Source organism: Natrix helvetica (assembly GCF_964273705.1).
Source record: "Natrix helvetica genome assembly, chromosome: 9".
NCBI classification, from domain to species: Eukaryota; Metazoa; Chordata; class Lepidosauria; order Squamata; family Natricidae; genus Natrix; species Natrix helvetica.
In genome coordinates, this window is record NC_138560.1 from 7,186,267 (window position 1) to 7,258,355 (window position 72,089).

The following is a 72,089-nucleotide window of genomic DNA, read 5'->3' on the forward strand; positions in this document are numbered from 1 at the left end:
CTGATGCTGCTGCCTTGATACAACATGCCTCGGCTAACTCAGTACAATCTTTCCCTGTTCCCTCAGTCCAAACTACACCTGCTCCTGTAGCCAAGCATATTCCTGCTGCCTCGGTACAATCTGACATTGCTGGCTTAGCACAACCTACCCCTGCTTCCTTGGCAAAACATACCCCTGCTGCCAGGGTACAACGTCCTGTCTCTGCACAACCTGCCCCTGCTGCTGCTATACAACCTAGCTTGGGTGCCTCCACACAACCTACCCCTGATCCCTTAATACAACCCACCTCAGCTCCATCAGCAAAAAGTATCCCTGCTGCCTCCACACAACCTATCTCTCCGCCCTTAGCAAAACATACCCATGTTTCTATGGCACAGCATACCCATGCAGAACCTGCCCCTGTTGCTGCTATACAACCTAACGTGGCTGCCTCCACGCAACCTGCCCCTGCTGCCTTGATACAACCTACCCCTGCTCCCTTCGCAAAACACACCCCTGCTGCCTCGGCACAACCGGACACTGCTGACTCACCACAACCTACCCCTGCTCCTTTGGCAAAACACACCCCTGCTACCTCGGCACAACCGGACACTGGTGACTCACCACAACCTACCCCTGCTCCTTTGGCAAAACACACCCCTGCTGCCTCGGCACAACCGGACACTGCTGACTCACCACAACCTACCCCTGCTCCTTTGGCAAAACATACCCCTGCTGCCTCAGCACAACTGGACACTGCTGACTCACCACAACCTACCCCTGCTCCTTTGGCAAAACACACCCCTGCTGCCTCGGCACAACCGGACACTGCTCACTCACCACAACCTACCCCTGCTCCTTTGGCAAAACACACCCCTGCTGACTCACCACAACCTACCCCTGCTCCTTTGGCAAAACACACCCCTGCTGCCTCGGCACAACCGGACACTGCTGACTCACCACAACCTACCCCTGCTCCTTTGGCAAAACACACCCCTGCTGCCTCGGCACAACCGGACACTGCTGACTCACCACAACCTACCCCTGCTCCTTTGGCAAAACACACCCCTGCTGACTCACCACAACCTACCCCTGCTCCTTTGGCAAAACACACCCCTGCTGCCTCGGCACAACCGGACACTGCTGACTCACCACAACCTACCCCTGCTCCTTTGGCAAAACATGCCCCTGCTGACTCACCACAACCTACCCCTGCTCCTTTGGCAAAACACACCCCTGCTGCCTCGGCACAACTGGACACTGCTGACTCACCACAACCTACCCCTGCTCCTTTGGCAAAACATACCCTTGCTGCCTCGGCACAACTAGACACTGCTGACTCACCACAACCTACCCCTGCTCCTTTGGCAAAACACACCCCTGCTGCCTTGATACAGCATGCCTTTGCTAACTCAGCACAAACTACAGCTGTTCCCTTTGCACAAGCTACCCCTTCTCCCTTGAGAGAACATGTCACTGCTGCCTCTGCACACTCTGACCTTACTGCCTCTGCACAACCTGATGCTGCTGCCTTGATACAACATGCCTCGGCTAACTCAGTACAATCCTTCCCTGTTCCCTCAGCCCAAACTACACCTGCTCCTGTAGCCAAGCATATTCCTGCTGCCTCGGTACAATCTGACATTGCTGGCTTAGCACAACCTACCCCTGCCCCCTCGGCAAAACATACCCCTGCTGTCTTGATACAGCATGCCTTTGCTAACTCAGCACAAACTACCCCTGCTCCCTTCACACAAGCTACCCCTGCTCCCTTGGCACAGCCTGACGCGTTTTCATCTGCTACTCCATCTCCCAATATGTCCACATTGCCAGCCTCCGGAGAACCTGAATCTGCTTCCTCTGAAACAACTGGTAACTCTGGCAAAAAGACTTCTGCCTCCAAAGTTCAGGTAAATATGTAAATGTGGCAATTCTGGGCTTTATTGATGGGGTTTATTCTTAGCCATCCCACGCACAATTTAAGACTTCTACAACAAATTATTTCCAACGGAAAGATCTTTCAAAGTATATTGGTATACAGGTAACTTCTTTTTTTTTCCCTAAAAAGTTTTTTTTTCATTTTTTTCATTTTCATAACATATAATCACATGTATACTATTACACAGCCAACATCATATTGTATTCTTAAATGTTTACATCCATTCATCTTACCATCAACTCCCAAAACACAATTATTGGCTCTTCTGCTCTCCATACACCATATTTGTACCTTATCCATCACTTTCTTCCCCCTCTCATCTCCTTTCTTCTCTCTGTCATCCTTCCCTACTCTACTTTCCCTTCCTCTCTCCTTCTCCTCTTTCCATTCCTCATTTCTCTCCTCCTCCTCTTCCCCCCTCCCTTGTCCTCTCTCCTATCCCTCTCTTCTTCCCTTACCTCTCTCTTCTAATTCCCATTCTCCATCTCATTTACTTGGTGCATTTCAGCTTCTGAGCAAGCTCCATTTGGTAGACAGGTAACTTCTGTTCATCTTTTAGTCTCCTAAAGATATAACTGAGCTAGTGAGTAATCTCAGTTCTATTCCCATTGAAATATCTTAGGGCTGGTGTAGTTGAACAATAGGTATATAGAATGTGTACAGGTAGAGAGCCAGGTTTCTCTGGAGAATATTCTAGGGATGAATCAATTCAGCAAGTATTGGAATAGAATTACTATCATATCCCCATTGCATCTATTGTAGCGATTAAACAATACGTTTTTTCCTAGTAACGTCCACAATGGAATGAACGCTCCAGTGATTAAGCATGTGCTGAATTGCTTTTCTCTTTTAATTTACAGGAAGCCTGAATCAAAGGATTCCCCTACAAAAATGTACACAAGTGAGTATGGAAGTACTCTTACCTTTAGTAGAGCTAAATTGTGCAGATTTATCCAAGGATTTATAATTATTTGCTTTCGGATATGTAGATGATTTGGGGCCATTGTCACTGAGAGGAAGGAGATGTTGAAGGCAAAATTCTAAAATATTAGCTGCCTGCTATGATGGATGGGTAAAAGTCAGTGGTAGTATTCAGCCAGTTCGGACCGGTTTGGGAGAACTGGTGGTGCCATCCTATTTAGCCACATTTTCTAAGCTGCACACATGCGTGCAAGCCACATGCAAGAGCAAACCGGTGGTAAAAATTATGTGAAATTCACCTCTGGTAAAAAGTCAATTGCATATTCTCATTTGGCCAAATATTTCACTTTCACATATTTTTTCCCCTAGGTCTACCAACTGAGAAGAAAACCCAGAGCCACCTCCCACACTTTCTCTTTCCAGCTTCCATACTTCCTTCCTAACCAAGGTTCAAATGGGGAACTGCAGATTTCTTCAAAGGGTTCCAGCAATTATACTTCTTCCTGTTGATTTGGGGATACTTTCTCTTAATTGTGAACACTGGTTACTCTATCATAATAAACATTTAGAAATAAATATGTGCAGCATTGTCACGTTGTTGTCTTTATCATTGCGCACCGAATAGTATCAGTTTTCCAGTATTATGTGATGTCTAGGCTTGGTTGATTCTGATAAATGCAAACATGATTACAAATCCATCATCCAAATGTACTTTGAGCTTAATGCCACAAACATATTTATCCCATATTTCTGTTACTTTTCTGCAGAGCTGAAGCCCATACCTCTTAAAGGGTTGAGAAACTTTGATTTATAGGCACTTATCATTTTAAAGGGAGGATCCAAGCAGAAAATAATGAAAACGCTCTACCATAATTGTTAGATTTAACGTGTTGAAAGCTGTTGTTCCAAAAGCATACATCAATTCCTTTAAATGTAACATGCTTTAACCCTCTCACAGGGGTATTTTTTCTTCAAATGTTATCCTTTTTAATTACGCAAAATAAAGAAGGTTAGAATGGAATTTAGTTACACCAAATCTATACCAAAATATAGAGATAGGGGTGCCTGAAAAGCAGAGGATTTGATATTTTATAGAGTGCTAACTCAAACAAGAGGGACGCGGTGGCTCAGTGGCTAAGACGCTGAGCTTGTTGATCAGAAAGGTCAGCAGTTTGGCCGATTGAATCCCTAGCGCTGCATAACGGAGTGAGCTCCCGTTACTTGTCCCAGCTTCTGCCAACCTAGCAGTTCGAAAGCACGTAAAAAAATGCAAGTAGGAAAATAGGGACCACCTTTGGTGGGTTTGGTTTGGTTTGGTTTATTTGGATTTATATGCCGCCCTTCTCCAAAAGGACTCAGGGCGGCGTACAACATTAAAAAACACACATCTCAAAAGTTAAAAAAAGATTAAATTCATTTCCAAAAAAGGTGGGAAGGTAACAGTGCTCTGTGTGCCTTCAGCATTTAGTCATGCCGGCCGCATGACTACGGAGATGTCTTCAGATAGTGCTGGCTCTTTGGCTTTGAAACGGAGATGAGCAATGCCCCCTAGAGTTGGGAACGACTGGCACATATGTGCGAGGGGAACCTTTACCTTAACTCATGAAAGCTAGCCTTACCACTGATCATGAACATAGTAAAATGGTGGATAGTCTCTGTGCCTTATGACCGTCAATCAACAGCATATGATGAACAAGCATTCAAGAGATCTAACACAGCCTAGCACTTGGTATGGAAGCAATGAAGGCCACTGAATAGATATTTGGATCCTGGGATGTGTCTCTTCCGACAAAGATCAGATCAGTGCAAAAAATGATATTTCCTGTGACACTCTCTGGAAGGAAGGGAAAAAAATAGTCTTTGGAGAAGCAGAATAAAACAAATCTTGACACTTCTGAGCTTTGGTGTTGGAAAAACTGTTTGAGAAGACTATAGGCCCGAGGTGGCACACAGAACCCAGTTGTCAAAAAGGTTAGCCATCACTGCTATAGGCAGCCCAGAAAAATCAACAAAAATGAACAGATTATCCCCTCCAAAAATTAAACCAGAGTTCTCACTTGAGGCACAAATGACTAGGATCAAATTCTTCTACTTGGGACACATGTTAAGACCTTCATCCATTGCTAGGAATTGGGGTGATGAGTGCCACATTGTAAGATTTCAAGGACCAAGGTAGGGACAATTGTCCTGGAGAAAGTCTACCTATATGGCTACTTAAGGTTGACCCTGACTTGATGACACGTAATCATACTATAATTCAGATATTTAAAACAGGTGCATGAAAATTGGCAAAAGAATCTCTCCCCCCCTCAAATCTTCCCCCCACTCAGAATGAAAATAAATCACAGCTATTAATACAATATAAGCAAAAGATGGGGCAAAGATAAGATAAAGGATAAGGTCAACCGGGAAAAAGGTTTGAAACCACAAATGGCCTTTCAGAAATTTGTCCACTTTGCGTGTCATCAGATCAATTGGAAGATGACCTTTCATCAATATTTTCCTGCCAGTCAAATTCATTATCAGAAAAATAGTATAAAGGATAGACAAATGTTTCAGTTGGCAATAGATGCTTCCATTGATAAATTAATCCTTCTGACCTTTCTCAACTGATAAGATAATTTGATGGCATCATCAATTGCTTCTTTCAGTTTGGGCAGTCTGGCTTGTACTGATATATCAATAAAGATCCATCCTCAACCCACCCATGCATACTTAGGACACTTTCTCAGCTGGGGAACCTCCAGCTGAGAAAAATGAAGTTCTCCTTCGCGGCTGTGGCCTTGCTGATTTCTGTGCTCAGCACAGATGCTCAGGTGAGACGAAACCTGCATTTTAGGAAAGGTAACGTGAGGGAGGGCAGAGAAATCTCTGTGGGTTAATCCCAGACTAAACAGGTCACTCTTTGGGTCCTACTGAAATCCTAGACATAACAAATATAGTTGTGTAATGCTATAAAGAGAAGAAAGGGATGGGGTGGCTCAGTGGCTAAGACACTGAGCTTGTCGATCAGAAAGGTTGGCAGTTTGGCGGTTTGAATCCCTAGCGCCGCGTAACAGAGTAAGCTCCCGTTACTTGTCTCAGCTTCTGCCAGTTCGAAAGCATGTAAAAAGGCAAGTAGAAAAATAGGGACCACTTTGGAGGGAAGGTAACAGTGTTCCGTGCACCTTTGGCATTTAAGCCATGCCAGCTACATGACCACGGAGACTGTCCTTGGACAGCACTGGCTCTTCGGCTTTGAAACAGAGATGAGCACCGTCTCCTAGAGTCGGGAACGACTAGCACATATGTGTGAGGGGAACCTTTACCTTATACAGAGGAGATCTTGTTTGAACCCTATTCAAAAGGGAATTGCGTGCAACTGCAAGTAGATCAATAGGTACCACTTTGTTGGGAAGCTAACAGCAATTTAGTCCACCTCAGTATATAGTCATGCTGGCCACATGGCCACAGAAGTGTTTTAGGACAACACTGGCTCCTTCAGCTAAGAAACGGAGATGGGCACTGGCCTCTAGAGTTGGTCATGACTGGACAAGGGAAACCTTTATCTTTACCTTACTACTTTTTATAATGGTTTTGGTGTTAACAAGCTAAAACAAGATAACATAATGGGTGATTATTATTTTTCCCTTGCAGTATTATAGTTCAGATCTTCCACCTCCAGTAAGTAAAATGCTTTCTTGCTTTAATGTATTTTGATACTTCTGACAGCTGTCAGAACTCAAACTGGGAAATGAGATCACTAAGGGGTAGCCAGTTGGTCAAATCCTATCCGTCTTCCAACATGACACAGCCAAGCTTCGTACCTTGCTCACCCAAAGGCCAATCATGGTCAGAACTGATCCCAAGGGAAATCATTAGTTTCAGAACTTTAGTTTCCTACACAAATGACATTAAGGACAAGCACATGGGAGTTCCTCTGAACCTCCTCACAGAAACGTCTTTTTCTTTGTTGGAGAAAGAACAGGTTTATAAATGTATTTCTGAATTTCTGTAGGAAACCCTGGGTCCCAGGGCTACAGTGTTTCTGCAAACTATGATCCACACTACCCTGAACCTGTAGGTCGGCAGTTCGGCAGTTCGAATCCCTAGCATCGCATAACAGAGTGAGCTCCCGTGACTTGTCCCAGCTTCTGCTAACCTAGCAATTCGAAAGGATGTAAAAATGCAAGTAGAAAAATAGGGACCACCTTTGGTGGGAAGGTAACAGTGCTCTGTGCGCCTTTGGCATTTAGTCATGCCGGCCAGATGACCATGGAGATGTCCTCAGACAGCGCTGGCTCTTCGGCTTTGAAATGGAGATGAGCACTGCCCCCTAGAGTCGAGAACAACTAGAACATATGTGCGAGGGGAACCTTTACCTTTTTACCTCGGGTCCTAAGGCTACAGCATTTCTGTAATCTATGGTACCCTGAACTTGTACATAGAGTGTGATCAAAGCTTCCCTTCTTTTTACATGCATTGTTTGTGCAACACACATTAAAAAAAAAAATAGATGGAGCTTTGATCACCATACCCAAAATCTTGACATACCTTGAAGGTACAGTATCCGTGCTCACAATTCACTCCGCTGCATTCAAAACAGCCCCACAGCCCAAAAGAATGTTTTCATCCATTTCAAAGTCACTTGTTCATATACTGTATATTTTTAACTTAGAAACTATATACTTGATGCTTTTACTTACTTACTTATTAAGAAACTAATAAATGAAATAAACCAACATCTTTGAAAAAGATCTTTCTCTTTTAAAGCTTTTAAATTTTCCTTTTCCATTTTTTCCTTTCTTTTTTTCTTTTGTTGCTTAGTATTGTTTTTTTAGTGAGAAATTAACCTCTTAGATCTGGAAGTGTTTGGTTAACACTTTAAAAAATACCTGCCTGGCTCTGTGTGTGTATTTCGCTGCCTCTGCTCTCCATTTTCCTAAATATTGTAGCTGTTTATGGAAAATCTTACCTATTTAGGTTAAAGTATTTCAACTCCATATATGTATATTTAATATTTCATTTTATTTATCTAAGAGATGTATCTGCTACCCATCCCATACTTAAAAGAAACTCTTGGTTATATAAATTATCATGCAACAGAAATATAACCAAAGATTTGGGGACATAAATATAATGCACACAGATCCATGTGTATGTATATGCCTATATGAGAAATCATTTGTATTTTACGCTGATTAAATATCTTTTAAAACTATTTCACCAAGAAAGAAATCCATGTTTTTATTTTTTCTGCAGTGGACTCTGAGATCTTTTGGCTCAGCAGTGAGTATAACCTTGGCCTGTTCAGATTATACCTATTTGAGAGAACCTACTACATGGTTTTTAGGGCCCCATTTGCTCCTGCTTCCAAATCTGGGATAGATATTGTGGAATCTTTTTTCTATTTGGGTCTATAGATGGCTAAGCAGAAACTGGACAACCATTTGTCTGAAATGGTACAGGAGTTCCTGCCTGAGCAGGGGGTTGGACTAGAAGACCTCCAAGGTCCCTTCCAACTCTGTTATTCTGTTCTATTTATTATTTCACTGATTAAATTTATATGTGGCCCAACGCCCATCTCACACTTAAAAGCAACTCTCAGCTTCTATAGTTTACTACAGAATTGAAATTTAAAAACAGATCCGAAGTCCTAAATATTATGCACACTCACCAATGTCTATGTATAAACTTGTATATAGGAAAGAGAATCCAAGTTTTAATTTTATACATTTAAATCTCGATTAACACCATTTCACCAAGAAAGAAATCCTTTTCTTCTTTCTGCAGTGGTCTTTTAAAGACTTTGGCTCAGCAGTGAGTATAACCTTTCCCTGCTCATATTTATACCATTTGGAAGTACACCCCCCCGAAATGATATGGCCCTGAAAATTTGGGGGTTCCGTTCAGGGGTAGGTGACTCCAAACTTGAGGAAGATCTGCCTGGGGGGTGGGGAGATTGCTGTGAAGTAGAAGACTGATATGAGAAATTCTGAAAGATCTTATAACCAGTATCACCAAGACCCACTTTTACTTGAACAAGAGTAATGTAAAAACTAGAACAGGTAGTTCTCATTTAAAGACTGGAATTGGGACTAGCAAGCAAACTGATTGCTAAGTGAAATTATATGCCTGGGACTATGCTTATGATTTGAAATAAGACAATGTGTATTAACCACAACTAATGGCAAACGTGTGACCAAGAGAAACATGCAAGGAAGATTGTTAATACAGATGATTGCTGCAAAGCTACATTTCATCCTTGTTGTAACTCACCGTCTAGTGAAGTCACCAAATGAGGACTACCTATAGCAATTTGTAAGGATAAAATTGGGCAAGATCCCAGTGTATGCTACTCATTTCTTTCAGAGGCAATGCAGAATGTAAACATTATTTATTAGTAGCTGGGATATTTAAGAGTCTCACCGAGTAAGGATATCAAAGAGCTTCCCCCCCCCCTCTCTCTCTCTCTCTCTCTCTCTCTCTCTCTCTCTCTCTCCCCCTCCCTCCCTCCCTCCCTCTCCCTCTCCCTCTCCCTCTCCCTCTCTCTGTGTGTGTGTGTTTAGTTGTGAGTCTCCTTAGAATCCCCTCCCAGACTCTGGCTTCAGAAAAGATTGGTTTGTAAAATAACTTTGAATTTCTGTAGGAGACCTCTGGCTTCAGGGACGATGTTCTTTTCGGAAACTCCATTCCACAAAACTCTCCATCTGTGAGTATGATCTTCTGCATGGCCTTCTTATTTTCTTTGCTTTTGCTGAAGAATAGGCGCCCTGCCTACAGACTCACCTTCCCAAGTTCTGTTTCAATATGTAAGCTTGTGTATATACCATTTAAACATCTATTAAAGGTATTTCATAAAGAAAGAAATCTTTGTTTCTCTTCTTTCTGCAGGGGCCTTTTAGACGCTTTGGCTCAACAGTGAGTATAGCTTTTGCCTACACGCATTATACTCATCTGAGAGAAACTATCCGTCCCTGAAAATTGTAGGCTTCCATTTAGTCTTCTTCCCAAATACTGTGTACTGTGATTTGTAGCCTTGGGGGATTGCATAGAAAGAGGGAGACAGTAATTCCTTGAGGACAGAGAAGGAAGGCAAACATGTGGGATATCCCCACTTCATTCCTTGATGCTGCAGGATCATACAACAGTTAAAATAAAAATAATGTGAAAACTAGTATGGACAGTTCTGATTTAATGACCGTAATTGGGACCTGCAAGTAAAGCCACAGCTAAGTGAAAAATCACAGGCCCAATGGACTATGCTTCCAGTTTTTGATATAGGACCATGAATACATGTAATGGTGAACATGTGACCAAGATGCTTGAAAAGTTGTATATGCAGGCAATGATTGCATTAAAACTATTAAAAACATTAGAACCATTTCTCCAAGAAAGAAATCCATATTTGTCTTCTTTCTACAGTCGCCTTCTAGACGCTTTGGCTCAGAAGTGAGCATAACTTTTGCCTTGTATTGAAGTTTGGGGATCTTCTCACCTTTACTTTTGGGCTTATTTCTTATGTTATTTATTCAATTTATACCCCACCCATATCATATTTAAAGGCAACTCTCAAGAGTGTATAAGTTATGATATAACTGAAATATTAGAAAGATTTGAGGGTATAAATGCACACACGCACATGTCTATGTATATGTTTGAATGAGAGAGAAATCAATTTTATATTTTAAAAGCCTATTAAAACTATTTCTCAACTCCACCCCCACCCCATATTTTCTTTCTTTCTGCAGGGGCCTTTTAGACGCTTTGGCTTAGAAGTGAGTATAACTTTTGCCTACTTTTATTGAAGTTTGGGGATCTTCTCGCCTTTACTTTTGGGACTCTATATATGGCTTATTTCTTATGTTATTTATTCAATTTATACCCTGCCCATATCATACTTAAAAGCAACTCTCACCATGTATAAGTTATTGTATAACTGAAATATAAGAAAGATTTGATCATGTAAGTACACACACACATACCCATGTCTATAAATATGCTTATTTAAGAGAGAATGCAAGTTTCAATTTTATACTTTAAACACCTATTAAACTACCCATGAAGAGAAGGACCAGGGGAGACTTGATAATAGTGTTCCAATATTTGAGGGGCTGCCACAGAGAGGAGGAGGTGGTCAAGCTATTTTCCAAAGCACCTGAAGGACAGAGAAGGAACAATGGATGGAAACTGATCAGGGAGAGATTCAACCTAGAAATAAGGAGAGTGAGAAGAATTAACCAATGGAACAGAAGTTGCCTTCAGAAGTTGTGGAAGCTTCATCACTGGAAGCTTTCAAGGAGAGACTGGACTGCCATCTGTCAGAAATGGTGTAGGGTCTCCTGCTTGGGTGGGGGGTTGGACTAGATGACCTACATGTTCCCTTCCAACTCTGTTAATCCGTTAAACTATTTCTCTAAGGAAAAATAAGCCATATTTTCCTCCTTTCTGCAGGGGCCTTTTAGACGCTTTGACTCAGAAGTGAGTATAGCTTTTGCCTGCTTGTATTATACTCATTTGAAAGGACACCCCAAATTAAATGGCCCTTAAAATCCTAGGGTCCCATTGAAGGGTAGATACTCCCAAATCTGGGGTAGGTGCAGTCTAAATAAACTTTGGGAATCCTCTTGCTTTACTTTTGGGTTTTCCAATTTATATCCTGCCCATGTCAGACTTAAAAGCAACTCTCAAAGTGTATACGTTATTGTATAACTGAAATATCAGGAAGATTTGAGGTTGTAAATATGCACACAGACCCATGTCTATGTATATGCTTGAATGAGAGAGAATTCAGTTTCAATTTTATATTTTAAATGCCTATGAAAACTATTTCTCTAAGAAAAATAACGCATATTTTCCTTCTTTCTGCAGGGGCCTTTTAGACGCTTTGGCTCAGAAGTGAGTATAACTTTTGCCTACACGCATTATACTCATTTGAGAGAAACCATCTAACCCTGAAAATTGTAGGCTCCCATTGCTTCTTGTTCCCAAATCATTAATAGGTGTACTGCGAGTAGTAGCCTGTGTCTATCTATGTATGTATGTTCAATATTTTACTTTGGCTTGACTTAACCTTGGCTTATGTTACTTGTTATATAACTGAAATATAAGAAAAAATTGAAGGCATAAATATTATGCACGTAAATGCACAAATATCATCCATACAAATATTATCTACATCTATGGATATCCTTATAGGAGAGAGAATGCAAGGTTGCATTTATACCAGTTAAAACTATTATAAACATTAGAACCATTTCTCCAAGAAAGAAATCCATATTTGTCTTTTTTCTGCAGTGGCCTTCTAGACGGTTTGGCTCAGAAGTGAGTATAATTTTTGCCTCCTTCTATTGAAGCTTGGGGATCTTCTTGCCTTTACTTTTGGGTCTCTATATATGGCTAAGATAAGGTATAACTGAAATACTAGAAAGATTTGAGGGTATAAATACACACACACACACACATGTCTATGTATATGTTTGAATGAGAGTGATTGCAAGTCTCAATTTTATACTTTAAATGCCTATGAAAACTATTTCTCTAAAAAAAAAATAACCCATATTTTCCTTCTTTCTGCAGGGCCCTTTTAGACGCTTTGGCTCAGAAGTGAGTAGAACTTTTGCCTACTCCTATTATACCCATTTGAGAGAAACCATCTGACCCTGAAAATTGTAGGCTCCCATTGCTTCTTGTTCCCAAATCATTAATAGGTGTACTGTGAGTAGTAGCCTGTGTCTATGTATGGATGTTTAATATTTCATTTTATCTCGGCTTATGGTACTTATTATATGACAGAAATATAAGAAAAAATGGAAGGCATAAATATTATCCACGCAAATCAGGGGTGGGTTACTGCCGGTTTAACTCCTGGCTCGTAACTGGTGTGCAATGCATTCACGCTTGTGCACTGTTCAATGTCATACATGCACAGAATAATTTACAGTGAACTGCGCAAGCGCAGTCACTAAAAAACAAAATGGCGGCAGCCCAGCGATGGCAAAGGAACCAGTTCAGGGTCATGGCAGGTCTGGTTTGCTGCCCAGCGATGGCAAAGGAACCAGTTCAGGGTCATGGCAGGTCTGGTTTGCTGCCAGTTCTGCCAGCCAGGGCTGAATTCTACTACCGGTTCAGCCGAACAGGGCTGAACAGGGGGCAACCCACCTCTGACACAAATGCGCAAATATCTTACCCATACAAATACAGTATTATCTACATCTATGGATATCCTTATAGGAGAGAGAATGCAAGGTTGCATTTATACCAATTAAAAACTATTAAAAACATTAGAACCATTTCTCCAAGAAAGAAATCCATATTTTCCTCCTTTCTACAGTGGCCTTCTAGACGGTTTGATTCAGAAGTGAGTATAACTTTTGCCTACTTTTATTGAAGTTTGGGGATCTTCTTGCCTTTACTTTTGGGACTCTATATATGGCTTATTTCTTATGTTATTTATTCAATTTATACCCCGCCCATATCATACTTAAAAGCAACTCTCAGCATGTATAAGTTATTGTACAACTGAATTATATGAAAGATTTGAGGACGTAAATATACACATTCATATGTCTATGTATATGTTTGAATGAGAGAGAAATCAATTTTATATTTTAAAAGCCTATGAAAACTATTTCTCTAAGAAAAATAACTCATGTTTTCCTTCTTTCTGCAGGGGCCTTTTAGACGCTTTGGCTCAGACGTGAGTATAACTTTTGCCTACTCCTATTATACTCATTTGAGAGAAATTATGTGGCCCTGAAAATTGTACACTCCCATTTCTTCTTGTTCCCAAATCATTAATAGATGTACTGTGAATAGCAGCCTGTGTCTATGTATGGATGTTTAATATTTTATTTTGGCTTGGGTTAACCTTGGCTTATGTTACTTATTATATAACTGAAATATAAGAAAAAATTGGAGGCATAAATATTATGCACGTAAATGCACAAATATCATCCATACAAATATTATCTACATCTATGGATATCCTTATAGGAGAAAGAATGCAAGGTTGCATTTATACCTATTAAAACTATTAAAAACATTAGAACCATTTCTCCAAGAAAGAAATCCATATTTGTCTTCTTTCTACAGTGGCCTTCTAGACGCTTTGGCTCAGAAGTGAGCATAACTTTTGCCTACTTTTATTGAAGTTTGGGGATCTTCTTGCCTTTACTTTTGGGACTCTATATATGGCTTATTTCTTATGTTATTTATTCAATTTATACCCCGCCCATATCATACTTAAAAGCAACTCTCAGCATGTATAAGTTATTGTACAACTGAATTATATGAAAGATTTGAGGACGTAAATATACACATTCATATGTCTATGTATATGTTTGAATGAGAGAGAAATCAATTTTATATTTTAAAAGCCTATGAAAACTATTTCTCTAAGAAAAATAACTCATGTTTTCCTTCTTTCTGCAGGGGCCTTTTAGACGCTTTGGCTCAGACGTGAGTATAACTTTTGCCTACTCCTATTATACTCATTTGAGAGAAATTATGTGGCCCTGAAAATTGTACACTCCCATTTCTTCTTGTTCCCAAATCATTAATAGATGTACTGTGAATAGCAGCCTGTGTCTATGTATGGATGTTTAATATTTTATTTTGGCTTGGGTTAACCTTGGCTTATGTTACTTATTATATAACTGAAATATAAGAAAAAATTGGAGGCATAAATATTATGCACGTAAATGCACAAATATCATCCATACAAATATTATCTACATCTATGGATATCCTTATAGGAGAAAGAATGCAAGGTTGCATTTATACCTATTAAAACTATTAAAAACATTAGAACCATTTCTCCAAGAAAGAAATCCATATTTGTCTTCTTTCTACAGTGGCCTTCTAGACGCTTTGGCTCAGAAGTGAGCATAACTTTTGCCTACTTTTATTGAAGTTTGGGGATCTTCTTGCCTTTACTTTTGGGACTCTATATATGGCTTATTTCTTATGTTATTTATTCAATTTATACCCCGCCCATATCATACTTAAAAGCAACTCTCAGCATGTATAAGTTATTGTACAACTGAATTATATGAAAGATTTGAGGACGTAAATATACACATTCATATGTCTATGTATATGTTTGAATGAGAGAGAAATCAATTTTATATTTTAAAAGCCTATGAAAACTATTTCTCTAAGAAAAATAACTCATGTTTTCCTTCTTTCTGCAGGGGCCTTTTAGACGCTTTGGCTCAGACGTGAGTATAACTTTTGCCTACTCCTATTATACTCATTTGAGAGAAATTATGTGGCCCTGAAAATTGTACGCTCCCATTTCTTCTTGTTCCCAAATCATTAATAGATGTACTGTGAATAGCAGCCTGTGTCTATGTATGGATGTTTAATATTTTATTTTGGCTTGGGTTAACCTTGGCTTATGTTACTTATTATATAACTGAAATATAAGAAAAAAATGGAGGCATAAATATTATGCACGTAAATGCACAAATATCATCCATACAAATATTATCTACATCTATGGATATCCTTATAGGAGAAAGAATGCAAGGTTGCATTTATACCTATTAAAACTATTAAAAACATTAGAACCATTTCTCCAAGAAAGAAATCCATATTTGTCTTCTTTCTACAGTGGCCTTCTAGACGCTTTGGCTCAGAAGTGAGTATAACTTTTGCCAACTTTTAGTGAAGTTTGGGGATCTTCTTGCCTTTACTTTTGGGTCTCTATATATGGCTATTTTTGATGTTATTTATTGAATGTATATCCCACCCATATCATACTTACAAGCAACTCTCAGTGTGTATAAGTTATTGTACAACTGAATTATACGAAGGATTTGAGGGTGTAAATATACACATACACATGTCTATGTATATGTTTGAATGAGAGAGAATTCAATTTTATACTTTAAATGCCTATTAAAACTATTTCTCTAAGAAAAAAAAACCTCATGTTTTCCTTCTTTTTGCAGAGGCCTTTTAGACGCTTTGGCTCAGAAGTGAGTATAACTTTTGCCTACTCGTATTATACTCATTTGAGAGAAATTATGTGGCCCTGAAAATTGTAGGCTCCCATTTCTTCTTGTTCCCAAATCATTAATAGGTGTACTGTGAGTAGTAGCCTATGTCTGTATATATAAATGTTTGTATTTTATTTATTTTCCTCAAATCTCATGCTTAATAGGAAACCTCAGTTTATATAACGTTATATAACTGAAATATAAGAAAAAATTCGAAGGCATTAATATTATCCACACAAATATCATCCACATCTAAGGATATGCTTATATGAGAGAGAATGCAAGGTTGCATTTATACAGTTAAAACTATTAAAACATTTTTAAAAATCCATATTTTTCTTCTTTCTGCAGTGGCCCTTTAGACGTTTTGGCTCAGAAGTGAGTAAAACCTTTGCTTGCTCATATTATACACATTTCTGGGAAACCCCAAAACCAACGGGCATTGAAAATCCTAGGGTAGTTGGCCCCAAATCTGCAATTTGAAGTGTAGTCTTTGAGGATCTTCTTGTGTTTAGTTTTAAGTTTATATGTGGCTGGTTTTTTTAATTATATATTTAATTTATATCCCACTGATATCTGACTTAAAAGCAACTCTCAACATGTATAAGTTATCGCATAACTGAAATATAAGAAAGATTTGAGGGTGTAAATATACATCCCCCAACAAACAGGAAAGCTATAGTCTTTCATCCAAGAAGTTGGATCAAGAATGAATGTCATGGGTAGATTCACAGAGCAATACAGATTTCTTTTTCTGAAATTTATTCCTCAGTTCAAAAAACAGGAATATATGAATTAGGTTCAGTACTTAGGACAGACCAAGTAGCTATTCAAGAGTTAGCGGTTAGAAGCAATGGTAAAGCAAGATCTGGATTTAAAACCAGTAATATTTTGTTGGGTATTTGAAAGGGAATACAATACATATTTAATTTTACACATGTTAGCAGCTGCTGGAATTCTGTTTGCACAACAGTGGAAAAACAGAGATATGAAAATAGTCTAAGACAATTTAAAAAAGACTCTATCAACAATAAATTAAAATAAACTATTTTTAAAAATTCTATACTCAATACTTTTAAATGCATTGTGTATAGAATTTTTTAAAATTGTTTTATTTAAAAGTATTGAGTATAGAATTTTTAAAAATGGTTTATTTTAATTTATTGTTGATAGAATCTATTTTTAATTAAAAAAAGATTCTATCAACAATAAACTAAAACAAACCATTTTAAAAAATTCTATACTCAATACTTTTAAATAAAACGATTTAAAAAAATTCTATACACAATAAATAAACTATTCTTTTAAAAAACATTAAAAGCATAAAAGAAAAGAAAAAAACGGGTCACTTACCAGTAGGCAGAATCAGCAGCTCTCCGAATACCCATATATTCCTTCTTTCTGCAGGGGCCTTTTAGACGCTTTGGCTCAGAAGTGAGTAGAACTTTTGCCTGCTCTTATTATACTCATTTGAGAGAAACTTTCTGACTCTGAAAATTGTAGCCTCTCATTGCTTCTTGTTCCCAAATCATTAATAGGTGTACTGTGAATAGCAGCCTGTGTCTATGTATGGATGTTTAATATTTTATTTTGGCTTGACTTAACCTTGGCTTATGTTACTTTTATATATAACTGAAATATAAGAAAAAATTGAAGGCATAAATATTATCCACCTAAATGCACAAATATCATCCATACAAATGTTATCTTCATCTATGGATATCCTTATAGGAGAGAGAATGCAAGGTTTCATTTATACCTATTAAAACTATTAAAACATTAGAACCATTTCTCCAAGAAAGAAATCCACATTTGTTTTCTTTCTGCAGTGGCCTTCTAGACGGTTTGGCTCAGAAGTGAGTATAACCTTTGCCAACTTTTAGTGAAGTTTGGGGATCTTCTTGCCTTTACTTTTGGGTCTCTATATATGACTATTTTTAATGTTATTTATTGAATGTATATCCCACCCATATCATACTTAATATTTTATTTATATGCCTCAAATCTTATGCTTAATAGCAAACCTCAGCTTATATAATTTATTATAAAAGTGAAATATAAGAAAAAATTGAAGGCATAAATATTATAGGAATAGGAATAACACTTTGATTTATCTACCGCTTCACAGTGCTTTCCAGCCCTCTCTAAGCGGTTTACTAGAGTCAGTCTCTTACCCCCAACAATCTGGGTCCTCATTTTACCCACCTCAGAAGGTGGGATTCGATCTGCCAAACTGCTGGCGGCCGGTGATCAGCAGAAGTAACCTACAGCACTGCACTCTAACCACTGAGCCTTTGTAGCTCATTATCCATGCAAACGCAGAAATTATCTTATCCACACAAATCTATGGATATCCTTAGAAGGGGAGAGAATGCAAGTTTCAAATGTATATGTTACTGTGAAAGTCCGAAATCTGGTGAATGTCGACATTCACCGGTGAATGTCGACATTCACATAGTCGCTTGGTGTATGTCCGAAATATTTGCTAAATACCCTTATCCTCTCGACACCCTTACCCTAATACCCTTACCCTAATACCTCGGCTCCTCGCTTCCTTTTAAGTGTCTTCTATTCGCGGACTTCTTTTTTTAAAAAACCTGCGATCCTGTGCGGTTAGAACGAGTAGTTTCTAGGACCGCGAATTGAAAAGCAAAAGTAAAGCGTTACGCTGACTCGTTATATATGTCACCGTGAAAGACCGAAATTGGTATGTGTCGACATTCACTGGTGAATGTCAACATTCACCAACATTCACCGGTGAATGTCGACATTCACCAATTTTGGTCTTTCACGGTGACATATACTTTAAATGCCTATTAAAATTATTTCTCTAAGAAAAAAAATCTGTATTTTCCTTCTTTCTGCAGAGGCCTTTTAGACGCTTTGGCTCAGAAGTGAGTATAAGTTTTGTCTGCTCATACTGTACTCATTTGAGAGAGTCCACAAAACTAACTAGTCCTAAAAACCCTAGGGTCCCATAAAGGAGTAGATGCTCAAATCCCAGTAAGAGTATGGCTAGCTGATGAGAGCTAAATAGCTTGAAATAGATCTATACTAGTCTCCCTTTATTTATTTATCAGCACAAATACAACACACACACACACACACACACAGTTATTTTCTGTTATTTATTCAATTTATATCCCACCCATATCAGACTTAAAAGCAACTCTCAGCATGTATAAGTTATGAGGGTATAAATATATACCCCCCCTCCCATGTCTATGTATATGCTTAAATGAGAGGGAATGCAAGATTCAATTTTATAATTTAAATGCCTATTAAAGCTATTTGTGTAAGGAAAAAAAATCCATATTTTCTTTCTTTTTCCAGTGGCCTTTTAGACGCTTTGGCTCAGATGTGAGTATAACTTTTGCCGACTCGTATTATACTAATTTGAGAGAAACTATCTGACCCTGAAAATTGTATGCTCCCATTTCTTCTTTTTCCCAAATTATGGGTAACTTATTATATAACTGAAATATAAGAAAAGTTTGAAGGCATAAATATTATCCACATCTAGCTTATATGAAAGCAAATGCAAGGTTGCATTTATACCAGTTAAAACTATTTTTCCAAGAAAAATATCCCTATTTTTTTCTCTTTTCTGTAGTGGCCTTTTAGAAGCTTTGCCTCAGAAGTGAGTATTGAAGGCATAAATATTATGCACACAAACACATCTTACATTAGAGATGTACACAAGAGAGAGAATGCAAGCTTGCATTTATAACAATTAAAACTATTAAAAACATTAGAACTCTTTTATCAAGAAAGAATCCTTGTTTTCCTTCTTTCTGCAGAGGCCTTTTAGACGCTTTGGCTCAGAAGTGAGTATAGCTTTTGCCTGCTCGTATTATACTCATTTGAAAGAACACCCCAAATTAAATGGCCCTTAAAATCCTAGGGTCCCATTCAGGGGTAGATGCTCTCAAAACTGGGGTAGGTGTTTTGTGAAGTGAAGTCCCAATAATGCTGAATAACTGACTGTAATCTGAACGAAAAATGTTTCCAAAAGTTGTTAATGAGGGCCTTGATTGCAAACTGTTTTTAAATCACTGACATAATTCATTGTCTGTGGCAGTCGCTAAAGGAGGACCACCTGTCTCATCTTTCCTTACAGTTGTTGCAAGGGTAAAATTATGCAAAACCTCTGTATGGACCATTTACAGCTTTCAGAGAAAATTCAGACCGTAAACGTTTATTTATTAGTATTACCTGGGATGCTGTAAGTCTTATTTAGGAAGGATTTTAAGGTCCTACATATGTTGGGATTCAATTGCAGGTCTCTTTAGAATCCTCTCCCGGACTCTTCCTCCTCTTTGTTGTCAGGGTTCCAAGTAACACCCTCAACCAAGGAAGACTCCAAGGCCAGAAGTTCCTCAAAACTCCACTTTATTAGAGATATCATATTGGCACATCTGGGGAAACCCAAATCCGAAGTCCCCGGGTTTTCCCTGCCCAGATGAAAGTCAAGGTTCTTGTTCTGACCCAGGCTTCCCCATCAGCACGAAGCCGAGTCCTTGTCCCGATAAACCCCTTTTATTTAATTCACAGTGAATTCCTCTCCAGCAAAGTCTTTCCTCTCCCACAGTCTTTCAAGATAGTTCACAATTACCGACCTTTATCATGCTTGGAGAGTGGCCAGGCCGATATCTTTCAGATGCCGCAACACTTGGCAAGAATGCAGGAATGAACTAAATTGGCTCCTGCAAACTCCACTCCCCTGGTGCTCCTCTTTTATTTCCTATGGGAGGGGCCATTTACCCCCTCCTGTTTTCCCACAGCACTAAGTGTGGCAGCCCTGAAAAATCCAAAGAGAAGAGTGGCTTCCAGGGCTGACATTTGTTGAAGAAAGAAATAGTTTGTAATTTGAATCTTGAATTTCTGTAGGAGAAGCCCAGCTTCAGGGATGACACTTATTTGCTAAAATCTATTCTACGGCATTCTCTACTTGTAAGTATGATCTTCTCTTTGGTCTTCTTATTTCCTTTGCCTTTGTTGAGGAATGGGCTCCCTGATTACAGTCTGAAATTCCTAAATTCTGCTTCAATGACTTCCGTCCTAGAGGGTTGTGGTGCGTCAAGGCAGCTGTTAGGAAAACTATGGAGAGGTTGATCAGGAATATTCACAAGTCAGTTAAAAAAAAAAGTCAGCGGCTGCTCTAAGAGGTGCTCTAAGGAATCCCTGTTTTTCTTCTTTTTCCAGAAGCGTCTTAGACCATTGGGATTAGTGGTGAGTATTACCTTTGCCTGCTCATATTATACCCATTTGAGAGAACCCCCAAAACTGACTAGCCCTGAAAATCATTGAGTCAGATTCAGGAATAGATGCTCCCAAATCTGTTAGGTGCATTGCGACTTGTAGCTCTGGGGGGATTGCAGTGAAGGGGGGGGATAGACAGAGGGTATTTGAAGACAGAGATGGAAGGCAGATATCAGGGCTATCCCCACTTCATGCCTTGATGGCGCAGGATCTTATAACCAAGCGACTCCTTTTTAAAAAGAAAATATAATAATGTGAAAACTTGTACAGGTAGTCCTCATTTAGTGACCCCAGTTCTGGCCAGCAAGCAAAGTGATTGCTAAGTAAAAAATTACCTGATGATGATTTATAACAGGGGTGTCAAACTCAAGGCCCCGGGGCAGGATCTAGTCCACAGGGTACTTAGCTCTGGCCCGTGTGGCCACCCTGGAAACAGCAAAGGACCGGCCTGTGGTACCTCTGCCAGCAAAAATGGAGCTCGTGAGGGCCATGCCAGGCCTCACTGAGCTCAGTTTCCTCTGGCAGAGGGTTGCAGGAGGCCATTCCAGCCGAAAGAGGAGCTCAGGAGCCCATTTTCGCTGGCAGAGCGCTGGAGTCACCACAGGCTCCCCCAACATGAGTGACGTTGAGGTGGCCATGCCCCACACCCTCCGTAGGTCAAACAACATGCTGATGCGGCCCTCAATGAAATCAAGTTTGACGCCACTGATTTATGATGATTATGCTTATAATTTGAAACAGGAGAATGTGTAATGACTGACTGTAATTTTGAATATGTGACCAAGACAAAGATGTTGTGAAAGGGGAATATGTGGGTCAAGGTTGCAAATCTCCTTTCTTTTATTATCATTCTAACTCGCTGTCTACGGCGGTTACTAAACACGGACCACTTGTAGCATCTTTCCTTACAGATGTTGCAAGGATAAAATTGGCGGGACTGCAGTGTTTGCGGCTTACATCTTTCAGAGGCCATGTTGAATCTAAACATTATTGACGAAGTATATCCTGGTTGTCTGCAGGGCCTTCCCTACGAAGGACATGAAGGTCCTTCATATGCATGGATTTAGTTGTGGGTCTCCTTAGAACCCCAACCCTTGTTGCAAAAAGGCCTGGTTTGTAATATATGTTTCCATTTCTATAGAGGAATCCTGGCTTCTTGGGTGATGTTTCTTTTAGAAATTCCATTCCAGAGCGCCTTCCGTTTGTAAGTATAAGCTTCTCCATCACCTTCTCTATTTAGATTCCAATACACACATACACCCAAGTTTATGCTTATATGAGAGAGAAGTTTGCACTTATACCATTTAGATGTCTATTAATGCTACTATCAAGAAAGTAATCTATGTTTTTCTTCATTCTGCAGTGGTTTCCTAGATCCTTTCGCTCAGCAGTGAGTATATTCTTTCCCTGCTCATACTATACCCATTTGAGAGAACCCTCCCCTCCTCCAAACTATTTGGTCCTGAAGATTTTAGGATCCCATTTAGTCCCAAATCTGGGGTCGAAGATTAACCCTGAGGGATCTTTAATCTCTTTCCATTTCCATGGGTCTATAGATGGCTATTTATTATTTCATTGATTAAATTCATATGTCGCCCATCTCACACTTAAAAACAACTCAGCTTATATATAGTATATTATATAGCTGAAATGTAAACTTAACTTAACTTTAACTTTATTCAATTTCTAGACCACCCCTCTCTCAAAAGAGACTCGGGGCGGTGTACAGATCTGAGGGTCTAAATATTATGCACACACACCTGTGTGTATGTATAGACTTATATGGGAAAGTGAATGCAAATTTGGACTTTATACATTTAAGTGTCGATTAAAACTATTTCACCAAGAAAGCTATTTTGTTCTTTTTTCAGTGGCCTTTTAGACACTTTGGCTCAGCAGTGAGTACTATATTTTTGTTACCTATTTCTTATTATACCCAATTAGAGAGAAACCCCACCTCCCAAAAAGTGTCTAGCTCTGAAAATTGTACAGTCCTATACAGGGTTAGTTGTTAGTTGCAAAGTCGTGTCCGCCCAATTGCGACTCCATGGATAATGTTCCTCCAGGCCTTCCTGTCCTCTATCATCCTCTGGAGCCCATTTAAGCTCACGTCGACTGCTTTAGTGGCTTCATCCAGCCACCTCACTCTCTGCCGTCCCCTTCTTCTTTTGCCCTCAGTCTTTCCCAGCATGAGGCTCTTCTCCAGGGAGTCCTTCCTTCTCATTAGGTGGCCAAAGTCTTTGAGTTTCCCCTTCGGGGTCTGGCTTTCTAAAGAGCAGTCAGGGTTGATCTCCTCTAGGACTGACCGGTTGGATCACCTTCCAGCCCAAGGGACTCGCAGGAGTCTTCTCTAGCGCCAGAGTTCAAAGGCCTCCATTCTTTGGCGCTCAGCCTTCTTTTATGATCCAACTTTGACAGCCATACATTGCAGCTAAGAAAACCCTATGCAGGGTTAGGTGCTCCCAAATCTGGAGTAGATGCATTGTGAAGCATAGCCTTGTGGATTGGAGTGAGTGCCCACCGTGGGTGGGTAGAAAGAGACCACTGCAAGACAGGGAAGGAAGACAGAGAGAGATGTGACAACTCTGCATTACCGAAAATGGAAGACTTTCTTCCAATGCAAGTAGCAACTTTGGGGAGAAGGCATAGTTTTCTGCAGCATCTATTTAATTGGGGAAGAATGTTACCCTCCATCTGGTCTTACTCTTGTGGTCCTGATGCTGCGCAGGCTGCAATTGACCATACATTTTTAGCTGCCCTTTCCCAGATTAGAGGATTGTAAGATGCTCTTTGCAAGCTTTTTCACTTTTATTGGAAAAATGGTCAGAAAGCAAAGTATTTGTCGCCTCACTTTATGTCTTTTGTGTGTGTGGTGTTTATCCATAGGATCGCTTTAGATCTGAAAAGCTGGTGAGTATCTTATCTTATTTTTTTACCTGTTTTACATATTTTGTTCCCTTTGCAATCCCTTTTCAATTATATGCAAGATCGATGATATTTCAGGGTTCTTGTAGAACATTCGAGGATAAGTTTCAAAGCAGAAAGAGAAGATAAGTATTGAACAGTGTAACTGTATGGCTAGAGTTGTATTTTTTTTAAAAAAAATGCAAACAACCAAGTTCGAATGGAAAATTAAAAAGGTTATTATAAGCATACAATACTACACGGCTACATTGTTTTAAAAATGTAAGAAAAGATAGACAACCAAACAGGCAGTAAAAATAATATTAAAAAAAAATAAAACGTAAAGGTATCACAGACGAAGCAAATAACATTAAGGGGATCCAAGAATAAAGATCTTTTCTAAATATTGTATCTTCTTTTTTTTTCTAGATTCATATGTTGGGTGTAAGTATCTGGAAATGCTTATTATCATTTACTGCTTTCAATACTTAACACAAAAAAATTGGTGCAGAGAGATCTACTTCAGATCTTCAGAGCATCTGGTGTGAAATATGACAGCCGCACTTTTGACTTTGTGTTGTGGTGGGATTCAACCAGTTCGCACCACTCCGGGAGAACCAGTTGTTAAGTTTCTGAGCAGTTTGGTGAACTGGCTTTTGGAAGAAATCATTAGGACAGAGAACCAACTGTTAAAATATTTGAATCCCACCACTGATTATAAACATATAAAACCCACCATGATTTAAAATAACAATGGCCCAATATTAAGCTCAGCAGCTTTGGACCTGGTTAGAATTTGGATGTCTGAAGACCGGGAAACATCAGACTGGGAAGTCACTCGCTTAACACTGCCAAACAAACTCTGTAGTTCTTTCTCTGGAGTCAATGGGAGCATCACTTGACCCAAGAACAGCTTTAATTTTTATTAATTCCTGGAGGCAAAAGGGAATCTTAGGTAGTAGAAATAATGAATTTCATTTCTCCAATTTGAAGGACTGGTGAAGGAAAATGCAATGCAAAGTAACTCTTGATGTTTTTCCTTCTTTCTATTAGAAATTAATTGAACTCAGCAAAAAAATATTCGACGGGAGGAGGCCTTGGGTAAGCTTCATGAGGAAAAAAATGTGAATATATTCTGATATATTGGTTCGGCTAGAGTAACATTGAAGAGTTTCTCAGTGAAGAAAAATTAGCAGCTGTAAGCTTGGAAGACATGTAGCAGTTTTTTTTATTTCAGTAAGGGGGGGGGAAAGGCACACAGTTCTGGGAACTGCCAACATATGAGATCAGAGAAACTTTAGAACAGGGTTGTCAAATTTGATTTCACTGAGGACCACATGAGGTTTGTGTTTGACCTCGGGGGGGGGGGATGGGTTGGGCCTGGGCAGAGTGGGTGTGGCCAGCTCGACCTCACTCATGTCGGGGCACCTGTGGTGGCCCAAGTGCTCTGCCAGCGAAAATGGGCCCCTGAGCTCCGTTTTCAGCTGCGACAGCCTCCTACAACCCTCTGCCAGCCAAAACGGAGCTTGGGTGGGCTGCCCGCAGCCCTTGTGAACTCTGTTTTTCCTGGCGGAGGCATTGCGGGCTAGTTCTTTGCTGTTTCTAAGGTGGCCCCACGGGCCAGATTTAAGCACCCCATGAGCCTGATCTGGCCACTGGGCTTTGAGTTTGACACCCTTCTTTAGAGTATTCATTCAGGAATATCCATGGGCAAGATTGTAGACATGACACAATAGTTTCCCTTGTTCTTCATGTCCCCCCAACACCTTTTTATTGGCCACCTACTAACAGGAAAGAAGTTGGCACTGCCACTGTTAAGATAAAGAAGCCTCATTGAAGGGGATGAACCAGGGAAAGCAGAGTACGGTCAGCAAGCCTTCACCCTCCTGCCTCCTGGAAGTGCTGCTTCCCTTTGTCAAAGCTCTCAAAGCCAAACAGTTAAATGAAAATTTCATTGCCCCAAGAAGACCTCAGATACCAGAATTACATCTCCCCTCTTCCCTTATCCACTTTGTTTGACTTCTTCAACAGACCCGAACTACGGTTCTCCATATGTTCTAGAACCAGAGGCATTCTGGATGATGAACCTTATTTATCCAAACAGATAATCACTCATAACACTGCAGTGAACTTTTCTGTCAGTGCAGAAGGAGGTTAGAAGTATCTATTTGCTGGAGGGAGACAGATTTGTTGGGGAAGACCAGAGGTCCATATCTGGCTGTTGAGGGCAACAGCCCCCAAATCCAAACTCTTCCAGAGGATTTCATTTCTCAACTTCTTCTATGCAGTCAGCTCCCTACTCTGCCCACAAGTCCACCCAGGTTTGGTCTGTGATAAGCGTGTCACCTTTTAAGATTAGCTGTTTATTGTTTACAGGAACCCAGAAGCAATCTGTTGAAAATAATCCCAAGGATCAAAATATCCTGCGGAAACCGTGTGAATACGGTAAATAGCTCAGTTGCAAGTTTCAGGCAGCCCCAGGATGTAATGCTGCTGGGAACTGTAACCCACCACGGTAGGAGGGCAGAAAAAGTCACGTCTTGGGACAGAGTGAAAACACTTGTCCCTGGAGGACAGCTTCTGGGAGGAGATACACCCATGAGTACAGTATGGTTGATGGGTTCTTTTTTTAATGACGATGGTTGGAAACAATTGAGATTACTGACTCTATTTTGGTTTTTTCTGATTGTTTCGTTTTGCAGCGTCGTCGACCTCGCCTACCCCCCTATGGCTATCTTGGTTTTCCACAAGGCAACCCTTTTTATCCTCAAGGCTACCATAGTTACCCGCAAGGCTACCCTGAACTGGGCACTGCTCAACAATCTTTACCTGTTGCCATGCAATCATTTGGGTCTGCTTTCCCTCCTTACTATCCACCACCTATTTATTCTGGAATAGCTTCACCTGACTATCTTGGCATGGTGAGTATGAAAGTGTGACAGGTCCTTTTGAAGGCTTATTTGTTGAAGGTGGAAGATGTTATCCTTTCCCTATACTCATAAAGATGACAAAAAGTGATTGTTAAAATTGTCTCCTGGCTATAGCGACCAGGAAGGTAAGGAAAGCTTTCTTCGTTGGTCTACATCTTGCTTAAGTTTTAAAAGGGTTCCTGTTACATGGACATAACTCTCCAACTTATGAACATTATAACTAAAAGAAAATTTGCTACTGTAGAACAGCAATTCTCAGCCATGGCAATTTTAAGATGTATGGACTTCAACTCCCAGAATTCCCCAGCTACAAAGCCAGCTGGGGAATTCTGGGAATTGAGATCCACATATCTTAACAGTTGCGAAAGTGAGAAATATTGCTCTGGAGAGATCCTAGATATGAAAGTTATGGTGTTTTGGATTACCCAGATCCCCTCTTCTCTTATCTAGTAATTACAACCATTTTTTGACTTCTTCATTGGACCACAGCTTCATAGGATCTAGAACCACAGTCATACGAAATCCCAAATATTGTTTAGCCAAGTACATCTAATCACTTATAAGAGCTTTTCCTGCCAGAGCAGGGAGGTTGGCAGAATCTGTTGGCTGGGAGGAAGCTGGGGAAGGCTGGAGATGCAGATCTGTCTCCCTTGATAGCCTCAAAACCCAAACACTGGCAGAAGACTAAATTTCCCAATGTTTCCTATGCATTCATCTTCCTGCAATGAAGTGGATTTAAGTCCTTCAGAGTTGTGATAAGCCTGTCCCTCTTTAAGGCTACACTTCATGGTTTGCTATTTACAGGAGCCCAGATGGAACAATTTGGGGATAGTCCTAACTCCTAGAATATGCTGTGGAAGTTGGTTATACTAGCAAATGTTTGGGATGCAAGTTCCAGTTAGCCAGGGGTGGGCTTCAAAAGTTCCAGCAATGGGTTTGCTGCTGGATGGGCATTGCCAGGCTCCGGAGGCTTTCCTCGAGCTTCTAGGAGGGCGAAAACTGCTTCCCCTGGGCTCTGGTAGGCCCGTTTTTCACCCTCCCCAAGCCTCCGCACGGGCCCTGCACTTACCTTGCATGATGAACAAGCCACGTGGAGACTCCTGGGAAGGTAGGGGCAGGATGGGAGAGGTGGGGAGGGGTGGGCAGAGCCAGCCAGGGTGGCATTTGGGGGTTCACCTAGGCAGAATCCTAGCTAGAGGACTACCCAAACATAATGCTGGTGGGAGCTGTAATCCACTAGTATAGCAGGGCAGAAAGCAAGGTGTCCTGGAAGAGATGAAAACTCATGTCACTCATCTCTGCAGGACAGACTCTGGGAGGAGATACATCCATGGGCTTCAATAGGGTTGGTGGGTTTTTTTAAAGAACAGAATAGAATACTTTGTTTGGCCAAGTCTACTTAGATACACAAGTGTCTACTCTGTTTTAATGAGGATTATAGGAAACCAAGGACACCAGTGACTATATCTTGGGTTTCTGTTCCATTTTCTTCTCTTCTGCAGCAACAGTCTAACTATTGGAATCAACCTAATCCCTTCATGAATAATTACCCTGGTTTGGTTCCCCCAGAACCTTTCCCTGCACAACCTTTGCCTCCGGCCCAACCACAAACTTCATATGTTCCCTCTGTTCTTTATAGACCTCAGAATTCCGCTGGTGCTGCATTGTTTCCCCCTCCACAATATGTCCCTCCTCCCTTGGCACGACGTGCCCCTTCTCCCATTACATACGGTGCCAGTCCTGCCCCTCCGCCACGTTTCCTTCCTGCCCCTCCACCACGTTTCCTTCCTGCCCCTCCACCACGTGACCGTCCTGCCCCTCCACCACGTTTCCTTCCTGACCCTCCACCACGTGACCGTCTTGCCCCTCCACCACGTGACCGTCTTGCCCCTCCACCACGTGATCGTCTTGCCCCTCCACCACGTGACCGTCCTGCCCCTCGACCACTTGCAAGTCCTCCCCCTCCACTACGTGCCCGTTCTGTCTATCCTGCTTCGACACGTGCCTCTGCTTCCTCGGTTTCATCTGTTGTTCGGTCTCCTGATAAATCTGCATTGGCTGACTTTGAGTTACCTGAATCTGATGCCTCTGAAGCACCTGGCAGCTTTGACAGGAAAGGAAAGGTAAGTATGAAAATGGGCCAATTATTGAAGGGATAGTTCTTTGGAGGTGGGAAAAGAAGGTCCCACAAACCTTACATCACATTGCCACGGAATGCCCCCTCAGAAGATTCCTCAGCTTTCTCCATGACACATACCACCTGAAGGGCACTACTGTCTGAGGGCTAAATTAATTTCATATCCAGCCATATGTTCAGTCACTCCGATAACTACCGATACATTATTTAGTTTTATCCAGCCAGGGATGGAATTTGGAGACTCTCCAAACCAGCCAAAACGTTAGCTACGGGTCAGTAGTGGGTTCCAGATCCCGTTGCAACCAGCACGGTGCAATGGGGCTGGACATCCCCCACATGAACGTGTGCAGCATATGTGCATGCGTGCGTACTTACCACCCGCGATGCTCCAGCTGCTCAGCGGAGCATTGCGCAGGTGCTGTACACTCCGTGTGCATACACAGAAGCCCTGAAAACGTCAAATACGGGTAAGGAACATGGGCGGGCAGGTGGGCTCTCTGGGGCACTGTACTGGAATGGTACCCGGTGCTCCCAGCAGGCGTACCGGTTGTAACCCACCACTGCTATGGGTTTTCCCAAACCCAGGTGAACCTGTAGCAGCCCACCCCTGCCTCCCTCCTGTAATACCAAAGTGAAGAACGTACAAATAGGTGTTCAGACATTCTCTAAAAGGGAAGCAGTTACTGTCTGTTCTCCTTCAAAATTGAAATAAAAAATATTCCAGGAGAATTCCAGATGTATATTTATTTCCTTTTAACAAATCTTTACCAACATTTTTACTACTTTGATCCTGGAATAATTATTTCCTTTTCTTGTTCTGATTCCTCAGGGAAAGCATAGCAATCCTGGGCAAATATTCCTTTCATACAAACAGCCCTAGACACATTCTTTTTATCGAAAAACTTGTTCTCTCCCAAATAAACACTTTTTAACAGTGTTTTTACATTAACTTGAATACTGATGAGAATTTTTGATTTTCCTTTTTGCAGACATCTCAGAAATCTCCATGGAAAAAAACCCAGGTGAGGATTCTTTTTGTCCACTTTTTGCATGTTTTTATTACTGTAGTAATAAATGAGTAGCATCTCATTTTTCCTTTCTGGTCTTCAAATGCCAATCCAAAAGCTCTGTTTATTAGTTTGCCTTTTAGAAACATTTTTAATACAGACTTTTAAATAGATGTTGATAACATCTCTTCTTTTTCTTCTTCTTTTAGACTACTAAAGAAAGAACTGAGCTAGTGAGTAATTTTACTTTTTATTCCCTGGGAAATATCTTTGGGTTAGTCTAGTTCAGGGGTGTCAAACTTAAGACCCAAGGACCAGGTCTGTCTCGCAAGGTGCTTAGATCTGGCTTGCAGGGGCCACCCTGGAAACAGCGAAGTACCAGCCCATGGTGCCACCGCCAGCAAAAACAGAGCTCAGGAGTGCCGCACGCAGCCCACATGAGTTCCGTTTTCTCTGGCAGAGGGTTGCAGGAGGCCATCACAGCTAAACATGGAGCTCAGGAGCCCATTTTCACTGGCAGAACACTTGGGCCACCTTGACATGAGTGACATTGAGCTGGCGATGCCCACCCTGGCCACGAGCCCCAGTCCCCCCTGAGGTCAAACACAACCCTGTGTTCATTGGCCGCCAATGAAATTGAGTTTGACACCCTTGGTCTAGTTAATCAAAAGGGAGCCATATATAGGTAGAGAGCCAGTTTGGTGCAGTGGTTAGAGCACCGGGCTAGAAACCTGGAGAATGTAGTCATTTATCCAGTTGGTATTCATGGGCAAAATCACGAGCTGGGTGACTTTGAGCCAGTCCCTCTCTCTCAATATCAGGAAGGAGGCAAACCACTTCTGAACAACCTCGCCAAGAAAACTACAGGGCTTAGTACAGGCAATTTCCAGAAATCAAAACCCGAAGGCAGAAAACGACAGGTAGTCGTATTTCAAGTCCACTCGCTCAGTGGTTGTTTGACGGTCCACCTGGTTGCAATTATTGGTGCATCGTGCAGTCACCGTTTGCAGCCTTTGTTGCCGACTTCTGACAAGCAAAGTCCATGTGGAAACCAAACCATTGATAGGTGAATCTTGCAGAATTGCAAATGGCAATCACGTGACTTGTAGGGTGCTGCAACCTTATGGTAGTTGCGCTTCACAGCTGGAACTGCCAATTGGTGTGCCTTACGCCGCATCATTTAGTGAGAATTTCTGGTCTCAATTACTGTTGGAAAGTGAGGACAACCTGTGTTGCTGCTTTGATTCCCATGCTCTGAAAATGTCCTTCAGTTTACTTTAGAAATTACTAGCCAGATCTTCCAACCAATGATAAGGATATTTGTTAAGGAATTAAATGATGATACCCATCTGATTTTTCTATATGCATGGATCAGCACGGCTGCAACTGCAGAAGATGGAACAGTCATGTAAACTGTGCATTGCCTCATTTATATCTCTTACCACTTTTGGAATTGCCCAAAGACTGCACTGCAGGATATTCTAGGGATGAATTACTTCAACAAGCAATAGAATGGAGCCGTTTCCCCATCTCATCTATTGTCATTAAACAATACACTTTTCTAATTGTTGTCTTCTACAGAATGGATACTCCTTTTAATTAGCATGTGCTGAATTGCTTTTCTGTTTTGATTTTTTCCCAGGATATCTAAATCAGAACATCTCCTATGAAAATGTATGACAGTGAGTATGGCAAATACTCTTTGCTTTAGGTTTCCATGGTGCAGACCTCTCCCAGTATTTTACAAAAACTCAACTTTCATTGTGGGTAAGGGGAGGTTGAAGCAAAAAAATTCTGAAATAGTAGCTGCCTTTTATTATAGATTGGTAAAAGTGATCTGCAAAGGGACGCCGTGGCTCAGTGGCTAAGACACTGAGCTTGTCGATCAGAAAAGTCGGCAGTTCGGCGGTTCAAATCCCTAGTGCTGCATAACGGAGTGAGCTCCCATTACTTGTCCCAGCTTCTGCCAACCTAGCAGTTCGAAAGCAGGTAAAAAATGCAAGTAGAAAAATAGGGACCACCTTTGGTGGGAAGGTAACAGTGTTCCATATGCCTTTGCCATTTAGTCATGCTGACCACATGACCATGGAGACGTCCGGCTCTTTGGCTGTGAAATGGAGAGGAGCACCGCTCCCTAGAGTCAGGAACAACTAGCACATATGTGCGAGGGGAACCTTTATCTTTACCTAAAACTGCATACAATTCTCATCCTAATATTTCACATTCAATCTTGTTTTTTTTTTTTAGATCTACCAACTGCATATGATGACAATAAAATCCAGATCCCCCCCCCCTCCCACGATTTCTCTTTCCAGCTTTCATAACCTCTTCCTAATCAAGGATCAAAGGGGAACTGCAACTTTCTTCTGAGAAAGACTCCAGCAATCATATTTCTTTCTGTTGATTGGGGAGGGGGGCATTCTCTCTTAATTGTCTTAATTGGTTAGTCTACAAGAATAAACGTTGACAAATAAATATGTGCAGCATTATCACACAGTGTGGTCTTCATCATTGTGCTCTGAAAATTATCACTTTTTCCAATACGACCGTGAAGTTCAGGCCACATGAATGCTTGTTTGATTCTGATAAATGAAAGCGTGACTACCAGCCCATCGTTTAATGTCACAGTGCACAGAGTGTGACTATGTAAAACACACCCCAGGAGCAAATACAGTAAAGAGGATTGTATTAATAAATAGTGATTTATCTCTACAAAGGATATACATACACGTACCAGGCAAAGGTCAAACAATCAAACAACAATTTACAGCATGGAAACACACACACACACACACACACACACACACACACACACACACACACACAGATATGCCCCAATAGGGCCTCTCTTATAATACAGACTCTTAAAGTAGTAACAATCAAATAAACCTGCTCATTACCACTGCATCATCATTACAACATTACAGTATTAATGGTCAGCTATTAAATCATCATTATCCTGACATTTTAGCAAATTTTGAGCTTAATGCCTCAACCATATTTGTCGTTGTTGTTGTTTGTTAGTTGCGAAGTTGTGTACGACCCAACACGACCCTATGGACCCTCTGGAGTCCATTTAAGCTCATCCATCATATTTATCCCTTCCCATTTATCCCATCTTTCTGCAGGCCACATAAAGTCTCTTATAGGCTTAATAGATTTTTAACAATCTTCCCAACATTCCTGCAAAATGGCCTTCCGCTGAGCTGCTGGTGCCCTGTGCCTTTAAGACTTCTCCTTAGTCAGCCTAGCAAAATGTGGGTGTCCAGGCTCTGACTAACAAACCTAAACAAATCAAAACTTCGAGACTTGGCTCCTTCTCAAAGGTCTTCTTTATTGAGTATGTCATATTGGCACAGCTTCAATGGAAAAACCAATTGTAAATCTTTCCCACAGTTTCAGTATATTTAAGCTAGGAAATAACCCCATCCCCAAGTGTCACTGGTCGCATTGGCCAATTTGTTTAATTCAGACACGTCTTCCCCAACCTTATCTGTTGCCAGTAGAGATGACCTTGGTTCTCACAAGAAAGCTCTTTGTTGTGTCTAGTAATGCATTCCAACCTCCTTCCACCCTTCCTCATGTGTGGCAACTAGGAACAGAAAGATGGCTGTGGCCAAATTCAGTTTAAAGTTGACAGCGGGCAGATGTGTGTGGCTGTGTTGGTATTTCTGTGGTGTTGAAGTGACAATGAGAGGGAAAGTTGTTTGTACTTGGGAAGTAAAAGCACCCAAAGCTATCTAAGGCAAATAGAAAAGTTTGTTCTCCAGAAGTAGGTCTCACAAAGAGAAGTAGTGAAGGAACAGGAGGTTAGTAGAATTGGGAAAAGAGTCATATATTAGAGAGTGAGTACTAGCCTTTCATAGGGATGTGGTGGCTCAATGGCTAAGACATTGAACTTGTGGATCAGAAAGGTTGGCAGTTTGGCGGTTTGAATCCCTAGGGCCGCGTAATGGAGTGAGCTCCCGTTACTTGTCCCAGCTTCTGCCAACCTAGCAGTTTGAAAGCACGTAAAAATTACAAGTAGAAAAATAAGAACCACCTTGGTGGGAAGGTAACAGCCTTCCGTGTGCCTTCGGCATTTAGTCATGCCGGCCACATGACCATGGAGACATCTTCGGGTAGTGCTGGCTTTTCGACTTTGAAACGGAGATGAGCACCACCCTCTAGAGTCAGGAACAACTAGTACACGTGTGAGGGGAACCTTTACCTTTACTAGCCTTTGAGTACTTTGAGGTGTTGCCTAGAAGTCTATGTAGTTGTAGTTGGTTCCCTGAGCTGGGTATTCAGAAAAGAACCTATAATTAAGTGGCGGAATAACCCAAAGTTGGAATGTCCATTAAACAGATATCTATGGGATATCCAACTCAAGAGGGCAACCACACAAGGGGAAGTGGCTTAAATTCAAGCAGTTCAGTGCACACTCTGTAAAAATGAACACAAGCCTTGGTTAAAACACAAGCTATAAGGAGTTTGGCTCTCACAAAGCACAGACTTTGCCAAAACTAGCCGACATTCTGACTAGGAAACCAGAAACTAGAGCTACACCAAACACACACACACACACACACACACACACAAACACCTAATATGGAAAGCAGAAGGGATAACTTCTCATTCAGAAGAGGCTTCCACCTTGGTAGAAACGGGTGTCCAGCCTAGACCTGTGGTAAAGCCAAAGCCAAGAAGTACTGAATGAGGGGGACTTACAACTGAGGTTGCGGCTGTTCCCATGCTCACATGATTGGAATTGGGGTATGTGGCATCTGGCTCACATTTATGGTTGCAATGTCCTGCGGTCACATTGACTAACATTTTCAACCATCCCAAAATAAAGTCAACGTGAAAGCCAGCAAGAGGTCACAAGCTACTTTTGCAAGTTGGACCTCCTCCTGCTTCTTTTTCATCTTCCAGCCTGCTCTACCGATGGCATTCGACTGCCTTCAGCATCTGTCCATCCTTGAAACCAGGCCTGTCAAACTGGCGGCCCATAGTCCAGACACGCCCACACAGGCCACGCCCGCCCCAGCTCCGCAAAGGCAAATAGCATCCTGATGCACCACAATACGGCCTGTGATGATATCGGGTTTGGCACCCCTGCTCTAAGCAGTCACATTTCAAATCTTTGGTCCGAAGCCATGATGGCGAACCTATGGCACGCAGAGCCATCTCTGCGGGCGGGCGAGCCGTCACGCAGCTCAGTTCCACTGCGCATGTGCGCGCGCCTTCAAACCAGCCAGCTGATTTTTGGGTCGCTGATGGGAGAAGTTTGCACATGTGTGGTGGTGGTGGGGTTGCACTTACGGGCGTGGGGTTGGGAGGGATGCTGCACCCCTCTGCGCCCCGTTTTTGTTTCCAGGAGGCTTTAGGGAAGCCTACTAGCACCAAAACGGGGGGGGGGGGCGAGGATGCAGTGTGCCCCCCAACCTCTGTTTTGGTGCTAGCAGGCCTCCCTGAAGCCTCCTGGGACCATAAACAGGGTGGAGCAAACCCCCCCCCACCACATTTTTGGTTCCAGGACGCGCCGGTGATGCTCCCATGAATGATGCCATGAGCACCAGTGATGCTTGCGCAAGTGGGGTTGTGCAAGTGTGCACATATGTGTGCACCAGCCGGCCGCTCATGTGGCCCAGTTGTGAATAGGCTGCAGACCAGTAATGGGTTGAGGACTCCTGGACTAGAAGACCTCCAAGGTCCCTTCCAACTCTGATAGTCTGTTAGTTATTCCTTGCTACTCCAGGATTATAACCAAGAGCCAGTGAATATGGGAGATACTCTTTGCTTTACTAGAGATTTACATTTTGCAGATTTTCCCCAGGGTTTTATGACAACTTACTCTTTATAACGCCATAGATTATTGGTGGCCATTGTCATTGAGAATAAGGGGAGGTTGAAGGCAAAACTCTGAAATATTAGCTGCCTTCTGGGTAAAAGTCAATTTGCCTACTCTTTTTATACCAAATATTTTACACTCATTTTTTTTCTAGATCTGCACATTGCATTTCCTGAGAATAAAATCCAGAGCCATCTCCCACTCTTTTCCTTTTCACCTTCCATCATTTCTTCCTAATCAAGAATTAAACGAAAACTGCAAATTTCTTCCAATCTTTCTGTTGATTTGTGGATTCTTTCTCTTACTTGTGAACATTGGCTACTTTACAAAAATAAACTTTTACACATATACTGTATATGTGCAGGATTATTACAGAGTGTTGTCTTTATCATTGTGCTCCAAACAATATTTTGTTCCCAATATTATAGTGACATTCATGCTACATCAATGCATGGTAGAATCTGATCAATAAAAACATTTGATTACAAGCTCTTCATCTAAGTAACAGTGTGCTGTGGCAGCCAAAAAAGCCAATGCAATCCTAAATTGCATTAACAGAAGGATACAATAGAGATAAAGGGAGGTATTAATACCACTTTATAAAGCTTTAGTAAGATCGTACCTAGAATATTGCATCCAGTTTGGGTCACCACACTATAAAAAAAGATGTTGAGACTCTAGAAAAAGTGCAGAAAAGAGCAACCAGGATGATTAGGGGACTGGCTAAAACATATGATGAACGGTTGCAGGAACTGGGCATAGCTAGTCTAGTGAAGAGAAGGACCAGGGGAGACAGGCTAGGAATTTTCCAATATTTGAGGGACTGCCACAGAGAGGAAGGGGTCAAGCTATTTTCCAAAGCACCTGAAGGCCAGACTAGGAATAATGGATGGAAACTGAACAAGGAGAGATTCAGCCTGGAAATAAGGAGAAATCAAAAATGGTGTTTGTTTGTTTGTTTGTTTTATTGGATTTATATGCCGCCCTTCTCCCAAAGGACTCAGGGTGGCGTACAGCATTAAAAAACACATATTAGAAAAGTTAAAAGGAAATTAGAAACAATCCAAAAAACAAACCCAATTAATATAGCACTAACATTTAAAAAATTAGATAAAATTAACAGGCCAGGCCGGCTTGCTGGAAAAGCCAACTTTTTAGGGCGGGTCGGAAGGACCGGAGGTCAGGGATTATGCGAAGCTCCAGGGGCAGCTCATTCCAGAGGGAAGGCGCTCCCACAGAGAAGGTGGGTGGTGTAGGGTCTGCTTGGGCAGGGGATTGGACTAGATGACCTACAAGGTCCCTTCCAACTCTGATTGTTGTCCCTTCCAACAATCTAATACCTTGACATGAATGCCACAAGCATATTTATCCCATGTTTCTCTTACCTTTCTTTAGACCATAGTCTCTTATAGACTATACAGATTTTTTAGTAACTTCCCCAATGTTACTTTGAAATCCTTAAGAAGGTCCAAAGTGCAAATCCCGTTTGGTTCCTTTTATCTTAGAGTTGAATAATTCCATTCTTATTCTATTTCCAGAAGACATTTGCTCATCCCTGATTCATAGGTAAATAAAAATGTAAAGAAAAAAATCCATGATTTTATTGATTCAATTTTAATCTGAAAATGAAATCTGAAAAATAGTTTTGAAACTGAAACTGACACAATCTTCAAGAAGGGCCAATTCTAGAGCAAAATTGGAGTAATTGGACTCCATGACCAAATAGGGCTTCCACCAGTAGTTGTCCATACTACCGTTTAGATATTTAAAAGAGGTCCTCGAAAGCTGGCAAGAGACCCCTGCCTCTTAAAACCCCTCCCCCCAATGAGAGTGAAAAGAAATTAAAGGAACTAAAATAAGGAACTCAAAAGGTGGGACTGAGATAAAACAATTGTGTGATAAAACAAAAATCAGAGGCAAGTTCTGCACTACAAACGGCCTTTCAGGAACTCTCTACTTTTGTTTATCATTAGATAAATTGGAGGGTGATATTCCATCAATATTTTCTTGCAGATCAAGTTCATTCTCAGCAAAACTATACACAGCATGAAAGAATGTTTCAGTTGGCACCTGAAATTGTGGAGAACAAATCCTTCTAACCTTTCTCAACTGATAAGATAATGTGAAAGGCACCATCAATTGCTCCTTTCAGTTTGGACAGTCCGGCTTGTGCTGACGCATCAATAAAGGTCCATCAACCTGCCTAGTCATACATCCTTTTTCATCCAGGGAAGGAAACCTCAAGCTGAGAAAAAATGAAGCTCTCCTTCGTGGTTGCTGCTTTGTTGATTTCTGTGCTCAGCACAGATGCCCAGGTGAGATGAAATCTGCATTTTAGGGGGAAAAAAATAACATGCGGGATGACAGAAAAAACCCCGTCGCTCAAACTCTGTGGGTTAATCCCATACTAAACAAATAACTTTTGGGTCCTACTGAAATCTTAGACATAACAGATAGGGTTGTATGAACCCTATTTAAATACAGATATTTTTTCCCCTACATCGAATCGGACAGCCCTATTCAATGCCACAATTTTTCAAAGCGATTTGAATTATTCGGTTAGATTTGATGGTTTGAATCAAATCAATGATTCTGTTCTGACTGGGATCTATTTTGCACAACTTTATAACAAGCTTTGCAGCTTGCAAAAATATTAATTAAAGACACACATTGCCTTAAAATGTGTTTTGTCTGGTTTGGGCTTCCTATCAAGTGGAAAACCAGCCCATGATACAAGAAATAATTTTCATTGACTTTGGCTATGTTTAGTCCATTTTAATATTTCGCTTCCTTCCGTCAATAGATTTTATTGCTTCTACTGTATTTTATAATGATTTCAGTGTGATCATGTGTGCCAGGCTAAAAAGCAAGTGTGTAAAAGATGATTCTTGTTTTTCACTACAGAATTATGGCCCAGTTCCTCCACCTCCAGTAAGTAAAAGAGTTTCTTGTTTTAATATATTTTGATATTTCTGAATGCTGTCAGAACTCATCTGGCCAAGCTGGAAAACAAGATCACAGAGTCACAAACTGGCAGCTGGTTTGTCAGATTCTGTCTGTGTTCCAATGTGGCACAACCAAGCCTCATCCCTTGCCCACCCAAAGGCCCCTCATGGTCAGACCTGAGTCCCAGAGAAATCATTCGTTTTCACTGGGGATTTCTCACCCATCATTTGAGGAGAAACGCAGCTGCTAAGAGTTTCAGAACTTTACTTTCCCATACAAATGACATTAAGGGCAACCATAGGTGGGCCTCCTCTGAATCCACTCAGGGGCCCATCCCTCTCTTTGTTGGAGAAAAAAAAACAGGTTTATCAATGTATTTCTGAATTTTTGCAGATGTACTCTGAGCCCCAGACCGTAGTTTCCTCAAACTATGATCCACAGTTTTCTGTTCCTGTAAGTACAGTATGATCTCTTCTTTCTTTCTTTCTTTCTTTCTTTCTTTCTTTCTTTCTTTCTTTCTTTCTTTCTTTCTTTCTTTCTTTCTCTTCCTTCCTTCCTTCCTTCCTTCCTTCCTTCCTTCTTTCTTTCTCTTTCTTTCTTTCTTTCTTTCTTTCTTTCTTTCTTTCTTTCTTTCTTTCTTTCTTTCTTTCTTTCCCTTCCTTCCTTCCTTCCTTCCTTCCTTCCTTCCTTCCTTCCTTCCTTCTTTCTTTCTTTCTTTCTTTCTTTCTTTCTTTCTTTCTTTCTTTCTTTCTTTCCTTCTTCTTCATATTTTTTTGGGGTTTTGAAGATGCTTCCAGTTCCACTGATTTCCCAACCACCCGTTTCAAATGTTTCCCACCTGGGAGAGTTGTGGGGTTAAGACAGAGGCACAATTTGAACCCATTGTATCCCAAAGAGCTGTGGAGCAAATGGATGATACCATAACGGGTTGTTGTTTTTTTTCATCTAGGTCAAAGTCCCTATTTTATTTATGGAGGAATGTGTTAAGTTATTTGGGGGCATTTACATTTTACTTAGAAAACGTATCGTATTTTGAAATTAAGCAACATAGTGAAGGAATCCATAGTTGTTTGCTATTTCATCCAGATACCTAAGAGAGCCTAGGTGTACACAAAGCTTGATTTCAGAAAGATTTATAACATCTTCTTGTTAAAACGACTGCACATTAATGTTCTTCTTTAGTTACTTGATCAAATGCATTTTTATTGTTAAAATGTATTGTTTTTAGGTCTGGGAGCCTTGTTTCATCTTTTAAAGATTGCTTGCTTGTGGAGTTGTATATTTATTTGTGCTAAGTTAAAAAGTCCCCCTTTAAAACTGCCTTTTATATGGGGGTGTGAAATATTAGAAAGTTTAGGGGGAATAAATATGCACTTGCATAAATGTGGGATTGTAGAATGCAGATTTGTGGGTTTCAAATGATTTGTGCATATTTGTGTGTGTGTGTGTGTGTGTGTGTGTGTGTGTGTGTGTGTAAAAAGGGATAGGTAGGTAGGTAAGTAGATAGGTAGCCAGGTAGGTAGGTAGGTAAGTAGATAGGTAGCCAGGTAGGTAGGTAGATAGGTAGGTAGGTAGGTAGCCAGATAGACAGACAGACAGACAGATGGATGGATGGATGGACGGATGGATGGATGGACGGAAATCAAAATTCTGTTTCCAAGTACAGGTAGTCCTCAATTTACAACCATTTGTTTAGTGACTGCTTGAAGTTCAACGGCACTGAACTTCAGCATCCCCATGATCACTTGATCCAAACTTGAACAGTTGGCAACTGTATTTATGACATGTCCTGGTGTCATGTGATCATCTTTTGCAGCCTTTTGACAAGCAAACTCAATGGAGAAGCCAGATTCACTTAACCACAATGTTACTAACTTAACCACAATGTGACTCACTTAACAACAGTGGCAAGGAAGGTCATAAAATGAGGCAAAACTCCATGGACATTGCTCCATAAGTAGCTTAGCAATGGAAATTTTGGAGTCAATTATGGTCCTGTGTTGAGGACTACCTGCACCCATCCAGGGGTACCGTTGTGTTAAGACAGCTGCCAGGAATTCTGTTGAGAGATTGTGCAAAAAAAAAAAAAAAAACCCCTCAAGATTGAGGCCATGATGCTGTGGTCAAAACTTTCTCTGTTTTTTATGCATATTGTTTGTGCAACTAACATAAAAAATGGATGGAGTGTTGATCACTGTAGATACTGTCTTGACTTTTATTTTTTAACCATATTCTGAGGATACCTTTGCTCACAATTCACTCCACAGCAGGCAAAACAGTTGGGGTTGTCAACCCAAAATAATGTTTTCATCCATTATGAGGTCACTCATCCATATTTTTGTTCCTTAGAAACCGTATTTAGATATTTAGATCAGGGGTGTCAAACTCGAATTCATTGAGGGTTGTGTTTGACCTCAGAGGGAGGGCCCGGGGGGTGTCCAGGGGTGTGGGGTGTCCAGGGGAATGGCCAGGGTGGGCATGATAGCACTCTGCCAGCCAAAACTGGGTGCGGGGGTTAATTCCAAAATGTGGGCTTTGCTTTGTGACATCAAGATCCAGTGAGCAAAGAGTGTGAACTGCACAGAAAATACACTTTTATTTGGTTATGAAGAAATATCCCAGTGGTGGGATTCAAATTTTTTTACTACCGGTTCTGTGGCTTGGTGGGTATGGCTTGGTGGGTGTGGCAGGGGAAGCTTACTGCAAAATCCCCATTCCCTTCCGATCAGCTGGGACTAGATAGCCAGAGAATAGATGGAGGCGGGGCCAGTCAGAGGTGGTATTTACCGGTTCTCCGAACTACTCAAAATTTCTGCTAGCGGTTCTCCAGAACTGGTCAGAACCTGCTGAATACCACCTTTGAAATATCCCCAAAGTTAGCCCCAGTTTCACTAGCAGAGGCACTGCATGCCGGTCATTTGCTATTTCCAGGCCGGCCCCACGGGCCAGACCTTAGCAGCCTATGGTCCAGATCTGTCTCGCGGGTGTTGAGTTTGACACCCCTGATTTAGATGCGTTGTTTTACTTACTGGTTTATTAACAAAGCATGTTGTACTTATACTTGTACGAAACAAAGCAACACATTTTGAATAGCTTTTGTTCTAAAATTTAAACATGTCGTTTTTGTTTCTTTTTTTTTCTATTTATCTGCCTTTAATAGTTACTATTGTTGACTGTGATAATTTATACCCTTAGACCTGGAAACCTTATTTAGCATTTTTTTTTAAAAAAAAATTGCCTGCTGCTTCTACGTAGATGTTTCTTGTGGTTCATCGGCGGCCTGCAGAGCTGGCAGCAGAGTCAGACAGTGGTTGGGGAGGAACATGGGCCAGTCCTGGAGTCTGGGGAAGGCTCGGACGATGGCTCTGCATCAGGGGCAGAGAGGGGGCCAGGGCCATCTGGGAGTTATGTACTATCTCCAGAACCTCTAGAGTCTGACATCAGCAAGGAGCCTGTTCCCAGTGCACGCATGTGCAGAGCTGCCAGAAGGCAAGAACAGTAAAGACAAAAGGGGTGACTCAGGAGTAAGGCTTGGAGATGATTGCCCCCGCCCAAAAGCCATGAAGGAGGAGCAAAGGCACGTGAGCCTTTGCAGGAAGCAACTTTGTTCATTTTGGTCGGTTTAAACTCTGAAGCTCCGTTTTGACTCTGTGTTCTGTTTGGCCTTGCAAAGCTAATGGGCAATTAGGTCTTTGGCAGCATTTCAAGGGAGATAAAGGTGGGTGCTTATCAGCCTTATCTCGAAAGACTGTGGCAGACTTCTGTTGGACTCTTTACAAACTATTTGTGACTTAATAAGGGCTGTGAATGAAAATAATTCACAGCCATTGAAATAAAAAGAGGGTTTGGGGGACTAATCATGTGCTTTTTACTGTCTCTGGAAGCTTAGGTCAGAACATTTCTGCCCTCTGACTTTCTAAATATGTGTAGTAGTTTGAGACAAATGTTATGGGGTTTAGGTTAAAGTTCTTTGTCTCTTTATATTTGTGCGGAGATACACCTATGGACTTCAATATGGTTGGTGGGTTTCTTTTAATGTGGATTGTGGGAAACAAACAAGATCAGTGTTTACATCTTGCCCTTTGGTTGTTGTTTTTATCTCTTCTGCAGCAACAGTCTAACTATAATTATCCACCTAATCCAAACATGGTGACCACTTATGGTTCCATTCACCCTCCACAGTCTACAGTTCCCGCTTCTCCTCCTAGTTCTCAATATTTTGCTGGCCCTGCATCACATCCCCCTTATGCTAGTGCACCACATGCCCCTGCTGCCAGTGCCCCGCGTGCTCCTTGTCCCTGCTCACAACACGCCCCTGCTGCCGGTGCCCCGCGTGCTCCTTGTCCCTGCGCACAACGCGCCCCTGCTGCCAGTGCCCCGCGTGCTCCTTGTCCCTGCGCACAACGCGCCCCTGCTGCCGGTGCCCCGCGTGCTCCTTGTCCCTGCGCACAACGCACCCCTGCAGCCGGTGCCCCACGTGCTCCTTGTCCCTGCGCACAACGCGCCCCTGCTGCCGGTGCCCCGCGTGCTCCTTGTCCGTGCGCACAACGCACCCCTGCTGCTGGTGCCCCGCGTGCTCCTTGTCCCTGCGCACAACGCGCCCCTGCTGCCGGTGCCCCGCGTGCTCCTTGTCCGTGCGCACAACGCGCCCCTGCTGCCGGTGCCCCGCGTGCTCCTTGTCCTTGCGCACAACGCGCCCCTGCTGCTGGTGCTCCGCGTGTTCCTTGTCCCTGCGCACAACGCGCCCCTGCTGCCGGTGCCCCGCGTGCTCCTTGTCCCTGCGCACAACGTGCCCCTGCTGCCGGTGCCCCGCGTGCTCCTTGTCCCTGCGCACAACGTGCCCCTGCTGCCGGTGCCCCGCGTGCCCCTGCCACTGGTGCACCACGTGCCCCTTGTGCCTGTGTACGTGCCCCTTGTGCCTGTGCACGTCGCCCTGCTGCCCCTGCAAAACCTGTTTCTGCACAAATTACTCGTGCTGCCTTTCCCCATCTTGGGCCTTCTGCCTCTCTTTCATCTGATGCTAAACTCCCTGGAACATCTGGATTGCCTGCCTCTGAAGGACCTGGCTCTGCTGCCTCTGGAACACCTGGTAACTCTGGCGAAAAGTCTTCTGCCCCCACAGATCAGGTAAGTATGCCAATTTTGGAAGGTCTGTTCCTTTGAAGGTGGGGAGAAGGTTCTTCCTTCTGCATTGTAGCTCAGCCTTGGTTTTTTTTTTTTTTTTTAAATTGCTCCAAGATTGCTATCTCTTTGTGGCTAAAGTCTGTGCAGAAAGAGATGAGCCTCCTTTATTTAGAATACAACAAGATCCTCTGCCTTTGAATTAAATATCTTAATAGAAAAGGACTCCAATAATTATCTGCAACCAAAAATGATGACCGTCCACGGATGAATCTGCTACCCATTGCAGCATAAGAAATATTTACCGATATTTTCACGACTTTTTTTTCCAGGAATAATTACTTTGTTTCTTGTACTGATTCTTCAGCGTTCACCTATCGTCTTTGTTAGAATCCCAGGGAAATATTCCTTTCACAAAAAAATGGCCCTAAATGTTTTCTATGATTCTATGAATCCTTCCAACCTTTTACACTGATGAGAATTTTCATTTTTTCCTTTTCCAGATATCTCAGAAATCTTCTTTGAACAAGACGCAGGTGAGGGTTCCTTTTGCTCCATTTTCCCATGTTTTATTACTGTAAAGTATGAGCAGCATCTCATTTTCCCTTTTCAGACTTTGAATGCCAGATCAGAACTTCCATTTGAGCTATGTCTTTTGGGAAACATTTTTAATGCAGCCTGTTACAATCAAAAGTAATTGCTGGGCTGTGCCCTTCTACAACACAACATAGAGATAACACAGGCAGCTGGCAGTTCAAACCATCCCTTCGTTGCTCCAAATTTCCCCAAACAGTCCCATGTTTCTGGCAGTTCCCAGAGCAAAGTAATGACAACTCTACCACCACCACTCCACACACACACACACACACACACACACACACCTCAAGCAGCCTCTGCCTGCAAATAGTCCAGCCCAGTGTTGTGTACACCAAGACTGCACAGCAATGAATCCAGCAGGGCAAAGCAAGGAGTTCAGGAAGCAAAGGATCCAGGTAATTAGTCCAGAAAGCCAGGAAGAATGCAAGAACTCTTGGAAAGTTCAACACTCCACATTCCCGACAAATTTCCCTCCCCTCTTAAGTATCTCCTTAAGGCTCATTCCCCAAGTGTAACTTGTGAAGATGGATAGGGCACGCTTCTCCCAAATAGCCTGCTCGGTTTGTGCTGTTCTCGCCTTCTCTCCACTCTCCATGCTCTCAGATCAGGAGAGGGTGGTCCTTGCTCATCCCCTGAGCTCTGTCTCTCATGTACATTCTGCCCCTGTTCTCCCCTGTCTACAAACTGTCCTAATTCTGAAAGGCCCTGGCGTGACTGGCCTTGCCCTTCCTGATTTGCCTCCTAAGCCAACGCAGCCGCTCCTCAATCTCTGTTGGCTCAGGTTCCAGCTCGTCTTCCCCTGCAGATTCAGGCTCTGACGGGGGCATGACAGATTACTAGTCAGCTCTTCTAAGCAATGTAAGGATATATTAATGAAGGAATTAAATACTGATACCCATATGCTTATTTTTTCCATGGGAGCTTATGCATAGGATCGGTATGGCTGCAATTGCAGAGGGTGGAAGAGTCCTGTAGACTGTGCATTGCCTCGTTTATATCTCTTGTCTCTTTTGGAATTGTCTAAAGCTGCTCTAAATGATATGCTAGAGTTGCATCAATTTACCAAACAATGGAATATAATTAATCCCCATCACGTCTATTAAAACAATTAAACAATGCACTTTTACTAGCAATATCCACAATAGAATGAACATGCCAGTTATTTTACACTGAATTCCTTTTTGGTTTTTATTTTTCCAGGAAGTAGAAATCAAAACATCTGACTAGGAAAATGTACCCCAGTGAGTATGGAAGCCGCTCTTGGTTTTAGTAAAGATTTAGATGCTATAGATTTCTCCAGGATTTATGATAACTTGCTTTCTGATATGTAGATGATCTGGAGTGATTGTCTTTAAGGATAAAGAAAGGCTGAACGCAGAATTCTGAAATATTAGCTGCCTTTAATTATGGAATGGGTAAAAATCAATTGCTTACTGTTTTTATGTCAAATATTTCTTGTTCACTCATCTATTTTCTAGATTTATGAACTACATTTCCTGAGAGTAAAACCAGAGCTCATCTTCAACGCTTTCTCTTTCCAGCTGCCATAATTTCTTCCTAATCAATGATCAAAGGGGAATTGCCACTTTCATCTAAGAAGGGCTCCAGTGATCATATTTCTTTCTGTTGATTTGGGGGCAGTTTCCCTTTAATTGTGAACATTGGAAACTGCAAGAATAAACATTTACAAATAAATATATGCAGCATCATTACGGAGTGTTGTCTTTATCATTGTGCTCTGAAAATTATCATTCCCCCCCCCCCCAATATTATAGTGGCGTTAAGGTCACATCAGGATTTGGTTGAATCTGATAAAATGAGAACGTTTGATTATGAGCTCTTCAGAATTTTCCAAATTCTGTATTAAGTGTTTCCTATATCAGTCAGTCCACACAATGGACTGTATGGATGTGAGTTTGAATCTTAAAGACCTCACGTGAGCTTAAATGGACTCCAGAGAACGGTAGAGGACAGGAAGGCCTGGAGGAACGTTGTCCATGGGGTTGTGATGGGTCGAACACAACTTCGCAACTAACAACAGCAATTCCATAATATTATAGTCAAAAACAAACAAACGAAAAAGGCAAAAGCGAGAAAGTTGAAATAGCATATGGCAGTCCACTTAATAACTCTGTAGACTGGCCTCATTCTGGCATCACAATACATGATAATGCTACTTACTTACTACTCACTCACTCATTCACTCACTCAATTTTTTACTTAACTTACTTTCTTATTTAAAAGTCCTGTTAGTTCCTGACATTTCACTTTACTGTACCCTCAATCCCCAAAAATCAGAGCAGTTGGAAAGGGAAACATTTGTTCATCCACCAGCATCGCTTCCCTTTTGAAATTTATTTGTTCACAATTTTGCTCTGGATACTTCATAACCCAGGAGCCATTTTTGCAGTCTGTTTCAAACAAAGTGTACATGAAGAAAGGAAACCTCTTTTTATTCAAGAAATATACCACAGCCTAGCACTTGGTATGGTAGTAATGAAGCTCTTGGAAAAGATACCTACAAGCAGTAGTGGATTCAGCCAGTTTGCACCTATTCGGGAGAACCGGTTGTTAACTTTCTAAGCAGTTCAGAGAACAGGTTGTTGGAAGAAATCTCCTTTTGTTTTTTCCCCACTTTACAGGGCTAACCCTGTAAGGAAGGCAGGAAAGAAACATTCTGGTGTTGTTTCTAGCCTAATCTTTATTGCCCTGCTTACAGAAAATGCCTCTCCAATTAACCCTTATTACATTGTAAAAGCTAAGGCGAAGCGCCCATCGACATGAGTGACATTGAGTTGGCCATGCCCAAACAGTCACATGACCACCGAACCCCCCCTACGCAGCTCATCATTAGGGCAGAGAACCGATTGTTAAATTATTTGAATCCCACCACTGCCTACAAGGGTATTTTTGTCTATGCTTGCAAAGGATCAGAATCATGCCGACAATGTGATACTCCATGGAAGTAGAAACTGGACTTTAAAGAATAATGATATAAAGAGTTTTGACACTTTTGATACTTGGGGTTGGAGAAAACCACTGAGAATACCATGAAAATGAGAAACAAACAAAAGAAACCAAGAAAATGGATAAATGGATTATCCAACAAATCAAACAGAGGCCACAAATGATTAAGGTCAAATTATTCTACTTCAGGCACATGCGGAGATTTATTTCTGGTACGTGAAATTAAGAAAAAAAAGAGAAGTAGAATAGCAGCAGCAAGCTGATAGGACTTGGTTTTCAGTGGTGACAAATGCCACATTGTAAGATTTCAAGGTCTAGGACAGGGGTGACAAACTCAAGGCCCTGGAGCCGGATCCAGCCCATGGGATGCTTAGATCCAGCCCATGGGGCGTCACCCTGGAGACAGCGAAGGATTAGCCAGTGGTGGCTCTGCCAGAGAAAACAGCTTGGGAGGCCGCATAAGACGCCCAACCTCCGTTTTCAATGGCAGAAGGTTGCAGGAGGCCTTTGCAGCCAAAAATGGAGCTTGGGCTTTTTTCCGGCAGAGTGCTAGGGCCACCACAGGTTCTCCCTTCGACACAAGTAATGTCAAGCTGGCCATGCCCATCTTGGCCACATCCACTCCAGCTGCCTGAGGTCAAACACAAACCTGAGGTGGCCCTCAATGAAATCAAGTTTTGCATAAAAATAATCCTTCCAAGATTGGTAAAATGAGGACTCAAATTGTTGGGGGCAATATGCTGATTCTGTAAACCACTTAGAGGGGGCTGTAAAGCACTGTGAAGCGGTATATAAGTCTAAGTGCTATTGTTAGTGCTAAGAGTTGACACTGATTTGATGGCACATAAACAATCAATCAATCAATCAGTCAGTCAATCAGAGCTGTGAATCTGGTTTTGGAAGCAGTGGAGGTAGTTTTTTCATACCGCTTTTTTCATGTTCTGAATTTCCTCACACTTGTGATTTAAACTACGAATCAGATTTTTAAAAGAGGTCCTTGCACGCTGGCTGGGGAATTCTGGGAGTTGAAGTCCACCAGTCTTAAAGTTCCCAAGTTTGGACACCCTTGGTCTAAATCAATCAAACTAAGAAAGATAATCAAAAGATGGCTAAGATAAGATAATGTTCAGTCAAATCCAGGCAAAAGGTTTTAAACAACAAATGGCCTTTCAGAAGCTCTCCAGTATCATCACATAAATTTCAGGTGGCATTTCATCATTATTATTTTTTCAAGTCAAGGTCATTCTCAAAATAATAATGATAATAATGTAGAGGGGTGGAGGAATGTTTCGGTTGGCACCAGATCTTTCTTTGTGAATGTGTCCTTGTAACCTTTCTCAAGAGGTAATTTGAAGGCCTCATCAATTGCTCTTTTCAGTTTGGGCAGTCTGGCTTATCCTGATACATCACGATGGATCCATCCTTAATCCACCCATTCCTACTTAGGACACTTTGTCATTTGGGGAAAGAAACCGCAAGCTGAGAAAAATGAAGCTCTTCTTCATGGGTGCTGCTTTGTTGATTTCTGTGCTCAGCACAGGTGCCCAGGTGAGATGAAACCTGCATGTTAGGAAAGATTGGCAGAGAAACTCCTGTGACTCAAACCCTGTGGGTTAAACCTGGACTCAAGTCTTCCTGAAATCTCAGACATAACAAATGGGGATATTGTAAAGTTTCAATGAGAGGATCCAGGTTAAGCGCTGTTCAAAGGCAGGTCTAAATGAAACCATTTGCCTGAATTGAATTGGACAGTCCAATCGGACCCCACACTTTTAAAAGTGATTTCAAGTATTTACTTAGACTGATTGTCTCAATTCAAATCAATGACTCTATTCCAATTTGGAAGCTTGTCTTTTTTTTTTGCATTAATTAATAACGGGTTTTATAGCTTGCAACAACATTAATTAATCACAGATTGTGTTCAAATGTGTTTTGTCTGGTTTTGGCTTCCAATCAACTCTAAAGCCAGCCAATGATTACCAGCAATAGTGTTTGGTGCCTTTGTTAATGTTTAGTGAGGTTAAAAATGTCCATCTCTTGGTTTCATTCCATCAATAGATTTATTGCAGTGTGGCCGTGTGTGTGTCAGGCTAAAACAAGATTAAATAATTGGTGATTATTGTTTTTCCCTTACAGAATCATATTCCAAATCCTCCACCTCCACCCCCAGTAAGTAGCAGGGTTTCTTGTTTTGATACACTTTGATATTTCTGACTGCTGTCAGGAATCTGGATAAGATGGAAAATGAGATTACACACTCACAAACGGGGCAGTTGGTTGGCCAAATTGTATCTGTCGTCCAACATGGCACCACCAAGCTTTGCACCTTGCTCACCCAAAGGCCCATCGTTGTTGGAACTGACCTCACAGGAAATCAAGAGTTTCATTCACGGGGCATGTCTCACCCATTCATTGGGCAGTTTAGGAGAAACACAGCTGCCCAGAGGTTCAGAACTTTACTCTCTCGTTCAAATGACGTTGAGGGGAACCATATGTGGGCCTCCTCTGAATCCCCTCCCTGACACTTCCCTCTCTTTGTTGGAGAAAGAACCGGTGTATAAATGTATTTTTTGCATTTCTATAGGGGTACTTTGCAAACTATAATCCACAGGTCTCTGAACCTGTAAGTACAATATGATCTTTTCCTTTTCCTTTTGTTCCTTATTTACCCTATTGTTTTTTTGAAGACCAGGAAGCTCAAATATTTCTCATTTAGGAGTGTTCTTGGGTTAAAACAATAGCTAGAATACTTGGTCTGAATTCCTTCCATTGTGTCTGAAAGATCCGGTAATCAAATGGATGATCTAAAACAGTTCTTTCATCCACATCAAAGTCCCTGGGTCCTGTTTCATTTACTGCAGAAGTATAGTTATTTATTTAGGACATATTGTATTTTTACTTATGTATGATATGTATATCATATCCTGAAATCAAGCAACATCATTTGATATTACAGGAGAGGAATCGACTCCACAGTTGTTTGCTATTTCAACGAGATACCTAAGAGAGCCTAGGTTTACACAAAGTTGGATTTGAAAAAAACTTTCCTCTTATAAAGCTTGAACACTAAGATTTTTTAAAATAAAACATAATGTTCTTCTTTAGTTACCTAAATAAACGAAGTCTTTAGTGATAAATTTTACTCTACTCAGGTCTGGCAGCCTCGTTTAATCATTTAAAAATTGTCTGCTTGTGGAACTGTTTAGTTATTTGGGTTAAGTTAAAATTTCCCTGTCTTTTGATGCTTGGGTGAAAATTATTACAACATTTTGGGGGAATAAACATAGATGTAGGGTTTTCAAGTGCAGGTTTTTGTATATCTTTTTATTCCTTTAAATGTTTATATGCATAAAATTATATGCATGCATAAGTGAATGAATAAACATCTAAAAGATAAGTGCCTGTGGATGGATGGATGGAAAAATAAGATAGATAGAAAGATAGATAGATAGATAGATAGATAGATAGATAGATAGATAGATAGATAGATAAGCAGACAGGCAGGCAGGCAGGCAGGCAGGTAGATAGGTAGGTAGGTAGGTAGGTAGGTAGGTAGGTAGGAGATAGATAGATAGATAGGGAGATAGGTAGAATAGACAATCTATGATTTCAGAAATAGGAAAAAACATTGGGATTTTTATTTTTACATTTATCTTTGTTTCATAGTTTGGGTGGACTTGATACAGAATTGCAACTTATGCATATCCCAAAAAATTAAATCAAGAAAAAAAGTTCACGTTTTTCTTTCTGCAGAGGCCTTATAGGTTCCCTGGTTCTTCCCAAGCCAGCTATCCTGGGCCACAAGTGAGTATAACCTTTATATTCTCCTAAGATACCCATTTGAAAGAACCACAAGACACTATCTGAGCCCCACTTCTTTGCCTCTTTATGTTTGTCTCTCTATATGCATATTTATTCTTCTTTTTAATAAATTGATATGCTGCCCATCTCACCCGTAAATGCTACTCTTGGCTTATATGTTGTTGCAATGTAATTTACACAGAGATGTGTATGTCTATGCTTATACAAGAGAAAAAAATGCACGTTTCTGTTTTATACTATATAAATGTCTATTAACATTATTTCGCAATGAAAGACATCCACATTTTTCTGCTTTCGACAGTGGTTTTCTAGCAATTTTGGCTCAGCAATGAGTAAAATATTTGCCTGGTCATATGATACCCATTTGAGAGGACCCAAGAAACTAGCTGGCCCAAAATATTTATATATAAATTAAAAAAACTTGACTTAAAAAGAAAGAAAGAAACTGGCTGGCCCTGAAAATTATAGTGTCTCATGGAGGACTAGATGCTTCAAAATCTGGGGTAGGTATATTGTGAAAAGCAGCCCTCTGGGATTGTTTTAAGATGAAGATGCATCAGAAACAGAGGGGGAAAGCAGAAGTATGAGATATCTCCCTTGTTACTGCATGATCTTACAACCAAGAAATGTAATATATTGTATAACAAGGTAAAAATTAGTACCGATCGTCCTCACTCAATGACTGCCATTGGAGCCAGTAAGCAAAGCAGTTGCTAAATGAAAAATCACATGACTGTGACCATGCTTATCATCTGACACATGGGACAATGTGTGCTCACTGAATGTCGTGGCAGATGGACGAATGAGGATAAGATGTTGAGGTTGTAAATCCTAGCAGTAGTTGCAAAGTTATTTTTTCATTATTGTTGTAATCCATTGTCTGAGGGAGTTGCTAAATAATAAGGATTACCTGTAGCCTCTTTTCTTACAGTTGCTGCAAGGATGGCATTAGGCAAGATCCTAATGTATGCCAAACACAGGTTTCAGAGAAAATGCAGCATCTAAACATTATTTATCACTAATATTTGGGGGCTTTGTAAGCTTCACCTAGGAAGGATATTAAGGTCATGCGTGGATTTAGAGGATTTAAACTCTTCCTTGTCTTTGTTGCAGAAAGAATTGGTTTGTAATATATCTTTGAATTTCTGTAGGCATTCCCTAATTCACCAAACTCTCTACCTGTAAGTATGATCTTCTCCTTTGCCTGAAATTATAAATGTTTGTTGAGGAATGTTTGTTCCCAAGGTTCCCAAATTCTGTGTGAATTAAGTCACATCTTGTACAATTGTGGATTAAGACAGCTGCCAGGAAAAATAGCCTTGGTTGGTCACTTATTAATTGTCAAGAGTATCCACAAGACACAATGAAATAAAAAAAAAATCAAGATGAAGACCATGATGGTGGCATCAAAGCTTTTGTATACATTAGATTAAATTAGATTAAAGTCTTTTGTCTCTTTAAATTTGGCTGTGTCTGTATATATGTGTGGATGGATGGATGGATGGATGATGGATGGATGGATGATAGCTAGATAGCTAGATAGCTAGATAGCTAGATAGCTAGATAGCTAGATAGCTAGATAGCTAGATAGCTAGATAGCTAGATAGCTAGATAGCTAGATAGCTAGATAGCTAGATAGCTAGATAGCTAGATAGCTAGATAGCTAGATAGCTAGATAGCTAGATAGCTAGATAGCTAGATAGCTAGATAGCTAGCTGGATGGATGGATGGATGGATGGATGGATGGATGGATGGATGGATGGATAGATGATGGACAACTATCAGAATAGAGCTGGAAGGGACTTTGAAGGTCTTCAGGTCCAACCCCCACCCAAGCAGGAGACTCTATACCATTTCAGATAGGTGGTTGTCCAGACTTTTCTTAAAAGCCTTCAGTAATGAATCACCTACAACACATACACACACACACGTGTGTGTGTGTGTGTGTGTGTGTATGTATATATATGAATATTTGAGTCGTTAACATTATGCACACATGTGTATGTATATGAAAGATATTGCAGGTTTTCATTTTATACCAATTAAATCTCTGTCTAATGAGCTATAAAAACAATTTCACTACAAGAGAAATCCATGTCTTTCTTCTTTCTACAGTGGTTTCCTAGGAACTTTGGTTCAGCAGTGAGTATAACCTTTGCCTGAGAGACACTTCCCCCCCCCCTCCCCAAAGTCTCTGGCTTTGAAAATCATATTGTACCATTCGGTCCCATTCCCAAATCTGGAAATGTGAGGAGTAGCCCTGGATTGCCTGGGGAGTGGATTGAGGATAGACAAAGTCTTTTGGAGAGGATACAAGAGTAGGCAGAGATATAGGATAATTCCGCATTACAAAAGTTTGAAGGGCCCTTTGAAAAGCAAATAGTATTGGGAGGTTTTTCTGCAGGATCATGCTAGGTGGTGGAAATATTATTTTTCATCTGTTTCTACTCTACTGATTCCGATGCTCACAGGCTGCAATTAATAAGTCATCTTTAGTTGCCCTTTTCCCAATAAAGGTAAAGGTTCCCCCACAAATGTGTGCTAGTGGTTTATGGCTCTAGGGGCAGTGCTCATCTCCATTTTTAAGCCAAAGAGAAGATGTCTGAAGACGTCTCCGAAGATGTCATGTGGCCGGCATTAGTGCCGATGGCGCACAGAGTGCTGTTACCTTCCCACTAAAGGTGATCCCTATTTTTCTACTTGCATTTTTTACGTGCTTTCAAACTGCTAGGTTGGCAGAAGCTGGGATAAGTAACGGGAGCTCACCCCGTTACACAGCACTAGGGATTCAAACTGCTGAACTGCTGACCTTCTGATCGACAAGCTCAGCATCTTAGCCACTGAGCCACCACTTCCTTGTTAGGGGATTGCAATCTTCACTTTCCAGTTTTGTTTCACATTTTATGGGGAAGATGAAAGAAAAGTACTTGTTTCCTAACTCCATGTCTCTGTGCATGTGTCGTTCGTCCATAGGATCATTTTAGTCCTGAAAAGCTGGTAAGTACCTTATCTTGTTTTTAATGTAGTTTTGGACGTTTGCCTTTGATTGCTGTGGAATCTCAGATGTGACACATTGCAAAAGCTCAACAAGCTTTCTTTTGAAGTAGAAGAAGCTAAATCCAGGGCCGCAATCTTTCCTGGACCGTTCTCATATAGGAGGTTATTGCTTCTTCCTTTATTGTTTGGCCATGTTCCCAAAGATGTTGGGCACATGACAATATGTCAAAGAATAAAATAATAATATAAAAGACCTGAGCTTGGCACCTTCAGACCAATCAAGATAACCCACGTTTCTCCAAGATTATATACCCAGGTGACAGGCTCAGTTATCAGTGCCCTGATCAAGAAAGATTGTGGATGTTGGATGCCAAGAAAAAAAAGGGTGAATTGGATTTCCATTTAAAGCAATAGTCAATGTTGTAGCATGGGATTGGAGAAGGCACCGGGAAATTGTAGTCTTGTGAAGGCCGTGGTTTATACACGTTTGTGGTGTGTGTTTGTGTGTAATGACTTGGATTCAATGGATTAGCAACGCAAAATGAGATCAGAGACCAGATTTTATATACTAGTATTTGCAGACATGTGAGCAATTAGCATTAGGTGTCAAACTCAAGGAATGGGGCTCAGATCTGGCCCATGGGATGCTTAGATCTGGCCTGCAGGGCTGCCCTGGAAACAGCAAAGGACCAGCCCATGGTGCTTCTGCCAGTGAAAATGGAGCTCAGGAGGACTACAGGAGGCCCTCTGGAGCTCTGTTTTTGCTGCAGAGGGTTGCAGGAAGTTATCACAGCTGAAAATGGAGCTCTGGAGCCCATTTTCGCTGGCAAAGTGCTTGGGCCACCACAGGCACTCTCAACTCTCAACAACATGAGTGACGTCGAGCTGGCCATACCCACCCTGGCCACTCCCACCCTGGCCATACCCACCCCGGCCCCCAGAGGTCAAACACAACTGTGATGCGGCCCTCAATGAAATTGAGTTTGACACCCCTGCTGTGGGGCAAAGAAATTTGAAATAAAATTGTAAGCATAGTTGCAGTCACATTTTATGTGACTGAGTTGCTGTACTCAAATGTGGTTGCTAAACCAGGACTCCCCGTAAAGAAATATGAAGTGTGTTAAAAAGATTGAGAAAGCATGATTCTAAAAAAAAAAAAAAAACTTTCAGCTTATAGAAAAGGAAATGCAATTAAACAAGAGTGAAAGCACCTTTCTGAACGTTATGTATGTTTTTTTGTAGATGCAACTATTCTTTGTAAGTATATGGAAATATGATTTTTTTTATTTGCTTTCAATCCCAGATGACAACATTGGTGCAGAGAGATCCAGCTCAAATCTTTAATTAGCCTGAAATTTCCTTTTCCCCCCTCTCTTAATCTAAGAAAAATTACTTTCGTTTGCATATTAAAAAGAATTGCTATTTGAATTACAGTAATCAATTTGTTAAAGTAATTGATGGAAATGCTAAATGCCTGTTGTTTTCGGATGTAAACTAAACATAGATAAATTATTAATAATCCTGACTTATGTTAAGCATGTTAGGTAATAGAAATAATGGCTTCATTTCTCTTATTTATAGGAGAGTTGGAGGAAAATGCAGTGCAAAGTTAACTCTTAATGTTTTCTTTCTTTATATTAGAAATTCCTCAAAAAACTAGGTAACCGGAAGAAGCATGGGGTAAGCTTCATGAGAAAAAAAAGTGAATATATTCCAATGGTTGGTTTGGTTAGAGGAATACTAATGGGATTTTTAGTTAAGAAGAATAATTAACAACAACATTAATGAACTTAGGAGACATGTTTTGAGCATTCGTCTCAGAAAGGAAAAAAGGCACACAGTTTTGGGAACACTCAATATAGCTGGTCTTAAAAGAAATGTAAGAGTAACTGAAGGAAGTTAGCACCCATCCCACCACTAGAAAAATGAAATATCCTAGGAAATATTAAAAAGGCAGAATATTATATTTCCCTGGATGAGAAATGGAGAAACACATTTTTAGGCAGAAAACAGGCTCACTCTTAATAGCCCCTCCCTTTGTCAATGGGCAAATAAGGCATGAGCCAGTCTATTCTACATAACAAAGATCTACCTCCTTCAGGCAGAGCCATTTTATTGCCCTTCATTGTGCCACCCACTAAGTTTCAACCAAATTTAGCACACAGACAGTATAACCAAAACTAGCTATGACCTCTGACAGCAAGCAATCAGGATACTCTTCCTGTGCCCCAGGAAGTTCAAAGCCTAGAGAGGGCATAAAATCCAGGGTCTCTCACCAGCTCTTCCCTTTTCACCAAAGAGCTCCAATGCATGTGATCCTGTCCACCATTAAACCATCTTTCCAGTGTCTTTTTCCCTACTTGGGAGTGAACCCAGAAGGCCATTTCTTCCAACATAACCATTCAGCAATATCCAGGGTCAAGAGGGTATCACAATGCCCTTTCTCTCCCCCTTCCCTCTCCCCCCAAAACCTTTGGATCTGCTGCTTGCTAAGAGGGATGGAATTGGCACTGCCATTGGTAGGGTGAAGAAGACTCCATAGGGGGGTGAACCAGGAAAGGCAGAGAATGGATCTGCTGCTTGCTAAGAGGGATGGAATTGGCACTGCCATTAGTAGGGTGAAGAAGACTCCATAGGGGGGTGAACCAGGAAAGGCAGAGAATGGTCTTCGCTTCCTATCTCCCAAAGAGCTACTTCACATCATCAAAATTGAGAAGCTCTCTGAGGCATATAGAACATTTAAAGATAATTTTTATTTCCCAAAGAGGATCTTAAGATACAAGAGTCACAGTAATTTGAATTATAATCCACTCTTCTCTTATCTATAAATTTCAACCGTTTTGTTTGACTTTTTCATTAGACCCCAACTATGGTTCTCTTTGGGAAACTAGAACCATGGTCATCCTGGACCTTGAATCTTGTTTAGTCAAGCACAGCTAATCATTCGTAACAATACACTGGGACTTCTCTTTCAGTGGAGGGGAATTTTGAGTATCTGTATGCTGGAAGATAGTTGGGGAAGGCTGGAGGTCCATATCTGTTTCGCTCAACAGCCCCCAAATCCAGATGATTTAATTTCCCAAAATCTTCTATGCACTCAGACCCCTGCCCTCAAATTAGTTCAAGTCCATCCAAGTTAACACTATAGTACGTTACTCTCTAAGAGAGTCTTTCACTCTCCAAGATTATACTTAGCAGTTTATTGTTTACAGAAACCCAGAGGGAAACTGAGAATAATCCCAACTCTTAGAATATGTTGTGGAAGTCAGTTGTTATATCTGATAAACATTCAGGGTGCAAATTCCAGACAGGGATCCAGGATATAATGCTAATAGGAACTGTAATCCACCACAGTGGGAGGGCAGAAAGTAGGACAGGGGAAAACCCATGCCATCTGTCTCTGTCGGGCAGCCACTGGAAGCATCCACGGGCTTCAATATGGCTGTTGGGTTCCTTTTGATGAGGATGGTGGAAAATATTTGAGATTTGTGGCTGTTTTGGTTTTTCTGTTCTGATTCTGCAGCGTCGTCGTCACCGGCACCGTGGTGGTCCCCGAAGCTACTCTTTTGATCCCTCAAACAACCCTGGTTCACCCCAAGACTTCAACAGTCCTCCCCAAGGCTTCTCTGGTCCTCCCAAAGGCTTCTCTGGTCCTCCCCAAGGCTTCTCTGGTCCTCCCAAAGGCTTCTCTAGTCCTCCTCAAGGCTATGCTGGTCCTCCCCAAGGCTTCTCTGGTCCTCCCCAAGGCTTCTCTGGTCCTCCCCAAGGCTTCTCTGATCCTCCCCAAGGCTTCTCTGGTCCTCCCCAAGGCTTCTCTGGTCCTCCCCAAGGCTTCTCTGGTCCTTCCCAAGGCTTCTCTGGTCCTCCCCAAGTCTACGTTGGTGCTCCCCAAGGTTACTTTGGTCTCCCCCAAGGTTACTTTGGTCCCCTTGAAAGTTACTTTGGTCTCCCCCAAGGCTACCCTGTTGCAGGCACTACTCAACAATCTTCACCTTTCCCTGCTCAGCCATCTGGGTCTGTTGTCCCATCCACTTCTGGCACAGTGAGTATGAGATTGCGACAGGTTCCTTTGAAGACCTACTCATTTAGAGGTGGGAGAAGGTTCTGCTGGCCCTGAAATTTCAAAAATATTCCTTCCCTAAATTTATAGAGGGCAAAAATGGCAAAACCTGGAATTGTTTCCAATTGTTATAGACATGTCCCCAATAATGGAATTTGGATTTACGGTCATAAATTGTGCTTTGTTAACTCTTAAGTTAAGTGGGTTGTTAAGTAGATTGTTGTTAAGTGGGTCACCCAGTGACTACGCTTGATTTTCTATGACCTTTTTTGTGGTGGTCATTAACCAACTACAACATTATAAAGAAAATTTTAAATGCCATAGTCATAAAGCGAATCTATCTTCTGCAATCAGCTTTTTTAATTTTTATCAGAAACTGGAAATAAATCACAGTCATGTCACTCTGGAATTTTGTAAACAGATGTAAGAGAAAACAGTGGTGAGAGCTTGTTTGGTCTAATGCAGGGGTGTCCAAACTTGGGAACTTTAAGACTTGTGGACTTCAACTCCCAGAATTCCCCAGCCAATTCTGGGAGTTGAAGTCCACAAATCTTAAAGTTCCCAAGTTTGGACACTCCTGGTCTAATGGTTGAGGCAGAAGGATAGAGAGCAAGAGACTGTGGGTTCAAGTCCCACTTTAATCATGAACGACATCTGGGTGACTTTGGGCCAGTCACTCTCTCTCAGCCCAAGCCACTTCACAGGGTTGTTTGTCATGAGGAAAATAGGAGGAGGAAAATGTGTTGGATATGTTCACTTAGTCAACATACCTTATTATTATTTATTGAGTTATTGGTAAAATTTAAGAACACAAGGCAGGACAGTTGATGAGTGCCCAGCATGTGACGGGGCAACTACCAGTACTTCAAATTGGGATCATAAGTACTTTGGGGGGCTGGCGGGAATCACAGCAAGAGTGAAGAAAGGGACGTCCCTGGGTAGTGGAAAACTCATGTCACCTGCCTCTGCAGGGCAACCCAAGTGGAAGGAGATAGAGCCACTGGCTTCCATATGTTTGGTGGATATCTTTTAATGAGGAATGCAGAAACCAATGAGATCAATGACTGTATCTGCACACTCTTTGCCTACACAGACCTTGCCTGCTGCCCGTACACAAAATGACTCTGTACCCACTGCTCTGCCTAGTACTCAGTATGCTCCCGCCTCTGCTTCCTCTGGTGCTAAACTCCCTGGTAATTCCACCTTGCCTGCCTCTGGAGAACCTGGCAACTCTGGTGGAAAGACTTCTGCCTCTAAAGGTCAGGTAAGTATCCAAGGGTGCAATGACGGGATGCAATTTTTTTTTTACTAGTTTACAGTTCTGTGGGCATGGCTTGGTGGGCTTGGCATGGTTTGGTGGGAGTGGCAGGGGAAGGTTACTGCAAAATCCCCATTCCCTCCCATCTGCTGGGACTCGGGAGGACGAGAATAGATGGGGGCGGGGCCAATCAGAGATGGTATTTACCAGTTCTCCAAACTACTCAAAATTTCCACTACCGATTCTCCAGAACTGGTCAGAACCTGCCGAATCCCACCTCTGCAAGTGTGCCAATTCTTGGAGGCCTATTTCTCTGAAGGTGGGAAGAAGATTTTGCTGGGGGAGTTATATGCAGATTAGTAATGGTATTCTATTCTCTTCACTACCAGTTCAGTAGTGGGAGTGTGTGCGTAGAAGGTCCGTGATGACGTCAGAGTGGGTGGGCAAAGCCTCGCGCCACTGCCCCTACCGGTTCGCCCGAACTGATGCGAACAGGCAGCATACCACCTCTGATGCAGAGGATGCCTATATCTCCATAACACCTTTGTACATTATTGCAAAGAGAACAGTTGGAAATCAATTACTCTAAAATTAAAAGCATGGCTTTTCCAAGTCGCTCTAGAAATTGTACCTGGATTATTTTTTTAAAAAAAACCCATTCCTTCAAATAGGTGCGATGCTTTCAATATCTGGGAGTAATCTTTCAAGCTATTGGATGTAAAAGACTTAGACAACTACACTTCACAAAATGCACCTAGGAATGCAGTAGCTATTTTAAGATTTCATTATACCAGAGGAGGTCAATATAGACTTGCATCCATCAACGTTTCTAGCCCAGTGTTTATGTAGTACACAACTTGGGCCATCTTCCAATCTCAAACCATTTGGGTTTCCTTTCTAGTGCTTCCAAACAGTACAAGGATGTTTTGTTTTTAAAGAGCTAAATGCCGAATTCAACAATACTTTTCCTAGCAATATCCACAATAGAATGAACACTCCAGTTCTCTTCTCTTCTCTTCTCTTCTCTTCTCTTCTCTTCTCTTCTCTTCTCTTCTCTTCTCTTCTCTTCCCTTCCCTTCCCTTCCCTTCCCTTCCCATCCCTTCTCTTGTTCTCTTGTTTTTCCAGGAAATCAGAATCAAAGGCATCTCAGTAGGAAAATGTATGCCAGTGAATATGAAACATACTTTTTGCTGTGATAGAGATTTCTATTGTTCAGATTCCTCCCAGGACTTTATGACAACTTGATTTCAAATTATGAACAGGAGTTTATTGGGGGCCTTTGTCATCAAGAGTAAGGAGAGTTTGAAGGCAGAATTCTGAACTATTAGCTGTCTCAATATAAGATATACATGGCAGTCAGTTGCATACTCTTTTATGACAAATATTTCAACGTAACTTTGCTTTTTTTTTCCTAGATCCAACCGGAATAAAATTGCCAAGAATAAAATCCAGAGCCCCCTCCCACACTTTCTCTTTCTGGCTTCCATAATTTCTTCCTAATCAAGGATCAAAGGGGATATGAAAGTTTCTTCTGAGAAGGATTCCAGCAATCCTATTTCTTTCTGTTGATTTGGGGGCATTGTCTCTTAATTGTGAACACTGGTTACTCTACAAAAATAGACATTTACAAATAAATATATGCAGCATTATCATGGAGTATTGTCTTTATCATTGTGTTCTGAAAATTATTATTTTCCAATATTATAGTGAAGTTCAGGCCACATCCATGTTTGCTTTATTCTGATATATGAAAATGTGACTACAAGCCCATCATCTAAACCAGGGGTCAGCAACCCAGGACTCTGGAGCTGCAAGTGGCTCATTGATCTCTCTGCTGTGGCTCCCTGTCACCGATTGGTAAAAGGACAAAGGATGCTGCACTAGGAGGAGACTCTATGGTGGGGGAATTGGACTTCAGGTTGACAGACAAAAAAGGACATAGCACTAGGAGAAGACTCTATGGTGGGGGAACCAGACCTCCGGTTGGCTCCAGAATTGAACAGGGGGCTTCCGGTTAGAACCTTTGTGGCTCTTTGAGTGTTTAAGGTTGCCGACTCCAGATCTAAGCATACTTTGATCTTAATGCCATAAGCATATTTATCCCACATTTCCATTACTTTAGAGACCACAGTGCTTAATAAATGTTTAGCAATGTTCCCAATGTTACCTTGAATTCCTTAAGAAGTTCCAAATTATAAACTGCTTTTGCCTCCTTTGAATGCAGAGATAAATAATTATATTCTCATTCTATGTCCAACATCTTGAATTGAGTATTCGCTCCTTTTCTTAACTAATTGGATCATTCAGGATTTATTAATTTGTCTGCAGTTTTCATGGAAATGTTGCCTCCACTTTGCACACTCATTGCCAATCATTTATGATTGGCATTAAGAGGTAATGCTGTGATTCTGACACCACCACCCCCAAACTCTAAAGTGGAAACTTATTGTCTTCAACACATGGTATAATGTCAGGTGCCAAACCTTTAACTTGATTAGAGAGCCGTGGTGGTGCAGTGGTTAGAATGTGGTACCGCAAGTGACTTCTGCTGACTGCTGGTTGCCAGCAGTTTGAGTCTCACCGGCCTAAGGTTGACTCAGCCTTCCATCCTTCTGAGGTGGGTAAAACAAGGACCGAGATTGTTGGGAGCAACAGGCTGACTTTGTAAACCATTTAGAGAGGGCTGTAAAGCACCGTGAAGCAGTATATAAGCCTAAGTGCTTGTGCTATTAAGTATGTTGTGTAAATTGGTATATCTGTACAGGCTCATTTTCTGTGTGTCAGTTTTTGCATCTGGGGTGGGGGTTGGGGTCCTTTGAAAAATTTCCTGTAGAGCTCTGTATGCTATGTGCCACGTCTCAATAGTTTTGCTTTCCATCCATTTTCCCTAGCCAAGACAAACAATATTTTATATGTTGTACTGCTCATCAAGGTTCAGGCAAAAATCAACTTCTGTACTTACTTTTCCTTTCCCACTTATAGATTTAATAAATCTCAGTAGGATGGAAGCACCAGTATCCATTCGGCTATTGTTTTACAACATTGCATACACTCCCATCAAGAAAGTGAATGGAATAAAACAACCTTGCTTAATAATTTCACAGTGTCATAGTCAAAAACAAAACAAAAGGCGAAAATGAGAAGTGAAAATATTACGCAGCAGTTCAGTTAGTAACTCTGTAGAGTGACTTCGTTCTGGTATCAGAATAAGTCACCAACTATTTTTAATTTTAAAATCCTGTCAGTTAAACCATTTCACTTGTATTTCTCTGCCAGCATTATTTCCCTTTTGAACTTTATTTGTTCAAGAAGTTTGCTCTGTGTATTTTATAACCCAGGAGCCATTTTTTGCATCCTGTCTCAAACAAAGTAGATAAGGAGAAAAATGAAATCCATTTAACGTTCAAGAAATATACCACACCCTAGCACTTGGTATATAGCAATAGTGGAAAAGATACCTCCAAATATATCATTGTCTACACCTACAAAGGATCGGAGCCAGGTAGGTGATACTCTATGGAAATGAAAACTGGACTTTGAAGAATCAGGATAGAAAGAGTCTTAAAACTTTTGATGTTGGTGTTGAAGAAAACCCAGGAATATCATAGATAGCCAAGAAACAGACAAATGGATTAGCCAAGAAAACAAATCAACATACTCACTTGAGGCACGGATTTACCGTAACAGCTTGCTTTATGCTGATAATATGATTTTATTATTATATTCACAAGTAGGATTACGTAGGCTACTAAGAAGATTCAACTCTTATTGCCAGGATAACTGCCTAATCATGAGTAAATCTAAATAAATATAATGGTGTTTGGAAAACATCATCAGAGACATAGGTGGCAATTAGATGGTGAACCAATTAAACAGGTTAACACCTTTGTATATTTAGGCATAACTTTTTCCAAGACTGGACCTTATACTTGCCATCATCAACGGAGTACATTTAGAGCAAAAGCCTGTTTGAATTTACTGCTTAAAGTAAAGAACCATAGTTATCCAGGGTCCCTGGTTCCATTGATTAAAGTATATAAACCTACGGTTATCCCTATGCTCTTGTATGGAGCAGATGTTTGGGGTCTATACTCAAGCACAGTCCTAGAACAAACATGGTCTCAGCATTTGAGATGTATTTTGGGTGTAGATCCAAGAACATCTGCTGCAGAAGTTAGAGATGAATTGGGAATTCATACAATTCATGCACTATCCAAAATTAGAGCGCATAACTACTTGAGGCATGAATCATTACATTCAAATTATTCTACTTCAGGTTATATATAGTGCTGGGGATTGTGAAAAAAAAGAGAAGTAGAAGACCAAGATGGATAGACTTGGTTTCAATGGTGATGAGGTCCACATTATAAGACTTGAAGGACCAGGTTAGGGATAAAACTCCTGGAGGAGCCTATATATGTACCTATGTGGCTGCTTGATGGCACATAATCAATCAATCAATCAATCAGGCTTTTGAAACAGTACAGCTAGTCTTTTCATAACCTTTTAAAATGTTTTTAAATTTTCTCAGAGTAGTAATTCATATTGAAGTTCAGCTACTTAAAAGATGCCATCACACTCCCTTCAAACCCTCCAACTCCATGAGAAGGAAAATAAATCAAAGATAAGATAATCACATTACATAAGATAATTGAAAGATGTCAAAACAGGAAAAAGGTTTTAAATCTTAAGTGACCTTTCAGAAACTTTCCATCCCACTTGTCATTAGATAAATTAGAGGGTGATATTTCGTCAGTGTGTTCTTGCAAGTCAAGTTGTTCTCAGAAAAATGATTTGGAGGGCAGGGGAATGTTTCATTTGGCAGGAGATCCAACCATGTGATGAACCAATCCCAACCTTTTCCAACTGATAAGGTAATTTGAAGACATCATCAATTGCTTCTTTCAGTTTGGGCAGTCTGGCTTGTGCTGACACTTCAATAAAAACCCATCCTCAGGTCACCCATTCCTATTTAGGACACTTTCTCAGCTGGTGAAGGAAACCTCACGCTGAGAAAAATGAAGCTCTCCTTCGTGACTGCGGCCTTGCTGATTTCTGTGCTCAGAGCAAATGCCCAGGTGAGATGAAACCTGCATTTTAGGAAAGCTAAGTTGTGGGGTGGAAGAGACAGCTCTGTTGCTCAAACCCTGCGGGTTAATTCGAGACTAAACTGCTCACTCTTGGGTCCTACTAAAATCTTAGACATAATAAATAGGGATTTGATAAAGTTTTACTGAAGAGATCCAGTTTCACCTTATTCAAAGGAATATCTAAATTCATTTTTCTGAATCAAATTGGACAGTCCACATGGATCCCACAATTTTTAACATGATTTCAAGTAAGTACTTAGACGGATGGTCTGAATTCAAATCAACGATTCTATTCTGACGGGAAACTTTTTTGCAAAAGTTAATAAGGAGTCTTGTAGCTTGCGATAAAATTGGTTAGTCACACATTGTGTAAAAATGTGTTTTGTCTGGTTTTAGCTTCCAATCAACTGAAAAGCCAGGGCACAATTTCCTCTAATAGTTTTCAGGACCATTGGTTATATTTTAGGGAGGTTAAATGTTTCTAACGCTTGGTTTCCTTCCATCAATAGCTTCATTCCACTGTGACTGTATGTATCAGGCTAAAACAGGATTGAGTAATTGGTGGTTATTGTTTTTCCCTTACAGAATCATATTCTTAACCCACCACCTCCACTAAGTAAAAGAGTTTCTTGTTTTAATACACTTTGAAATTTCTGACTCTCTGTCAGAAATCTGGACAAATTGGCAAAGAAGATCACACAGTCATAAAGGAGCAGCTGGTTGGTCAAATGTTATCCATTTTCCAATGTGACACAACAAAACTTCTCACCTTGTTCACTCAACACCGTTGGAATTGACCCTACAGGAAATCATGAGTTTCATTCACGGGGCATGTCTCCCCCATGCTTTGGGCATTTTAGGAAAAACACAGCTGCCCAGAGGTTCAGAACTTTACTCTCTCATGCAAATGACATTTAGGGGAACCATATATGGGCCTCCTCTGGATCCCCTCCCTTTGATGGAGAAAGAAAAAGAACAGGTGTATAAATGTGTATATTTATATATATATTTGAATTTCTACAGGGGTATGCTGGCTTCCAAGACTACAATGTCTATAAGGCACAGGTCCCTGATCTTGTAAGTACAGTATGATCTTTTCATTTCCCCTTCATACCCCTTCATGGGTGGGGGGAGGGAGGAGAAGAATAGCTGGTTTTAAGAATAGGAGGACTTAATCCCAGACTAAGTTGGTCACTCTTTTGTCCTCTTAGACTTACAATACAATACAATACAATACAATAGTAGAGTTGGAAGGGACCTTGGAGGTCTTCTAGTCCAACCCCCTGCCTAGGCAGGAAACCCTATACCATTTCAGAAAAATAGCTATCCAACATCTTCTTAAAGACTTCCAGTGTTCTTAAAGACTTCCACTTGTTAGACTTAACAAATAGAGCTTAGTAAAACTTCACTGGGGAGATCCAGTCTTACGCTATTCAAATCCATTTCTAAATGGAATCATTTTTCTGAATCTAATTGTTCAACCTCATTGAAGGCTACAATTTTCCAAAGGGATTTCAAATATTATGGCAATTAGACCGATGATCTGAATCAAGTCAATGATTCTATTCTGACCGGAATTTTTGCACACTCTTAATAACAAATTTGAGTTTGGTAGCTTGCAACAAACATTAATTGGGCTCACTTATTGGGTTCAAATATGTTTTGTCTGGTTTTGGCTTCCAATCAAATGGAAATCCAGGTCAACAATAGTTTTCAAGCCCTTTGGTTACGTTTAGCGAAGTTAAATGTTTCCATCCCTTGGTTTCACTCCATCAATAGATTTTTTTGCAGTGTGACTATTTGTGTATCGGGCTAAAACAGATAAACCAATTTCGTTGTATTTATTTTGTACAATGACAATAAAGACTATACTAACAGGATTAATTAATTGGTGATTATTATTTTTTCTCCTACAGCCTCAAACTCCAAATGATCCACCTCCACTTCCACTCATACCTCCACCTCCACCTCCAGTAAGTAAAAGTGTATCTTGTTTTAATGCACTTTGATATATGTCGGAAATCTGGACAAATGAGATTATACACTCACAAAGAGACAGTTGGGTGGTCAAATTCTATCCGCCTTCCAAAGTGGCACAACCAAGCCTCAAATCTTGCTCGCCCAAAGGCCCATCACAGTTGGAATTGACCCTGCAGGAAATCTTTACTCACAGGGCATGTCTCACCCATGCCATCGAGCATTTTAGGAGAAACACAGCTGCCCAGAGGTTCAGAATTTTACTCGCCCAAACAAATGGCATTGAGGGGAACCATACGTGGGCCTCCTCTGAATCCCCTCCCTGACACTTCCCTCTCTTGGTTGGAGAAAGAACAGGTGTATAAATGTATTTTTGCATTTCTATAGGGTTATGCTGGCCCCCGAGACTACAATGCTCCCACAAATTATAATCCACAGGTCCCTGAATCTGTAAGTACAGTATTATTTTTTCCCTTTACCTTTTTAAAAAGGAATTTGTTGTTGTTAGTCACAAAGTCGTGTCTGATCCACCGCGATCCCATGGACAATGTTGCTCCAGGCCTTCCTGTCCTCCACCATCCCCTGGAGTCCATTTAAGCTCACACCAACTGCTTCAGTGACTCCATCCATCCACCTCATTCTCTGTCGTCCTCTTCTTCTTTTGCCCTCAATCGTTCCCAGCATGAGGCTCTTCTCCAGTGAGTCTTTCCTTCTCATCAGGTAACCAAAGTATTTGAGTTTCATCTTCAGGATCTGCCCTTCTAAAGAGCAGTCAGGGTTAATCTCCTCTAGGACTAACTGGTTTGATGGCCTTGCAGTCCAAGGGACTCACAGGAGTTTTCTCCATCAGTATAGTCCAAAAGCCTCAATTTTTTGGCACTCAGCCTTTTTTATGGTCCAGCTTTCACAGCCATACATTGCAACTGGGAAAACCATATCCTTGACTATACACAATTTTGTTGGCATGGTGATATCTCTGCTTTTTAGTATGCTGTTTTTGAAGAATAAGATGCTTTAAATATTTGTCACCTAGGAGGGTTCCTGGGTTAAGACAACGGATAGAAGAACACCACGGAGAAGGTCCTTCTTCTGGGTTCTGACAGATATACCTACTTAGGGGACAAGACCCACAATATTCCTTGCTTCCTTGTTCTAATGGGTTGGATGGATGTAACTGGCAAGGAACAGTTCCTCAGATAACCCAGTCCCAAACAATGATTTAGTTATTCATTTATATGTATAAATAAACATCTAAAGGTGTTAACAGATATGAGATGATGGACAGATAGATAGATAGAGATAGAGATAAATGGATAGATGATAGATAGGTGAGAGTTAGTTAGATAGATGGATATATGAATAGATGGATAGATGAATAGATGGATAATGGATAGATGGATAGATAGATAGACGATAGATAGATAGATAGATAGATAGATAGATAGATAGATAGATAGATAGATAGATGATAGATAGACAGGCAGACAGACAGACAGACAGACAGATGGATAGGTGGATAGGTGGATAGATGGATAGATGGATGGATGCATAGACAATAGATAGATAGATGGATGGATGGATGGATGGATGGATGGATGGATGATAGATAAATTGATAGATAGACAGACAGACAGACAGACAGACAGACCGACCAACCAACCAACCAACCATCATTTCCAGATATAGGAATGCCTTTTACGAGTCCCTTTGGGGAGAGGGAGCGGTTTATAAATTTAATAAATAAAATATATCTTTGTTTCCTGGTTTGGCTGATCTTGATCCAAAACTGCACCTGACACATACTCCAAAGAGTTAAATCAAGTAAAAATGTCATGTTTTTTTTTTGCAGAGGTCATATAACGTCCCTGCTTTTGCCCAAGCCAGCTATACTGCCCCAGAAGTGAGTATATAATTTGCCTGCTCATATGGTACCCATTTTGAGAGGAATCCTTCTTCCTTCATTGGGGATTTCTCAGCCATGCATTGATCATTTTAGGAGAAGCACAGCTTTCTGGATTTTCAGAACTTTAGACTCCAGCATTCAGGAGTGGTGTTCCCAAATCATTGATAGATATACTGTGGACAGCAGCCCTATGGGATTGGGGTGAAGGCAGGAAGACAGATACTCCTTGGGGACAGAAAGGGAAGGCAGAGCTATGTGATATCTTCACTTCACTCCTTGCTGCTGCAGGATTTTACAATCGAAAACCATTTTTAAAAACAAATTTTGAAAATTAGCACAGGTATATTTCATTTGAAATTTGTAAATGCAGGTGTCGGAGGCAGTCCTTAAAAAAGGATTGTCTGCATCAACATTTCTTAAAGTTATTGTAAGGATAAAAAGGGACATGGCGGCTTAGTGGCTAAGATGCTGAGCTCGTTGATTAGAAGGGTCTGCAGTTTGGCGGTTCGAATCCCTAGTGCTGCATAACGGAGTGAGGTCCCGTTACTTGTCCCAGCTTCTGCCAACCTCACACTTCAAAAGCATGTAAAAAATGCAAGTAGAAAAATAGGAACCACCTTTGGTGGGAAGGTAGCAGCGTTCCGTGCACCTTCGGTGTTTAGTCATGTCGGCCACATGACCACGGAGACGTCTTGGGACAGCGCTGGCTCTTCGGCTTTGAAACAGAGATGAGCACCGTACCCTAGAGTTGAGAACAACTAGCACATAGGTGCAAGGGGAACCTTTACCTTAAGATGACTCTTTAGAACCATCTCCCAGACTCTTCTCTTCTTGTTGTTGCCAAAAGTTCTGGTTTCTAATGTATCTTTTAATTTCTGTAGGGGAACCCTGGCTACAAGGTTGAGAATGATTTAAGAAACTCACAGTACGGCCCACCTCCTCCATCTGTAAGTATAGTTTGTCTCTTTACATACATATATATGAATATAACTGAAATGTAATAAAGATTTGAGTGCCCACAGACACTTGTATATGCTTAGATGAGAAAGAATGCAAGTTTGCAGTTTATACTATTTAAATGTCTGTTAAAACTATCTCAAAAGAAAAAAAAACATGTTTTTCTTCTTTCTGCAGTCACGTTTCAATGGTTTTTCCTCATTAGTGAGTATGACTTTGCCTGCTTATATTATGTTCATTTGAGAGAACGCCAAAAAATTATCTGGCCCTAAAAATCATAGAGTCGCATGTAACCCTGCTCCCAAATCTGGGGTTGGTATTCCGTGAAGAGTAGTTCTTGAAGGTTGGGGATGGGGGGCATACAGAGTAGGCAGAGGTATAGGTAAATTGAATTACAAACGATGGAATAATTCTTTCAAACTGAAATGGTAGGATTGGGGATGTGTGTGATTTTTCTTTCAGCATTATACTCTTCAGCGATGGGTTGCCAATTTTTTTACTACCGGTTTGGGCATTCACGCAACACTTCTGTACATGTGGGCAGGTGGGCGGAGCCTCCTGCCACCGCTACTACCAGTTCGCCTGATCCGGGCTGATCTAGGAGCAACTCATCTCTGATACTATTCATCATTACTTACTTGTGATGGTGAAGCTGTGCAGGCTACTCATCCTTGCCTTTTCTAAATTAGGTGATTTTAAAGGGCAGTTTCCAGTCATTTCAGTTTTTATGGTTGACAGAAAGAAAAATATTTTAAATTTGAAACAAAATAGTTTCCAAGCATAGCATAAGGAGGTTTATCACTTTTTCATTTCTCACACAGAAGCAGTCTATTAAAATATTTATAGATTTGTATCATTAATGGTAATACATTTCTTCCTTATATGTATTTGCTATTTCTTGCCCCTTGCCTTTAAAGGTGTGTGCCCATAATTATAATATAAGTATGTCTTCTTAGAAGAATGCTCCACTGGCTAAGTTCACACAATATGATTAACCAGGTCAGGTAAAGGCTGAGCACCTTTGTCTGCATGATGTGGAATGCTTTTTTGGGGGGTTAAATGTTGGCTAGTTACTGTTCTTCAGTGTGAACACAATCCAATTGCGTGCTTCATTGATCAACACATTGTGCAAACCAGTAAATATGTTAATGGGGTAACCAAATCAAACATCTCAAAATCCAACCATTGTAGGCACTGGCTATATAACTGTAGCATAAATGAGAAGCAAAGCATTGGAGGGAAAGCATAAAAGGCAGGAGAAAGATTAACCATTCTAGAACTATAAAAAGTCAAGATGGAGGTTATGTCTGACATGAAGATAGAGTTTTGACATCAGCTGACATCCTGACTTTTCTGGCCCTCCCTGAAGATATCCATCCATTTGTTTATCACCTGTTCAAAAGGTGAAATAATAAAGAATCATAAATTTGCAAAGACAAAGTTCATTGCAATGTGAGGCTATGTTTTTTCTCCTGCAAATTCCTAAAATCTGTTTGACTTCCTAGTTTTCTCTTAGCCACCTTCTTCGCTCAGGCTCCGGTGGACTCATTTTTGCTTTCACAGACTTAAGTTTTTAATTACGGTACCCTGTTTCCCTGAAAATAAAACCTCCCTGGATAATAAGCCCAATCGGGCTTTTGAGCGCATGCGTTAAAATAATCCCTCCCCCCAAAATAATCTCTCCATGAAAATATTGCAACAACGCAGCAGTGGTGAGGTGACCAAGCTCGCTGTCTCCTGCACGTCAAAAATAATAAGACCTCCCTGAAAATAAGGCCAAGTGCTTTTATTTTGGGGGACAAAAGAAAATAAGACTCGTGTCTTAATTTCAGGGAAACACGGTATTCTTGTAACCTTCTGAACATCCTTCTGTGGGAAGTCCCATGGAGAAAGGTGAACCCTTTTCCTAGCTATCAGGTGATGTCTCCACTAAGATCTTGCAAAATCTGGATTTTGAGGCAAGAACGATAGGAGGAACAGGAGAAATTAGAGAGCTGTGGACAGGGGAATGGGACAACTTGCCATAGCCAAATCGCTCCAGTGAACTCATCATTGCCAACTCAATGCAAGACAACTTGCCATGGTCAACTCACCACAAGACAATTTAACAATTCTATTTAATTATATAAAATAAATAAAAACTATTTTAATGTTTGCCCTTTGCATTTCATTCTGTCCCTCCTATTGTATCCTTTCTTTAATGCTTCTATTCCACGATTACTTTGGTATCTGTGTAACTCTTGTCTTGTAGCGAGTTATCTTGTGGCGAGATGGCCATGGCAAATTGCCCTGCAGTGAATTCTTTGTGGCAAGTTGACCATGGCAAGTTAGCCATGGCAAGTTAGTCATGGCGAATTGTCGTAGACCCTGTGGAGAGGATCCCAATAGACTGAAAGGGGGTGGAGGTTTGATTCTTGTTGTCTTTCTTTGGAAGAAGCAGCTTTGGTGATTTCAGGCACAGAGTGGGACATATTATGTAGTTGCTTAATCTGAAAGCA